This window comes from Ochotona princeps, chromosome 2, assembly GCF_030435755.1.
Source record: "Ochotona princeps isolate mOchPri1 chromosome 2, mOchPri1.hap1, whole genome shotgun sequence".
NCBI classification, from domain to species: Eukaryota; Metazoa; Chordata; class Mammalia; order Lagomorpha; family Ochotonidae; genus Ochotona; species Ochotona princeps.
The window spans coordinates 108,616,559-108,688,647 of record NC_080833.1 but is presented as its reverse complement, the minus strand read 5'-3'; positions in this window follow the sequence as shown (position 1 = coordinate 108,688,647).

The window sequence follows — 72,089 nt, the reverse complement described above, 5'->3', positions numbered from 1 at the left end:
TAGACTTCTGTTTCTTAATAATAATAATAATGTTAATAATGATAAAATGCAAAAAATAAAAAACTCTTGAGCAAGACCCTCGGAGCATACCCTACATCAGGGACCCTGAGCTGGTGTAAGGTGGTGTCCTCTGTCCCCGGGTACGGAGGCATTTGGGAGGCTGGGTGTGGCTTCTCCGCTTGTCTTCCCTTCCCCCAGATACAGGAAGAAAAAAAAATGTGAAAATGGTGATCTCACCCATCTTGCTGTAGCCTTAGACCCTTATCATCCTAATCAACTATGTAAAAATCATCAAAATAAATAAATAATTTTTAAATGATTTATTTTATTCTTATTGGAAAATTGGATACACAGAGAGGAAGAATCCTCCATCTGCTGATTCACTCCCCAAATGGCCACAATGGCTGGAGCTGAGCCAATCCGAAACCAGGAGCCAGGAGCCTCTCCCAGGTCTTCTGTGTGGGTGCAGGGTCCCAAGGCTTTGGGCCGTCCTCGACTGCTTTCCCAGGCCACAAGCAGGGAGCTGGATGGGAAGTGGGGCAGCCGGGATATGAACTGACACCCATATGGGATCCTGGCATGTGCAAGGCAAGGACCTCAGCCGCTAGGCTACCACACCAGGCCCAATAAATAATTTCATTTTAAAAATATACATCTTTTTTAAAAAAAAAACCCTAGGAAAAGATTACTTACCAAATTTGACTCCAGCAGAAATTGAATAAAGCGGAATAATCGTAAAGTTATTTTTTAACTATGAATAAATAGGTCAAAAATGCCCCCAACAGCTTCCCCTAAGCCAGGATAAGCTTGCACTCTTACAGAGTCTGGATAGAGAGTCCAGCTGAGGCTGGCCGGGACTCCTGGCTGGTAGAAACTGAGGTAGTAAATGTATGCTATTTGAAGTCATTGAACTTGTGTTTGGTTACGGAGCAATACAAAAGCAATTGAAGAGGCAAACGTTTGGGACAGCTGTTAAGACACCACTTAGGGAGACTGCCTCCTGTGTCACAGGGCCTGGGTTCAAGTCCTGGCTCTGCTTCTGATTCAACTTCCTGCTGATGTGCACCCTGGGAGGCCAAGGATGATCGCTCATGCAGGGGAGTCCCTGCCAGCTGCATAGAAGGCAGGGTGGAATTCTTGGCTCTACCACAGCTATTGTGGGCATCTGTGGTGGGAACCAGGCAATGCAAGTTCTCTCTTTGTCTCCCTCTCTCTGACTTTTAAATTTCAAAAAAGAAAGAAAGAAAGTGGAGTCCAGTGTGGTAGCTTAGTGGCTGAGTTCCTTGCCTTGCATGCACCAGGATCCCATATGGGTGCCAGTTCATGTCCCAGCTGCACAACTTCCCATCCAGCTCCCTGCTTGTGGCCTGGGAAGGCAGAGGATGGTCAAAGCCTTGGGACCCTGCACCTGTGTGGGAAACCAAGAAGGGAATCCTGGCTCCTGGCTCCTGGCTCCTGGCTTTGGATCAGCTCAGCTCCAGCTGTTGCAGCCGCTTGAGAAGTGAACCAGTAGATGGAGGGTCTTTCTTCTGCTGCTCTCAGTAATTCTGCCTTTCCAACAGAAATAAATAAAATGTTTTTCAAAAATCCATTCTTTTTACAGATTTAAGATGAGCATTTGGCCACTGATTCATTGCACTGGGCCTGAACTGTCATTTGTTTTGAAACTCAGAGTTGCAGAGATAGAGGGCCAGAGGTTTTCCGTCCACTGGTTCACTCCCTAGATGGCCGCAACCGCAGCACTGGGCCAGGTCAAAGTCAGGACCTCCTCTCGGTCTCCTACACGAAAGCAGGGCAACACTGAAGGAACATCCTGGAGACTTTGATGCCATTTTTGTCCCTTAGGTAACAGAGATGCCCATAGGTGCCATCTACATGTCTACAAAGAACTCGGACATTGGAGCCGGCACCATGCTCTGGCAAGTAAAACTTTTTGCCTGCAGTGCCGATATCTCATGAGTGCCCAGTTGAGTCTTGGTTGCTCTGATTCAGCTCCCTGCTGATGCTCCTGGGGAAGCAGTGGAAGATGGTCCAGGCACTTGGGGCGTTTTGGAAACCCGGAAGTAGCTCCTCTCTCCTGGCCTTGGATCAATGAACGAGATATCTCTCCCCCACTCCTCTTTCCCTCTCTCTCTCTCTCCTTCTCTGTAACTCTGATTTTTGAATAAAAATAAATCTTTAAAAAGAAAGGAGCCTGGCTCAATGGCCTAGTAATTAAAGCCTTAACTTGTATGTGCTGGGAGCCTATATGGGTGACAGTTTGTATCCCGGCTGCTCTACTTCCCTTCCAGCTCCCTGCTTGTGGCCTGGGAAAGCAATAGAGGATGGCTCAAGGCCATGGGACCCTGTACCCAAATAGCAGACCCCAGAAGAATCTCCTGGCTCCCAACTTTGGATCAGCTAAGCTTTGGCCATTGTGGCCACTTGGGGGTGATCCATCTGACAAAATACTTTCTCCCTCTGTCCTTCCTCAATGTGTAAAATCAGCCTTTCCAGGGGCCCGGCACGGTAGCCTAGCAGTTAAAGTCCTCACCTTGCATGTGCCAGGATCCCATATGGGCGCCGTTTGTATGCTGACTGCCCCGCTTGCCATCCAGCTCCCTGCTTGTGGCCTGGGAAAGCAGTTAAGGACAGCCCAAAGCCTTGGGATCCTGCATCCGAGTGGAAGACCTGGAGGAAGTTCCTGGCTCCTGGCTTCAGATCGGCTCAGCTCAGGCTGTTGCGGTCACTTGGGGAGTGAATCATTAGATGGAAGATCTTTCTCTCTGTCTCTCCTCCTCTCTGTATATCTGACTTTCCAATACAAATAAATAAATCTTTCAAAAATAAAATAAAAATACAATATTTTTTAAAAAGTAAAAAAAAAAAAATGAAGGAAGAGGAAGAACTCGGGCTGTGAGCACCAGGCAGGACTTTGGAGAGGAACGCAGGAGAAGCCAGCCCTTACACTTCGCACAGAGTAGTACGAGCCACCCAATGATTGTTTCGAATCCAGAACAACTCAAGTACCCAATACTGGCACTGACAACTGGCAAAATCAGGTGCTTAGCTGCTAGTCCACTTCTGATGCGTCACAACAATGCTGGACCTCCGTTTTTCCATCTGTATAATGGGAGTGCTAACAGTATACAATGGGAATGTCAGAGGGTTGCTGCCAAGGTTAAATGGGAGGAGATAGTGAGGTCACCTTCACGGGGGCAGGGGCGGCCCTCAGGAGCTTGCGCTGTCTGTGCTGGGGTCCTTACTCCCAACCTTGGTGTTTGATCCAAGGAGAGTTGGCTTACTCAGCTGCTGCCTCTTTTCATCTAAGAATCACATTTTCCAGTCTCTGCCACCTCTGGCTTCAGCTGATGCTATGCAAATGCAATCAAGAGGACTGGAAATCCCAACCGAATAGTCCCCCAGGGCCGCGGAGGCGGAGCCTGGCTGGCAGGGCTTGCAGCACACCCTGGGGTCTAGGCACATCTTGCTCTGTGATTAAAAAGAGGCTTCTCTGCTGCCCAAACATGACTTTGCGGGTCGTCAAGAACTCGTTACAACTGACAAATAATCCCTCCCGGGGTAATCTTACAGAGTGCTGAGCCTCTGCAAGACAGCACACATAGGGAAGTACCGCACTGCCCACAACGCAGCCGTCCCTGCGGGCAGCCTCTTCCGCGTCCACCCATCCCTACGCTGCAGCCCTGAGCCCCGCTGCCCACCCCGGGATGCCCGTCCATCCATCAGCGTGGCCCCTCTGGAGCCTGCAAAGATAGCGAGCCCCCACACTTTGAAGATACTTTTTTGCTCTCTTCCCTCCTTCAGGGAGTTCAGCCAGTGAAATCAGAGCCGCTCCAATACGGCATGTCTCCCACAGTGTACTCTTCTTCCACCAAACGCACGCATGTGATGCAAAGCCATCATTGGGCCTCTCCTTTCCCTGTTCACATCCATGGTCTTTCCATCTATCTAGATTCTTGGAATCAAAGAAAGATCATCTAGAATTCAAGCCCTGTTGCCTTCGGTGAGGAATTTCTTCAGGCGCTCTCCTGTTTCTTTATCTGTTCGTTTGTTTTAAGATTATTCATTTTTGAGCCTGGCATGATGGCCCAGTGACTAAATCCTCACCTTGGACATTTGGGATTCCATATGGGTGCCGGGTCATGTCCCAACTGCTCCACTTCCCATCCAGCTCCCTGCCTGTGGCCTGGGAAAGCAGAGGAAGATGGACCAAAGCCTTGGGACTCTGCATCCCTGTGGGAGACCAGGAAGAAGCTCCTGGCTCTTGACTTCCGATCAACTCAGCTCTGGCTGTTTTGGCTTCTTGGAGAGTGGATCAGCGGGTGGATGAGCTTTCTCTCTGTCTCTCCTCTCTGCATATCTATCTTTCCAATAAAATAAATAAATCAAAAAAAGTATAAGATTTTATTCATTTTTATTGGAAATGCAGATCATATTTATGGAAATCAGGCCTCTCTAGCACACTTTGCAAATAATGTTCACACTAACCCTACAAGGTACTTACTTTTGATCACATTTTTTTTTAAATAAAGATGTATCTTTTATTGGAAAGGCAGATTTACAGAGAGAAGGAGATACAGAGAGAAAAATCTTCCATCTGCTGCTTCACTCCCCAAGTGACCTCAATGGCTGGAGCTAAGTCGATTCAAAGCGAGTAGCTAGAAGCCTCCTCTGGGTTTCCATGTTGATGCAGGGTCCCAAGGTTTTGGACTGTCCTCGACTGCTTTCCCAGGTCACAAGTAGGGAGCTAAATCAGAGGTGAAACAGCCAGGACAGGAACCGGTGCCCATATGGGGCCAGGTATTTGAATATGATTAGCTTGTTGAGCCACTACACCGGCTCCAAATCACTTCTTTTCTTTTCGTTGTTGTTTTTTTGATGATGATGATGATGATGCTGGTGACGGTATTTTTTGCTTTGTTTTTACAAGGGACCTGCAGCTCAGAGAGAGAAAGCAACCTGAGATTCATAGTGTGGTCTCCTTGACCTGTCTCCATTCCAACGAACCTGCATTTTATTTTATGTCTGTGGTGCATGGGTCTTCCCTTTTCGAGGGAGCCAGTTGACATTCAATGGTAAGTCACCTTGTGTTTTGGACATTTTCGTGTCTCCAACATCAATGCAACAAAATTCCTGAGAAAACTACTTTGCGAAGGGAGGGGGTTAACTTAGTTCACAATTTTACAGGTTCAGGTCCAAGATCTGGACAGCCCCATTGGTCTAGCTGGGTTCAACTTGTTTTGCCAACCATCTTCTGGCGGGAATAGCCTCCTGAAGGCACACTCACAGTGAGGTTTCTACCCTTCTCTGACTGTGCCATCTGGGCACCAAGCCTTTACACACAGGCCTTTGGGAGCCTAATTTCCCAACTGTAGTGCCTAGTACATGTTGACTAAAACAAGAATTAATAAGGTGTTAAAAGAGGAGAGAACCAATCAAGCAATAGTGTTTCAAGCATCCTTGAACTGCGCCTGGGAACCAGGACTATAACCACAGCACCCTTTGGAGGATGCCTTTGCAAATATTACCTCCCTCCATACACCACTGAAATCTTGTGGAAGGATGTTCTTTTACCTACTTCAGAGATCACACAGAATGGTTGCGGGATTCACCATCATTGTGGTTCAAGAACCGCTTTTTTTTTTTTTTAATTTTGTATACTTTATTCTGTGGAATACACGGTTCTATCTTATGCAAGGTGCCAATGATCCACAGAAGTAGGTAATGTTAGTCCCTATTATGGCTTCCACATGTTTGTCCTCACCAAACCTCACAGTGAGCACTGACTGGGCCAGGCAGCGGTGGTAGCAGGTGGGGCCCACCAGGCAGAGGTTGTGTGAGTGGAGACAGACCCTCTCAGTTGTGAGTGAGCTCCCACCCTGGAGGGACTGGATTCACTGTTAGGAAAGCAGGCTGCTCCAGAGCAAATGTACACCTCTTGCCTTTCCCACATGCACCTGTTCACCATCCTGTCCCATGACACTGTTCATCATGTTACAACCCAATACCAGACCCTGACCAGACACACCCCTGCTTGTACTTGAACTTGCCAGCCTCCAGAACCCTGAGCTGGAGTAAGCGCTTTTTTTATTACACTTTTTCCATTTTTTTATTGTACTTTTGACACTCTTTACATAGTTAATTAGGGTAAAAAGGTTCAAGGGCTACAAGAAAGTGGGTAAGACTATTATTTCCATATTGTTTCCTTCATGTATCTGAGGTAAAGGGGATATTAAGGGAGAAGCCCCACCCAGTCTCCCACCCACCCCAGGTCCCTGATGTGGGGCATGCTCCAAGGTTCTTGCTCAAGTGGTTTTAATAGTTCAGTAGTCATGAATTGCTGCCAATCTTGCCACTCCAAGCATGATGAGGTCATTGAAGAATCCACTGATTAACATAGTCCATCATAGAGTCTCTGCCGAGTTTTTCACTGCCAATATATAGCTGAGGTGGTTGATTGATTTGTTCTGCCGTTTGTCTCATGGTTATAGTTCTGAGTCCAGCAGTTCAGTTGAGGAGATCCCCAAAGTAACCTTGTCTGAGGTGTTCCTAGTCCAGATTTTTGTATGTACTAGCAAGTACAGGGCCCGGCACAGCTCATCGCCCCGATCAGCTGGTGGTTGCAATTGCTGGATTGGTTCTTTTTTCAGCCCCGACTTCCACTGGAACCAATGGGTGTTGCAGTCCAGCACATACTTGGCATCACTTAAACAAGTGGGAACTGCAGCCTAGTTGGAGAGACCCACAATAACCCCCACCAGGCCCGCCCCTATCCTAGTTTGCCAGTCTGTGTAGCAGACTAGTCCAGTCTGTCCCACATTCCATTGGGTTCTCATACATGTCAGTGGGTATTAAAGCTTAGTTCCATCTAACCAACTCAGCTATCCAGCCTCACGGATGTTGTTGGGTGCTTCTGTCTAGCCACCCCAGCCCCTGTCCTAGTTTTCATGCCCTCCCATGGGAGTGGTAACCCAAGAGGGAGGAGCCCACTATTTCCCTCCTAGGCCACTCCTACTCCCAAATTATGCACTCTCCAGGTGGTTCTGCGGTTTAACTTTACAGAATTAGCCCCCAGTGCCAGCTTCTGCCAGCTGATAATGCGGCTAAGCCCAACAAACCCTCACCCACTCTAATTTTGTTTGCACCAGTAGGAATAATCAGCCCAGCCTGACTTTTCCCTGATCTAGTCCACATGAGGCCCACAAGTGTTGTAGCCCTGCTTAGTCTGGTCTGCCCCATCCCAGCTCATGCTCTCCAGTGGGAGTGGCTGTCCAGCAAGGGAACGCCTCCATATTCCCCCTGCCGGCTCCGCCCCCTCCCTTCCTGGTTCTCACGTGTGTTGGTTGGGTGCTGTGGTCACATCCGGTACAGGCAACATCACCTTGGTATTTGCTATTGTGTATTGGTTTTTGTTGCGACCAAACCTGGCTCGACCCACACTCTGTTTTGGTGCTCGGATTTGCCAGTGGATGACGTGAACTGATTCAGCCTGGTCTGCCCCCAACCCATGCCAAATGTATGCCAGTGGGAAACTTTCCATGGCCTATTCTGGGCTGTTTCCTATCCTGTTTCTTGCGATTAAGCACTTTTCTTTCTACATTGCCCAATGTTGGATACTCTGCGTTAGCAACAGACAATGGATGCAAAGGGGCTGCTGTAACAAAAATCACACAGCATGCAAGGCTTTGATAACAGACACTTCTCACAGTCCATATGGACCACTGATTAGGGTGTGAAGGGTTTAAGAATAACCTGTTGTCTGCCACGTGAGGGGCAGGAAGAACTGGCAGGGCTCCAAAGAGAAAGGAAAGACAAGGACATGGAAATGCTAATGGAGGAGAGCGTTGTTTCCAATATCCTTTTTCTTTTTCCTGTATCTAGGAGAAGAAGGGAGAAAAGAGGAGAACCTGCACCGAGCATCCTAACCACATCAGTACCCGAGGATGAGGAACGGCCACCTGATATCATCCCAGGGTCCCCAAAGTGGAGCATGCTCCAAGGATGCTGCTGAAGGGGTTTCAACAGTTCTGTGATGCTGTTGATTTCATTGCTCCATGAATGAGGAAATCCTTCCAAGGCCCATTGGCTGACATACACCTTAGAGTTTCCACTCACCCAGATACTGACTGTCAACACTTGACTGGGAGAGTTGTCCAATTTGTTCTGCCCTCCATCTTCTGCTATGGTATTAGATACCCTCTGCTGACCCCAGTGCATTGCCAAATCCCCAATGTGCATCTGACATTTAAGCATGCTGTCCACTGCACAGGCTTCGATAACTGAAGAGGCCCAGTTCTGACACACGCACTCCACGGTCTTACCACAGATCCTATGATTCTCCCCGTGGTTAGAGTTCTTAATCCAAGGGTTCAGTTTCAGGGATCCTCAAACAAACCTCACCAGAGGTGTCCCCAGAACTGGCTTCTGTGTGTGCTAGCCAGTAAGGGTCCAGCTTAGTCTGTCACCCACATCAGCCTACACACATACACACACACACACACACACACGCAGATGGTTGCAGTTGTTGGGTCAGTTTTGTCTCCAGGCCCATCTGTTACACAAACTAGTGGATGCTACAGCCCAGCCTAACCCTGCCCACCACACACTCGACCCTCACGTACACCAGCAGGAACTGCAGTAATAACCCCCCACCAGGCCTGCCCCCAGCCATGGCTCCTGCACATGCTGTACATGCTGATCAAATCAGGCAATTAGCATTTCCATGTCCTTGTCCTTCCTTTCTCTTTGGGGCCCTGCCAGTTCTTCCTACCCCTCACGTGGCAGACAACAGGTTATGATGAAGCACATTCAGCCCTCTGTGCTTAGACCACTGGAGCCTACACTTCCGGCTCTCACCCTGCCTCCTTGCATCCTTGCCTGTCCCTCCCCAAGCCTGAAGTAACCACCAGCCTAGGTACAGATCACTTTGTTTTCTGGGTTTCCCCCCCCACATATGAAGAAGAGCATGCAATATTTGTCTTCCTGTCCCTGGCCTATTTTCACTTGACACGAGGACCTCCCGCTCCATCCGCTTGACAGCTGGCATTGGAATTTCATCCTTTGTTTATGGCCAAATCATACTCCTACATACAGACACCACACATTCTTTGTCCCTTCATCCCTGGATGGGCACCTGAGTGGATTCCTAGCCTTGCTATCATGGATAGCAGTTACCTCTTTCGTCCGCTGAGTGTGTGCTCTTCACAACCATACCCAGAAGTTGGCTGGTGCTGCAGGTATTCCAAGTTTCCTGGGGCGCCTCTACACGGCTCTACATCATGGCTGCCCTCACCCACACTTGCAGCAGTCGCACACCGCGCACCCCCTTCACCACATCCACACCCACATTTGTCATCATTTCTTGCCTGACAGCAGCCCTGCTGCCTGAGCGACATGATCACACACCGTGGATCTGATGTGTGTGATGTTCTCTTTTCCAAATGCTTGGCTGTGCAGCTGTCCCCTGGCGCCCAGGGCTGATTGGTTCTGGGACCCCCTCAGGGACACCATAATCTACATCTGCTCGAGTCCTTTACATAAAATGCCACAGTATTTGCATATGAGTGAAATCCCAGATCATTTAAACCATCTCTAGATTAGTATGATACTGAATATAATGCAAATGCTACGTACACAGTTGTCACATTGAATTGTTTAGGGAATAGTGACAAGAAAAAAAGTCTGTATGGGTTTAAAGTACAGATGCATTTTAAAAATATTTTTTTCCTGTTTATTTGAAAATCAGAGTTACAGAGAGAGGGAGAGACAAAGAGAGAGACCTTTCATCTGCCGGTTAACTCCCTAGATGGCCACATTGGCCAGGGCTGGGCCAGGCCAAAGCCAAAAGTCAAGGACTTCACCCTTGTTTCTCACATGGTACAGAGGCTCAAGCACTTAGACCATCTTCTGTTGCCTTCCCAGGCCATTAAGAGGGAGCTGGCTCAGAAGTAGAGCAGCCGGGATTTGAACTGGTGCCCAAAAGAAATGGTAGCAGCTTTACATGCTGTGCCACACACAGTGGCATCTAACATTTTCAATCCATCATGGTTGGGTATGGAAGTCATGAATTCAGAAGACCAACTGCAACCCTTAAAAACACACACACATACACGCACACACACAATGCAGCCCGGCCTGTTTGCCTAGCATCTAAAGTCCTTGCCTTGCATGCACTGGCATCCCATTTGGGTGCTGCTTCATATCTCGGCTGCTCCACTGTCTTTCCAGCTCCCTGATTGTGGCTTAGGAAAGCAGCGGAGGATAGTCCAAAACCTTGGGACCTTGCACCTGCACTGGACACCTGGAAGAAGCTCCTGGCTCCTGGCTTTGGATCAGCTCAGCTCTGGCTGTTGTGGCCACTTGGAGAGTGAACCAGCAAATGAAAGATCTTTATCTCTCCTTCGTCTATAAACCTGACTTTCCAATAAAAATAAACAAATCTTTTTTTAAAAAATGACAGAGATAGAGAGAGAACCCCATTCACTGGTTCACTCCCCAGATGACCTAGTCTGTTGGCAGGAATCCAACCCCTGGGGCCACTGTCCTTGTCTCCTCCATTAGTAGAAAGCTGGAATCAGGAACCAGGGACTCTCACGGGGGCCACAGACAAACTAATGCAAATACCACCCCTGTAAAACATTTTGAGGAAGAAAGGAGAAGGAAAAAGTCAGGAATTGTCAAATCACTTATAATAAGTAACCAAGGGGCCAGCATGGTGGCATAGCACACTAGCTCCCCATCTACAGTACCAGTTGGACACCAGCTCACATCCTGGCTATTCCACTTCCCACCCAGGTCTTTGCTTTTGGGCTGGGAAAGCAGTAGAGGACAACCTAAGTGCTTGGGCCATTGCACCCACACAGGAAATCCAGAAGTTCCTGGCTCCTGGCTTTGGATCTGCTGAGCTTTGGCTGTTGCAGCCATCTGGGGAATGAAGCAGCAGATGGAAGACCTGTCTTTCTACATCTTTCCTTCTCTGACAAAACCTGCCTCTCAAACAAAAATAAAGAAATCTTTAAAAAAAAATAAATAAGCAACCAAGTTTCTCTTCTTAGGCAGCTACTGCAGGTAGCAGGTCTGAGTCACCTGCTAGCGGCACTCAGAGCTGGTATCCTCTGGAAGTGTCAGGCCTGGCTCGTCCACTCTGTCTCCCCAGGAAAGCCTCTTGGGCTGCACACCCAGGCCTGCATGAGCAACCTTAGGACCCACCGTAAAACCTGAATGGCAGGGACACCCAGGGACACAAGGCCAGACTGCAAGCTGGCGCTTCAGGCAAGGTTCTCTCTCTTTTTTTTTTTCTGTCCTCTTCCTTGATGTCCTACCTTTCTGTACCTTGCCTCTGAGAGAGGTCAGGCTTAATTGTGTTGTTGTTAATATCAGATAGGGATGGAGGAGGTGCCGGAGTAATAAACTCAAAACAGATTCTTAATATACAGCAGACTGACACACGGCGGTGAGAGGGGTAGGGGGACTCAACAACCGATAGCAGCCAAGCCATTTATTTACTGAATCAGTTAGAAAAAGCTCGCCAGCTTCGGCATCTTCATTTATTGCCACAAACTGCTCTCTCCGTGGGCAAGCTAATGGATTTCCTAATTGCGGACTCCTGCTTCATCTTCACATTGTATTCCTGTTTGCAAGTTGCAGTCTGCTGATTAAATACCTACAATATCAATATTTCATTTCCCAAGGCATGTTAATTTTAAACAAAGAAAGAAAACAATGGTGGCACCTCACACACCAGCGCACCTGTTTTTCTAATTTGGCAGTTTTCTTCATTATTTTCATACCAGAGGACTTGCAAAGATGAATCGTTGACGCTAGAGTTCCGAAAAATGAAAAATATCATTGTGGCATTGGGAGTTGTTTCACATTCATTGGAGCCATATGATTCAGAGGAGGGGAAAGCACAGACTCTTTCTGTTTTCCTCACATAGGAAGCTGGGGGATTAACCATTGCAAGTCAGGCCTGGCCCTTGCAGGGTGTGACAACAAGCAAGTCACTTTTTTTTTTTTTTATTGCAACGTCAGATATACATAGAGGAGGAGAGAGAGAGAGAGGAAGATCCTCCATCCGATGATTCACTCCCCAAGTGAGCGCAACGGCCGGTGCTGTGCCGATCCGAAGCCAGGGGCCAGGAACCTCCTCCAGGTCTCCTATATGGGTGCAGAGTCCCAAGGCTCTGGGCCATCCTCAACTGCCTTCCCAGGCCACAAGCAGGGAGTTGGATGGGAAGCATGGCAAATCACTTCTTAAGTGTCCAATGACACTTCTTCCATCACAGATGAAGACCCATGGCTGGCAAGGGTGCCACGTGATGTTCTCTAGCCGTGAGGCCCTGGACTAGCCACCCAGACACATGTCAGTCACCTAAGACCCTGTTCAAATGCAAAGGCTCACGCCCTAACTCAAAATCGAGGAAGCAGACTGCTGGAAAGGGCATGCTTAGCACTGGTGATGTAATCCTTGTGCGTAAAGCGGCTGCCTGTTCAGGTGCATGCACCCTTGTGGCTTATCGTACACTTTCTCTCCCACTCCCTTTCACTCACACCTGCTTGCCTAGGTTTAGACATACATGCATCCGAGGCCTAGAGACCCTCTACCTGAGTGGATGCACACATGCTTGATCACACCTTGTTGATCCCAAGGGCACCGGCTTCCACAAAGCACATGGGAGAGGGAGTGCGCCCCGCACGGTTTGCTGGCAGGCTCTGACCTAGGAGGAGGCCTGCAGCATTGCTTTCAGCTCAGCAAGAAATGATCCAGAGCTTTTCAAGTCCTCCACCAGGGCTGGCCCTCCACAGGGGCGGGAGCCTCAACGAAATGCTGCCATCCTGTGGGCAGAAGCGAGACAGAGCGTGAGTGACCAACTAGCACCTTCCCGCAGCACTGATGAGCCTATATCCGGCCCAGACCAAGGACCAGTCGTCTGGCAGGTGCAGTTTGGAGATGCTCACGCCCCTCTGTTCTGAAGCTCCCTGGCAGGAGTGGGGACCCAGTCCTGGAGCCCAGAAGAGGGAGCATGCAGCTCTCAAATACCTGAAAAGAATGTTAGCTCCTTACTTACTACTCAGTTCTTTCCTATATTTTTTAAAGATTTACTTTTTTTTTTTTTATTGGAAAGTCAAATTTACAGAGAGAAGAAGAGACAGAGAGAAAGATGTTTCATCTGCTGGTTCTCTCCCCCAAGGGGCCACAACAGCCAGAGCTGAGCTGATCTTGAGCCAGGCACCAGGAGCTTCTTCTGGGTCTCCTATTTGGGTACAGGGTCCCAAGGCTTTGGATCGTCCTCCACTGCCTTCCCAGGCTACAAGCAAGGAGCTGGAGGGGAAGTGGAGCAGCCAGGACATGAAGTGATACCCATATGGGATGCTGGTGCATGCAAGGTGAGGATGTTAGCCACTAGGCTACCGTGCTGGGCCCTTCTATCATATTCTTAACCAATCACATCAATCCTTCTCTTACTGTTTCCTCATGCCAGCAACCTCCAGCCAAGCATCTGCTTGGCTCCTCTCCTTTTTTTAAAAGCAAATCTATTTACTTCCTTATGTATTTAGACTTAAGATACAAATCCAGAAAACAGGATCTTCCATCCACTGGCTCAGTACCCAGAAGTTGAAGCCAAGAACTAGGAACCCCATTCAGACCTCACAGGTGGGTGACAGGGAACCAAGTCCTTAAGTCCTCACCGGCCACCTTGCAGGTGTTTGCACCAGCCAGGAAGCTGGAATCCAAGGCCAAGCCAGGACTTGTGTCCTAGCATTCCAAATAAGGGATGCAGGTGGCTCAAGCAGCATCTTAGCCGCTGTACCAAGCACCTGCCCCTGCAAAGACCATTTAAATGTGCAAGCTGTTCCCTAAGGACAGCAAATAATATGCGCAACCAACACAGAACAAATACACAGAGTTTCAGATGAGAAACCAAAAATAAAGAGTGGGGAGAAAAATGCCGTGCCAAGGCACGATGCTGAACGACAGCCTCCTAATGGAGAAAACACAGGCCGGATTCATTTGTCTTGGTGGAGCAGACGCCCTGTGAACGCACCATTAGCAGATCGTGGCTGTCATCTATATCTGTTCATGCTGCATGATTGAAGATTCTGGGAGAAGATTTCATTTTCATGAAAAAATGCCACCCTTTGAGCAAATGCAATTAAGTTAAATGCTATAGATGGCTAATTCAGCCTTTCAGATAAATCAAAAATTTCTTCTCCAGCTGCCACAAGAAGAAGTTACGGAATGATGGAACACATCAGAAGGGTATGGAGACCAGGCTGAAGGTACTCCCCGAGGTGAAATCTAGAACAATTAGAGCATCAAAAGAAAAACCAAGTAACAGAGTACAGCCTATCCAGTAAAATGGGAAACAGTAGTCTAAACGGATATGAATTGATTAAGTAAATGGAAATGTTAGGGATGAATAGGATATTTACATGTTTTTATAATACTTGCCCAAGGAGCCAACATTGGGCACAACCAGTTACCCATATGGACACCAGCTCTAGTCCTGGCTGCTCCTCTTCCAATCCAGCTCCCTGTTAAAGCACCTGGGAAAGTAACAGCGGATGGTCCAAGTGCTTGGGCCCTTACACCTGTGTGAGAGACCTAGAAAAACCTCCAGGCTCCTGGCTTTTGCCTTGCCCAGTCCTGGCCTTTGTGGACATTTGGGAAATGAACCAGCAGATGGAAGATTCTCTCTCTCCCTCCCTGTCTCTGTGACTCTGCCTTTCAAATAAATAGTATAATCAAATACTTACCTGCACTCTACTAATCTCACAGGGGAAAGGAGTAGCTTTCCACTGAGAAGTCTGGGAGATAAACCAAGAAATCCAAGTGCTCATTCATTCCCCCTGAAGACAAACCTTGGAGACATTGCATGGTTTCTGAAGCACTCCCCTGGAAACGATACCAGCTTCAGCCAGCCCCAAAAGGAGAGACGCTGGGCCACATCGCCCAGTTATCACTACAGGTGCCCATGCCACGGAGGTCAGAGAAAGCCTGAGGAACTGTCCCAGTCGGGAGATCTGAGAACCAAGCACAGCCCACGATGCTGACCTGGTTGCTTTCCCCACGGAGAGTGTGAGTGGAAGGAACAGCAGTATCAGCCTAAGGACAGGGCTTGGGTGACAGGTGCACCTCAGAACTCACTCCAAGACAGTGAAGAATGAGTCACGGCAGGAGAGTGTCCACCTCTGCGGCACTTATACCCTATGAGGTTTGGAGGGGGCACTGAGTCACAAACTCTCCCATGGTGTGAGGCGATTCTTCACACTAACAAACTATGACTATTTTTCATTTTTTAATTTACTTATTTAACCTATTTGAAAGGCAGAAATAAGTTTTGCAACTGCTGGTTTACTCTCCCAAATACTTGGAATAGCCAGGGCTGGGCAAGGCTGAAGCCACCATGGATAGCAGGCACCCAAGTACTTGAGCCATCACCTGCTGCCTCTGAGGGTGTTTGTTAGCAGAAAGCTGGAATGGACCAGGGAGCCAGACCACATCTCTAGCACTGTGATGTGGCACGTGAGCATCCCAGTTGGACCACTGCAATCAAATACCAGCTCCCAAACCATTTTTTAACAGTTTGTGTTTGTTTGTTTGTTATTTTTGGTTTGTTTTGGCACATCAACTCTAAAATTAGCTTCTTTGACTCATAATCCAGCTTTTTTCTTCTTGGTGGTTATGTGATTCGGGGCAAGCTACTTCTTGGCACCTTTAATGTTCACATCTGCACAATGGCAAGATAATACCTATTTCATAAGCCAGTAAGTATTATGTATGAATAGGGTAACATGTAGTTCTGAATCATCTCATTTATCACCCCAACTGGGATATTTTTGAGAGTACCAAGAATGTCCACCCCAAAAAGACCATCAAAACAACCTATCAATCAGCCACACCCCATCTACTACTTAATGCCACCCTGCGGACCACAGCCTTGACAATCTCCCATGGGTGGCAGGAGGAGGACTCACCGCTAGGAGAGGAGGCTGTGATTGAAGCCAGTCTTTCCATGCGGGGAGAGATGGGGAGAGCCCAGCAGGAAAGGCTGATTGAGCATCTGAGAAGAGGGTTTGCTGATCTGATGAGGGCTAGCTGAGTCCTGCAAGTGCAGATAAATAGGTTTTCTAGAAGTTCCTGAAATAAACAAGGTTTTTGCAACTGCATTTGCCTGAGCAGGAGTTTCCTGGAATTCAAGTCATGTTCATGGGTTCTTGGCTCTTAATTCGATTAAACCGTGCCGTTGTGGCTGGTTTCCATTCTCAGCAGACTGTAATAGGACTAAGCGACGACAGGCATGAAAAACCAGGACATGCCGGCACCCTCCCCAACACAAAAATCACATGGTACGGGTATTATTATCTCCAATTGCAGTTAAGGAATTGAGGCCACAGCCCATAGAAGAGCAGCTATTTGAATCCTGGAACTTCAAGGAAAGCCTCCCAGAGGAAGTTGGAGCCAAACTGGGTTCTGAAGAATTAGCAGGAGCTCATTAAGGAACAAACGGAAAGAGAAGGGAGTGGGGCAAAGGCCTACCCTGCAAAAGCAGCCAGGGTCCCCTTGGTACCTCAGGCATCCTAGCTTGGGAAGGTGAAGGCTGAGGAGCTGTGGGGACTGTGGGGTAGAGGGCTGCCTTGCCCTGAGGCCTGGGCCCCCTCGAGAGTACTGGAATGAGGAAAGCAGGGAGTTTGGAGCATTCCCAAAAGTTAGAGTTAGCTGCTGTTGGAGAAAGACACATTGGAAGCCAGCAATAGTTAGGAGCTGACTCAATCATGCAGAGAGAAGCAAAGGAGAACGGGTGAGGATAGAGGAAGCAACAGCCAGCAGGACATAGGGCTTTGAGAACTGGTGATGAAAGATCTCTCTATGTCAAGTAAAAACAATTTTTAAGTGCTTTTTATTTTCAATGTTGTCTTTAGTAGATTGGATAGTTTTCTTCATAGAGGAAGGGCTAAGCTTTATTTGTTCCTACATATAACTAATACCAGTTAGCCATTGTAAATGTTGTCATAAAGCTTCACTCTCGAGGGCCAGAACGGTAGCTCAACAAGCTGAAACGCCATCTACAAGCACTGGTATCCCTTATAGGCATTGGTTCTAGTCTCGGCTGCTCCACTTCCCATCCAGCTCCCTGCTTGTGGCCCGGGAAAGCAGCTGAGGATGGCCCAAAGCCTTGAGATCCTGCACCCATGTGAGAGACCCAAAAGAAGTTCCTGGCCTCTAGTTTTGACTTCAGATCGGCTTAGCTCTGACTGTTGTGATCATTTGGAGAGTGAACCAGCAGATGGAAAATCTTTCTCCCTGACACGACTTCTCTCTGTGGTTCTTCTGCCTTGCAAATTAAATAAGTAGATAGACAGATAGATAAAAAAAAAAAAAGCTTCACTCTTCCTCCCAGGCAGATGGTCTGAAAGGCTGAAAGGCAGCCATTAGCAGAATGACCCTTTCCATGGTCCAGCCAAATGCCGAGCTCCTTCAGGCCATCCAGGGCATCGGCCCAGTGTCCCTCAGGAGAGCAAGGAGCAGAGCTGATTCTCCGAAAGCAACCCTCAGGGATCTGCAGGCCCAGGGCTCCGGCCCCGGAGGCTGCCAAAGCTGCAACTGCCTGCAGGGGGAGCTCTAGTCACAACCTCCAGAAAGGGCTGAGAAAACACCCAGGTTATAAACTGACTCCAGAGAGTGGTGCCCCCAGGAAGCAGGGGGTTGCATGTCTGCAGCAGGCGGCAAACACAACATTGACTGGTGACCGAGTTCCAAACGTGCACCCCTCGGCACTCTGAAACTGCAGGTTTCCACAGCCAGCTAGCCGCGCTGGTAGCTGTTGTTCACTTAGGCTGAGGAGGCCGGCTATTGTGTTTATCCCGTTTCTCATCGACTGAGCCTCTGTACTCATGGTATTTTGGTCATTAGCTATTAAGCTCTAATGAATGCATGGATTTTTTTTTTTAGAAACTATTCAGAATGCAATCTGGATAATAAGCAGCATTTTTAGCTCATTCGTTTTCCTTTCCAATGCCCTTTTCTAGCCATTGTTTTCGTCTGATCCTCCTCACTGCCCCAGGAAGTAAGCAAGGATATTTTTAACCCAGTATTCCAGTTTTGGAAATTGAGGTACGGGGTACAGGACTTTGACCTGGCAGGGTCACGGGGCTGCCTCCCAGGACAGCCAGAACTCCACGGTCTGATTTGAGGCAGCTCCACATCACCCCTTCAGTTTTGCTCTCAGGGCTGGTACTGTGGTTGAACTTCCACCTGCAGTGCCAGCATCCTATATGGGTGTCAGTTCGTAGCCCAGCCGCTGCACTCTTGATCTAGCCTGGGAAAGCAGCAGAGAGTACTCCAAGTGCTTCGACCCTTCTACCCATGAGGGACACCCAGAGGAAGCTCCTGGCTTCTGGCTTCAGATTGGTCTAGTTCCAACTGTTGTGACTGAAGAGTGAACCAAGCAATGGATAGAGGATCCCTGTCTCTGTAACTCTTTCAATAAAAAAAATAATAAAGCTTTTTAAAAATAAAATAATCTATCCTCAATTATTCAAGATCTCTTGCTAGGTTGAAAGTTTGGACATAAGCATCCGCAAGGGTTGGGGGAGGACGGAAGCCCAGAAACAAACCTAAAGACTGAAATTGACCTACCGGTATAGGCTAAAGCTATCAAATGTTTTTTGCTCATTCATTATGAAGTCATGGAAAGTTTATGGTGAAAGGGATTCTCAGGCCAGCTAACCCTCCACAGGAGACGCACACGTGAGTAGATTTGTTCTCACCTGGCATTTCCGACCAATCAAGTGCATTTGCTGAGCAGGAACTTGGCTTCTCTGGGAGCCACTTGGGGCTGGTCAGGTGCAGGCTGATCCTTCCCACATCCACAACTTCCACTGAGAGAGCATCTCCAACCCTCGGGCTGGGAAGACAGTTACATAAAGGATGATTTTCTTTTATTAAAGATGCCATTAGATAAAATAGCTCCTTCCTCCTGAGAGCCACATTACTTCCAGTAGGATGTAGACTAAATGGATTTTCCTAGAATAACATGCACTGGAGAATATTGGTGCCAGCAGTCAAACAGGCTTAAATCATTTTCCAAAAATTCCATAATTTGCCTGGGAGGTTTTTGGTTTTTTTTTTTTTTTTTGGTACTCTTAGTACTCTTAGTACAGCAAAAGCCCATTGGAAACTAAACCAGGGTTGACAGGAAACTTGAATCTGCCATCAGGGGGCGATCACTTGAAGGATACCTGGGAGCTTCTGGGGGTATCTGTTCTCTGCAGGTGTCCCCCGATGCTCAGCCTCAAGCGGGAGTTGCTTTATTTACTGGTGAACAAGCACAGGAGACAGCCCTGTGGAGGCTGCCTCCCTAAGAAGCAGTGTGCCCTAGGCTTTGTATAGCCAGGGAGAGGGGCGTGTCCGGGATATAGAAAAGATGGAAGGAGAAGGCCCTTCCTGCTCAAGCTCAGCCTGCCTTCCTGTAGCTCTTCATGTTCCAAGTATAAAGTAGCAAGATGCATTTCCTAGAACAGCCTGGAAAACTCCAGAATACACAAGCGAGCTGGGCTCCCTCTTACCTTTACCTGTACTCTCCTTAGAGAATCAGTTGGATTAAATGAGTCATGTCAGATTTGAAACTGGCAAAGCTATGCCTACTTCTCCTGGGTTTTTTTGTTTGTTTGTTTGTTTGTTTGTTTGTTTTTTGGTTTTTGGTTTTAGTTTTTTGGTGCTTTTGTTTTCTCTGAAAAGTGGATTTCTTTCACCCAAAAGGAAATTTTACTAACAGATCACTCTTCCTTACCAACCTCTTCCCCAAGGTTAAAAAAAGAATGACCCTATGTGAAGGTTTAGGGTTTACCACTTACTTATTTAATAAATAAGGGTTTGCCAGAGTTACAGAGTGGGGGAGACAGAGATCTTCCATCCACTGATTCACTTACCAAATGTTCACAATAGCTAGAGCTGAATATTCCCCATCTCTGATAAATGTTCTCCTTAAAAAAAAAAATTTATACATTTGAAAAGCAGAGTCACAGAGAGAGAGAAGGAGAGACACAGAGGCCTCCCGTCTGCTGGTTCACTCTGCAAATGGCTGCCATGTCTAGAACTGAGCCTATCTGAAGTCAGGAGCCAGGAGCTTCTTTCAGATGAATGCAAGAGCCCAGGGACATTATCCATCCTCTGTTGCTTTCCCAGGAACATTAGCAGGAAGCTGAATGAGAAGTGGAGCAGCTGGGTCCAGCACGATGGTTCAATGGCTAAATCTTTGCCTGTTATGTGTTGGCATCCTATACGGATGCTGGTTTATGTTCTGGCTGCTCCACTTCCCATCCAGCTCCCTGCTTGTGGCCTGGGAAAGCAGTTGTGGACGACCCAAAGCCTTGAACCCTGCACCCATATGAGAGACCCAGAATAGCTCCTGGCTTCAGATCGACACAGCACCGGTCGTTGTGGTCACTTGGGGAGTGAATCATCAGACGGAAGATCTTCCTCTCTGTCTCTCCTCCTCTCTGTATAACTGACTTTCCAACAAAAATAAATAAATCTTTAAAAAAAAAAAAAAAGAGTTGGAGCTCTATAGTAAGAAGCTGATCTAAAGTTAATTTCTTTGTGTGGCCTACCAATCATGTTACACGGTCCTCGGCAGAAAAAGATTTCCGCAGCCCTGGTTTCAAGGAAGGGACTGTGATGAGGTGCAGCCAGTTGACAGCTAGCACCGGCATGCTGGGTTAATTGACAGCTCAGACAACAGGGAAATGAAGGTCCCATGCCCTGCCCTTCCTGCCTCCTGAACCAAGCTCCAAAATGCCGACGCTCTGTGCACCCGGCCCCTCCTGCCTCTTTCTGTGCTATTTTAGATTCATTAACTACAGGGAAGCTTGGGGCTCCTGGCAGCTCCCTTCCTGCCTCCTGCCATTGAGATCATTAAATACATGGAAACCTTGTACTGCACAGCTCTCAATCTGTTTGGAGGATGAGAGCTTAAAAACTCCTGACTTTGGCTGAGTGGTGCAGGGCTCCTGGATTGCAGCAGGTGGTGCATTTCCCCAACCTAGGCCATAAAGACTCTGCCAAACATTGTACACCTTTGTCTGGTGTGATGTTTCTTGCACTCTGCAACAGGACAATCCATACAGGTTGGTCGGTGCTGAGTAGCCGACTACCCGCAGCTTAGCGCAGATCACAACAACACACGCTTATTATCTCTGAGTGCCTGTGGGTCAGGAATTCAGGCGCGGCCCAGGTGGGCACTCTGCTCCAAACTGGGGCAGCTGCTGGTGGCTGCAGGATCTCATGGTGACTGGCAGGATTGACTGTACCCAGGCCTCCCTCAGTTGTTTGCCACATGAAGCTTTCTGTAACCCATCTTCCAACCTCAGAGCCAGTAGTGGCACAAGAGAGCCTAACCAGACAGTAGCAATCAGACACTCCAATTATTGTTACTGTGCTCTGCTTGGGGAAGCTCTAGCCCACACACAGAGAAGACTCATGCAAAACCACGGAAGGTGAAACCTTTGGAGAGCCAGGCCAGACTCTTCCTGTGGGGGATAGAAACGGCCCATGAGGCTACCTGGAGGAAGAGGAACTTGGGACAACCTGAAGGATGATAACTAGAGCAGAATGAGAGAAACGTAGCAGGGCAGAACAGAAACAGAACAGACGCGGCGGTCAACAAGCAGGTGCGGGGAAGAAGGAGGCGGTGTTGTGAGGAAAAGTAAAACTTTCTAGGGAGAAATAAAACTGGAGGGGCAAGTTAGGCTCTGGAAGCCAAGCGAGCGTTTTAGTGATTCTCCACAGAGGCCGTCTAGGCTTATTCAGCATCCTTGCCAAAATATGCTCTTTGTGACGACATAGGAATGACTTAGGTCATGGCTGTGGGGGAAAGTGTAACGTCGCAATACTCTACACACAGAGTAGATCATAGGAGAGTATTTCAGAAAATGTAATTAAAATATGCTCATTTTAGAATGGAAGTGTTAGAGTTGACATTATGACACAGTGGATTAAACCGTACCTGTGACACTGGCATCCCAGCTGAGCACTGATTTGAGATCTGACTGCTCTGCTTCTGATGCAGCTACTGTGCCCGGAAGGCAGTCCATAATAGTTCAAGGGCTCACACTCTGACCCCCATGTGGGATACGTGGATGGAGTTCCAGGCTCCCGGCGTCTGCCTGACCCAACCCTGTCACGGTCATTTAAGAATAAAACAGTGGGCCCAGCGGCGTGGCCTAGTGGCTAAAGTCCTCACCTTGAAGGCCCCGGGATCCCATATGGGCGCCGGTTCTAATCCCAGCAACTCCACTTCCCATCCAGCACTCTGCTTGTGGCCTGGGAAGGCAGTCGAGGACGGCCCAATGCATTGGGACCCTGCACCCGTGTGGGAGACCCGGAAGAGGTTCCAGGTTCCCGGCTTTGGATCGGCACACATCGGCCCGTTGCGGCTCACTTGGGGAGTGAATCATCGGATGGAAGATCTTCCTCTCTGTCTCTCCTCTCTGTATATCTGACTTTGTAATAAAATCTTTTTTAAAAAAAAAGAAAGAATAAAACAGCAAATGAACAAATCTCTCCTCTGTCATTGTAACTCTACCTTTCAAATAAACGAAATAATTTGGGGGGGAGATTTATTTTATCTATTTGAAAGGCAGAGATACAGAGTGACAGCCAGAGGTCTTTTGTCTGCTGGCTCATTCCCCAAAGGTCACAGCAACCAGGGCTGGAGCCAGGAGCTTCCTCCGGGTGTCCCATGGGTTATAGGGGCCCAAGCCTTGAACCATCTTCTGCCACTTTCCCAGGCACTTTATCAGGGATCACGGTTGGAAGAGGAGCAGCCAGGGCTTCAACCGGCTGCACTACATCGGAATGTCTACACTGCAGGCTGCCCCTTAACCCACTATGTCAGAGTACTGGCTCCTAAAACTTTTTAATAGTACAAACATTTTCAAATCTATGCATTATCTCATTACAGTATGCATTTTCATTAACTTTCTGAAGATTCCTTATATGCTTGGATTTCAATTTTTTTTGCACCAAAGTAAATTTATCCTTTCATTCTATTTTCTCTCAGACTTCTTGAGGTACAGACTTATAGGAACCTGAAAACAGATTACATATTCATTCTTTTATCTTTTTAAAGATTTATTTATTTATTTATTTATTTATTTATTTATTTACTTGAAAGGCAGAGTTATAAAGACAGCGAGACAGATAAAGGGGTCTTTTATCTGCTGGTATGGTCCCCAAAATGCTGCAACAGTCAGGCCAAAGCCAGGAACCTGGAACTCCATCAGGGCCTCCCATACAGTTGACGAAGACTTAAGTACTTGAGCCATCAACTACTCCCTTCCTAGGCACATTTGCAGGGAACTGGATTGGAAGTGGAGCAGGCGGAAGTACAACCCATGCTCCGATGTGCGGCGCTAGCTTCATCCACTGCGCCACATCACCAGCCCAATTAGGTGTTTATTCTAACCTCACCACATTGTTTTCACTTCTTTTGTTTGATGTCAGCTGTCACATAAAGAATCCGTAGGTCTTGAAAATATGTTTGCCATGAACTATATTGATTCCAGTACAGTTACATATTTCACGTACTTATGTATTCAGTATGAATGTTGATACATCATAACGTAGCAGAACAGGCAATAGGTTTTGAATCCAGAAAGAGGATTTCCCATCATTTGAAGCTACTGTTTGAATGTCTCCAGGAAAAGCTCACAGTTCACGGTGAAGTACAGCCAGGACACAGAAACATCCATTGATCACGACACCTGGAGGTAGCTGGAGGATCCAACCAGAGCCTTTTAGTGCCACAGTAGGGTAAGAAAATAAATGAGACTCTCATTTCAGCAACATAGAAGACAAATTATTATTAAAAACAGCAAAATGCAATACCTTCCTACTAAGAAAAAAAATTTCTTAAAAGTACTGAATTAAATCTCAGGGCGGGGGGACTCTCTCCCTATGCCTAGCTGAGCTGGCAAGAAAGTGAGGGAGTTCTTCCAAGGCCAATGTCAAGCAAAGCACACACTCAGAGGATGAATGATCCCTGACTCCAGCCATTTCCCCCCGGGTGTCTTTACAATCGATCCCCAGTCACTTGTAACTTGGGTTTTCTCAGCCATGCTATGAATCAGAAGTCAAAACTTAATACCCTTGCAAGCTAGAGATTCGGTTGTAAAACTTTCCATAAATTCTGGATCCCCAAAGGCTATACTCTCAGTGAAAAAATGAGCTAGACAGAAAAAGGCAGCTCACAAAGGGAGAAGGACATAGTTCTGAATAAAATGAGGTAAAAATTTCCCCCAAATTATTCATAAGCATCAGGCTGACCTCAATGCACTGCCATAAAATTCATGCCACTGCTTGGCCAAACAGCAATCTTAGCAAGGGTGAGTTTTATGATGTTATAGATTAAGCCACCCCTTGGGATGCCCAACTCCTATATAACGGTGCTGGTTCAAGTCCCAGCTCCTTCTCTTCCTTTTTTTTTTTAAAGATTTATTTATTTTTATTGGAAAATCATATTTATAGGGAGAAGGAAAGACAGAGAGGGAGATATTCAGTCTGCTGATTCACTCCCCCAGTGGCCGCAATGGCCAGAGCTGCGCCAATCCAAAGCCAGGAGCCAGGAACTTCCTCCGGATCTCCCACAAGGGTACAGGATCCCAAGACTTTTGGGCTGTTCTCTTCTGCTTTCCAAGGCCACAGGTAGGGAGCTGACAGTCGAGATATGAACTGGCACCCATATGGGATCTCAATGCATGCAAGGTGAGGATCTTAGCCACTGGGCTACTGTGTCAGGCCTGCTCCTCCTTTTCCAATCAAGCTTCCTGTGAATGTATCCTGGAAGACAAAGAAGGATGATATTACTGCTCCTTTTAAATGTATTTTTAAATGTGAAAAGGTTGGAGATTAATAATTTAAATGTTGGGCCCGGCGTGGTGGCCTAGTGGCTAAAGTCCTCGCCTTGAACTCGCCAGGATCCCATACGAGCGCTGGTTCTAATCCCGGCAGCCCCACTTCCCATCCAGCTCCCTGATTGTGGCCTGGGAAAGCAGTTGAGGACGGCCTAAAGCCTTGGGACCCTGTACCCATGTGGAAGACCTGAAAGAGGCTCCTGGCTTCGGATCGGCTCAGCTCTAGCCGTTGTGGCCACGTGGGGAGTGAACCATTGGAAGGAAGATCTTCCTCTCTGTCTCTCCTCTCTGTATATCTGACTTTGCAATAAAAATAAATAAATATTTAAAAAATAATTTAAATGTTTGTAACTAGAAAAGTAGACAAGAGGCCAACACCGTGGCTCAACAGGCTAATTCCCCACCTACAAGCACCAGCATCCCATCTGGGTATCAGGTTGTGTCCCGGTCACTCCACTACTCATCCAGCTTCCCTGCTTGTGGCCTAGGAAAGCAGCAGAGGATAGTCCAAAGCCTTGGGACCCTGCACCCACTTGGGAAACCAGGAAGAATCTCCTGGCTCCCGGCTCCAGACCAGCTCAGTTTCAGCCATTACGGCCACTTGGGGAGTGAACCAACAGATGCAAGATCTTTCTCTCTGTCTCTCCTCTTTGTAAATCTGACTTTCCCATAAAAAACACATGAATCTTTAATTTAAAAAAAAAGTAGAGAGGATGAACATAATTAGCTAAATGTCTAACATAGTAAATCACAAAAAGGACAACAGAATAAATATAAGGGAAACCGTAAGAAGAAATAATAACACATAGTGAAAATAATAAAATTGACAATGGAGGATCAACAAAGCCAAAACTGATTATTTTTTTTTAATTAAACCATTTCTTTCTTTTCTTTTTTTTTTTTTTCCAAGATCTATTTATTTTTCATTACAAAGTCAGATATACAGAGAGGAGGAGAGACAGAGGGGAAGATTCTCCGGCGGATGATTCAAGTGAGCCGCAACGGCAGGAGCTTGCCGATCCGAAGCCAGGAACCAGGAACCTCTTTCGGGTCTCCCACACGGGTGCAGGATCACAAATCTTTGGGCCATCCTCGACCGCTTTCCCAGGCCACAAGCAGGGAGCTGGATGGGAAGTGGAGCTGCCGGGATTAGAACTGGCGCCCATATGGGATCCCTGGGTGTCCAAGGTGAGGACTTTAGCCGCTAGGCCACGCCGCCGGGCCCAAAACTGATTCTTTGAAACCTGCCAGACTTCTGGAAAAATTAATTAAGTAGTGGGGAGGAGTGAGAAAGGGAGGACAAGGCATGAATAAGCAATACTAGAAATGGAAAAGGAGATAAACTCACAATTATGGATAAAGTGGACATTTAAAGCAGGAAAGTATAAACAAATCAATGCCAATAATTGAAAAATTAGAGGAAATGAACAATTTCCTAGAAAATATAATATCCCAAAACAGATTCAAGAATAGAAAAGCAGAATGAATAGTTCTATAAACATAAAAGAAACTGAATTAGTATTTAAATTATTTTCACAAAGAAAATACCAGGCTTAGGGACTGTACTGTGGCGTAGTGGGTTAAACCATTGCCTGCAATGCTGGCATCCCATCCCATATGGGTGCACGTTCATGTTCTAGCTACTCCACTTCTGTTCCAGCTCCGTGCTAATGTCCTGGGAAAACAGCAGAGGATGGCACAAGTGCTTGGGCGCTTGCACCCACGCGAATGAAGCTCCCGGCTCCCAACTCCCCACTTCTGCCTGGCCCAGGCCTGGCCACTGTAGCCATCTATGGAGTAGATCCGCAGATGCAAGAGCTCTTTTTCTGTCCCTCTAACTTTGCCTTTCAAATAAATAAAAAAATCTCTTTTTAAAAAAGAGGAATAAGAAGAAAAATAAGTAAAAGAAGGAAGGCAGGGAGGGAAGATGAGAAGGAAGGAGGGAGGGAAGGAGAAAAAGAGAAGAAAATGTCAAGCTCAGCTGTTTTCTAGGCTGAACTCCTAGCTCCCAGCTTCAGTCCCAGCCTAACCTTGGCAACCATGTAAAGTGTGAATTCATTACTGATAGCTTGCTGTCTCAAATAAAAAAGAAAAAAATAATAGCATAAAATATATATGAAAGAGCAAACAAATAAGAAAAATCCAAGATACTCTTAAAAAGAGGAAAGAAAGAAAAGAAAAAAATTAGCAATTATATTCTTGGGTGTTTGTCCCAGAAAAATAAAGACATTCACAGAAAGCTGTGCTGACATCTTTGTATCAGTTTTACTAGTGGTAACCCCAAATTGAAAGCAGCCCAGTGTCCTACAGCAGGTGAATGGTTAAGCAAAAGGGCATGTCCTTAGCCTGGAATGGGACTCAGCAACGACACAGACCAGGCTATGAATGCAAAGGCTCTGAGGAGTCCCCAGGGAAATACACTGAAAGAAAAGGGGCCTAAAAGATGCATGCAGAGGCCAGCAGCATGGCATAGTGCAGTGCCAGCCTCCCATAGGAGTGCCAGTTGAGTTCTGGCTGTCCCACCTGCAATCCAGCTCCCTGCTAATGTTCCTGGAAAATCAGCAGAGGACGGCCCCAGGACTCAGGCCACTGTACCCACACGGGAGACCTCGAAGGGATACCTGGCTCCTAGCTTCCATCTAGCCCAGTACCAGCCATGGTAGCCATTTGAGGACAGACCAGCAGATGGAAGATCTCTCTCTTATTCTCTCCCCCACTCTCTTTCTATAATTCTGTCTTTCGAAAAATAAAATAAGTCTCTTTTTAAAGATTATTTTACTTTGGTTTGAAAGGTAGAGTCACACAGAAAAAAGGCCACAATGGTTACAGCTGAGCTAATCTGAAGCCAGAAGCCTGGAGCTTCTTTTGGGTCTCTCATGTGGGTGCAGGGTCCCAAGGCTTTGAGCCATCTTCTACTGCTTTCCCAGGCCACAAGCAGGGAGCTTGATGGAAAGTAGAGCAGCTGGGACATGAACCAACGTCCATAAAGGATCCCAGCTCTTGCAAGGAGAGGATTTTAGAGGTCATTGTGCCAGGCCCCATATGTAGCTACTTTTCAAAAAAAAGGTTTATTGGGGTTGGCGTCTTGGCATTGTAGGCGTAACTTCTGCCTGTAGTGTTTGCATCCTTTATGTGCACTTGCTCAAGCTCTGGCTGCTCTATTTCCCATCCAGCTCCCTGCCTGTGGCCTGGGAAAGCAGTTGAGGATGGCCCAAAGCCTTGGGACTCTGTGCCCATGTGGGAAACCCATAGGAAGGTCCTGGATCCTGGCTTTGGATCATCTTAGCTCCAGCCATTGCAGCCTCTTGGGAAATAAACAAGCACTTGGACATAGAGCAGTCAGCAACCATGACTTGAACCCTTGCGTATATGAGACGCCCATATTGTAGGTGTTGGTTTTCTCTGTCGTGCCACACGTTGACCCCTTATGAATGCATTGAATACTGTTGAACTATGTACTTAAAAATGAAAAAGATGGCAAATATTACATATAATTTTGAAGAAAAACTACATTAAAAAAGAACTGATGATGCCTATGTGACAAAGCAGCTGTAACAATCCCTCAGATGTGGACAGAGTTGGAGTACTTCCTGGTTAAGAGTGTGCAGTTAAAGCAGTATGGCATTGATATGAAAACATCCCAAGGGGGCCGGTACGTTAGACTAGTGGCTAAATCCACACCTTGCAACCACCAGGACGCCATATGGGCACCAGTTTGTGTCCTGGCTGCTCCCCTTCCAGCTCTTTGCTTGTGGCCTGGGAAAGCAGTTGAGGACAGCCCAAAGCTGACTCTGCACCTGCATGGGAGACCTGGAAGAGACTCCTGGCTCCTAGCTTTGGATTGTCTCAGCTCCAGCCATTGCAGTCACTAGGGAGTGAACCAGTGGACAGAAGACGGAAGATTTTTTTTTTCTCTCCTTCTCTCTGTAAATCTGACTTTCCAATAAAAAAATAAAATAAATCTTAAAAAAAAAAAAACTTCCAAAATTGGAGCCAGTGTAGTGGCGTAGCAGGTTAAGTCAACACCTACAATGTAGGCATCCTGCATCAGCTCCAGGCTCTGCTAGTCCTTTCATGCAACTAAGTTCTCTACGGGGTAAGTTTGCTGCAATAAGCCAAAATACCAGACGCAGTGAGGCACCTAGGAAGTCTTTTATTCCAGCAGGGTAAGGGTGGGAGCAGAGGCAGAGATGGAGCTGGGACGTTTCCTCCCATGGTGGCAGGAAGGAGATGCAAGGGAGGGGAAGGGGGGCTAGATGAAGCAGGCTGGGGAAGGGCCCGGCAGGGGAAGGGACAGCACACCAAGGGAAGACAGACGCCCAAGTGTGCCTTTTTTCTGGCGGGGCGGGCGTCACGGGCGATGATTGTCAGAGCCGCAGGGTACTGGCAGGTGAGGGGTTAGGGGGAGGGGTAATGGGAGCTTGGTGGAGAGGGCTGTCAGGTACAGTACCATAAGGTTACGGCAGATACCAGGGTTAAAAAGTGACAGCGGATTGGCAAACAACAAAATTTGAACCTGGAGGGCATGAAAGGTTTGGGGGCCCAGCAAGGTAAGCCTAGAGCAGCTAAAGTCCTAGCCTTGAATGAGCCGGGATCCCATATGGGCGCCAGTTCATGTTCTGCAGGTCCCGTTTCCCATCCAGCTCTGTGCTTGCGGACTGGGAAGGCAGTCCAGGATGGCCCAAAGTCTTGGGACCCTGCCCCCGCGTGGGAGACCCTGAGCAGGCTCCTGGCTCCTGGCTTCGGACTGGCTCAGCTCAGATCATTGCGGCCACTTGAAGAGTGAACCATTGTTCAGAGGATCTTCCTCTCTGTCTCTCCTCCTCTCTGTTTATCTGCCTTTCCAATGGAAATAAATAATCTTTTAAAAATAAAATAAATCCTTTTTTAAAGGATTTAAAAAATCCTTTAAAATTAAAATCCTTGTTTAAAGTCTGCAGATCAGTGGAATGCAATGGGATCCAGAAAGGAAAGCACGTGTCCATGGTGTTTGGATTCCTGGTGGTTTATGGCAGTTCTATCAATGAGGAACGCAGGACAGGGTAACTCATCCAACAAGCTGAAGTACCACAAAAGGACAAAGCAAGTAGACCAGCTTCCCCTTGTTTATTTCACAATACCATCGATCAGGTGTGTAGCCTTCAGGAGAGAGGCTAGAATATTTCTCACTGGCAATGTGGTGAGGCAGGCAGCTGGTTCAGGATCACAGGCTTGGAAGTCACTCCCCCAACACTATCTAGGTGTTCCCTCCAGCCCACCTGTGACTCACCTATCATCTCCTGGAACCTCAGAGAGGGTGGTATTGCATTATTGTGTAACCACTCTTCTCACAAGCCCATGTAAAGGCTCACTGATAAGGAGGGGCTCCCTCTGGGTCATGTGCTTCCATCGCTCCGACACTCCGACTCTTGGCCTCTCTGGGACCTGCTTGCTCTCTGACTTCCCACGGACAGACTCTGAGGACAGGTAGCCCCTGAGCATAGCCCCTGTGTGTCTGTATTCCTCACCATCTGTTCACTGCTTGGGCGGGACAATGAAGATAGCAATGCTAAGATGATTGAATTTCTAATTTGTCTACTTTCAGGAGTTCCAGGAGAGGTGAGGCCTAGTAGTGGAACGTGGACAGAGAATCCAGGGAAAAGTGAATGCCTGTGGCTTTGTAAGTGTGTCCAGGTTATTCGTTGCGAACTCAGCTGGAACTGGCCTCCAGCAGTTGCATGTCTCTTAGGATAACTTATATTGCTGGGGAAGCTGGGACATAGGTCTTCAGTTTAACGGATGGACTTCAGGCTAATGACCATTTGTTCCTCTTGGGATTTCAATTGACTGCATTGCCATGTGGATTTGTGATTTGCTATTTCTAGTAGGCCCTGTTATCACCAAACTTGGTTTAAAAGGGCTCTTTAAAAAACCTTAGACATGGCGTGATCTCACACCCCACAATAGGAATGCTAAGTCTGAACAGCTAAGCGGGGAAAAAAATGTACACACACACACAAACACATGTGCGGGGTTACTAATGGCCCCACCTGGATCACCCTGCTCTATCCCAGCTGCATGGTGCATTTCCCAAATATTGTACATCCAGACTATTTCCCAGGCCAGGGAAATCTGTGACGTTAGCAGGAGGACCCAGAGGACCCAGGCATGTTTAATTTTTTTTTTTTTTTACCGTTCTTTCATAGGAGCTACAGTTATTATTAGCTTCAGATGTAATTGAGACTGAAAGAGACTTTTAGTTCAGACAAAGGAATTTATTAGAAGAGAGAATCTGACGGACTGCTTCCATGCAGAAGACAGCCCAGGACCCACGTCCACATGGCTGCCAAATAGCTGTCCAGGATTTATGGCGTTGGAGTGACAGACGCAGGAGATAGAAGGCAGTAGCTCCTTGGTTTGTGCATATATGAGACTGGGAGCAAGTGATCTGTAGGGCAGAGTACTCCTGTGCTCAGCTGTGCTGGACAGACCTGAGCTGTTCCTGCAGGGCATTCCAGACATTCCCGAGGAGATAAGCTGATCCCTCCAGCACTCTCCCTCTGCCTCCTGCGGGTATCCTGCTTTGCCCAACCTAGCACTTCTCTTCTCTCTCTTATCCTTTGTGTCTCCTTTCTTTTATTCCTGATCAATCTTACCAGCTCCTTCTTAAAATGTTATCAGTGTTTTCGAAGAAGCAACTTGTACCTCATCCAGTCTGTTGTAAACTTGTTTTCCACTTCATTTGTTTTTACTGTTCACTTTAGTGTTCCCTTTCTGCTGTGTTTGCTGTTCTTTTTTCTAACTTTTTTGGGGGTTAGAATTATTTATTTTTATTTGAAAGAGAGAAGGAGTGACAGAAAGAAAAATCTTCTATCCCCTGGTTCACTCCTCAAATGACTGCAAGAGCTGGAGTTGAGCCAATCTGAAGCCAGGAAGCTCCAATGTGTATGCAGAGTCCCAAGGACTTGGGCTATCCTCTGTTGATTTTCCAGGACACAAGCAGAAAACTAGATGGGAAATGGAGCAGCTGAGACACGAACCGGTTTTATATGGGATGCCAGTGCTTGCAGGTAGAGGAATAGCCAATTGAACCATCATGCTAGACACAGATATACTTAATAGGGCCACACCAGGTAGCCTTGTGAGCCCTATATGACCCACAGTCCAGCCTGGCCTGTTCCACTCCCACTGTTGCATTTCAAAATGCCAACAGGTGCTAGAGCTTAGCCTAGTTTGGCCCATCCCCAAACCCAGTCCACCACAACTCAGGTGCTGCAACCTTGCCAAGCCCAGTCCCCTCACAACTCAGGAACTCACCAGTGGGAGTTGTATCCCAGCAGGGGAGTCCCCAGAGTCCCCCTACCAGGTCTGTCACAGGCCCAGGTCTTGGCCTTGCTGGCAGGTGCTTCTACCCAGCCTGCCATGGTCCACTTGTGGTCTCTTCTCTCACTGGTGAGTGCTACAGCCTAGCCTAGCTGAATGCACTTCACACCCCATCCTGGCTCTCATGAATGTCAGCAGGTGCTACAGCCTAGTCCAGCCCGGCCTGCCCCCAGACCCATTGCACAAAAAGTGCTACTGACTTGCTTGACCTGGCCCACCCCTAGCCCCGACTCTCTCAAGCTCACCAGGAAGCTCTGCATCTAATGGCTACCACGGTAACCAGAGAAGGGCAGAGTTTGCCTCCAACCAAACCCGGAACAGATGGCAGAATTCTTGTGGGCCCCTTAGGCAGTGAGACGACCGTTGCACCAATGAGGGGCACAGACCCATATCCCCCCACCAATAAGGGCCGAGGCGACCCCGTCTTTGTTTCTTTATCAAGGAGAGTTTCAAAGGGCCCCTTCCCGTCTCTTCCGCGCTCTTCTTCCTCTGCAGCCCACTCCTTCACCTCTGTCCTTTCTGCTGCATGGGGAAGGGAAGCCCATGACCGTGGTTCCCTGAAATAAAGGCCATCTAAATTCTTTTCATATATTTGGCTGAGTTATTCTTTCCCTGGCAAGTGGCAAATCTGACATTTTGGCCAGCAGCAAACCTAACAGCCTCCCAGTAGGGTAGTTCCCCAAGTTCCCCATACAAGGCCCAGATCCCATGCATGCCAGTGAGTGCCTTGGCTCTGCTTGGCATTGTCTGCCCTCATTTTTGGCCTGTTCATGTCCCCAAGGCCTGTTGTGGGGGGAGGGGGTACTGCATTCTGACCCATCCCAGCCTCCCTCTAGTCCCAGCTCCTGCAATTCTCAGGTGAATTCCAGTCAGGTGAGTTCCATGACCCATTTCCACCCCAGCTCCCATGTAAACAGATGGGTTCTGCGGTCCCACAGAGGTGAGCCCACAAATCCCCTACAGAATCTGCCCCTAGACCCAGCTCTCTGGTCTTTCAGTGGGTTCTGCGACCCAGCACATCATGGCCTACCTCCTGCTCTGACACTTGCGGATGCCCCGCAGCCCCAGCTTTTGCATGTACTGGCAAGTGGTAAGTGATACTACTTAGCCCAGCCAGGATCTTCCATGTGGGCAGGTGCTTTGGCCTGACCCAGACATGCCCTCCAGTTTCCCCCCCTCTAAACCACTCTGTCTCAGCTCTCTTGCCTACCTGCAAGTGCAGTCTGGAAGATGCCAGAAGTCATTCCTCACCTGTCAAACATGCTCTCAGTTGCTCCCAATCCAATCCATCCCCACACTCCCTTCCCCAGGCAATCTACAGCCCTCTTAACCCCCTGCTGGGAGCTGGGGTGGCATGTCCCAGCCCAGTGTGTACCACCTTCCCCACATATCTTTTTCAAATTTTTATTTTATTTTTAATGTTGTTTACATAGTAGAGAAGAATGTATGCCCACTTGGGCCACTGATTAGGGTGGGAGGAAGGTATGGGGGACAAATGTTTCCAATTTTTTTTTCTTCTGTATCTCCAGGGATGGGAGAAAGAGGTTGGCAGCTCCTTGCTACCAAATTACATCAGCACCAGGGGCTAGGTAGACAGTCATTTGATGTCATCTTAGAGACCCTGATGAGGGAAAGAATGTTATTTGAGTGGTTTTGATAGTTATCAGAGTTTCTTGGTTTCATTGCTACAGGGTTGAGAAATTATTCCTCCCCAGCTGCAGGCAGCTGCCCAGGTTGCATTGTACCTGGACAAGTGTTACACTGCTGGGAGAAAAGCAGTTAATAGCTGGCAGGCATCCTGGGCCTGGTTAATGTAAAATTTGTGTTAACTATACCAGTGTGCCAGCATAGTTACCTATTCTATGGACTGGGTCTGTGGTGTATCAGACTAGGCTAAGCTCCAGTACTCACTGGTGCTCACAAGAGCCAGAGGTAGGCTGGGCTAGGTCTCCATGTCCATTGAACCATGTGAGAGCTGGGTCTGGGGGGGTGGGCTGAGCAGGGCTGTGGTGTGGCACCCAACAGTAAGAGCCAAAATGGATGGGGGCTAGTTGGGCAAGGTCACTGTACCTGCCCGGACAAGAGGTGGGCCAAGTCAGGCTAGGCTAAGAACCCACCAGTGTGAGCAAGATCTGTGACTGAAAGGTGAGCTGTTAGAGGTGCATGGGAGACTCCTCTGTCAGGATGCAGTTCCAGCAGGGGAATGCAAGAATCAAGGCTGGGAGCAACCCAGACCATGTCAGGTTATAGTACCCATCAGCATATTTATGAGTCAGGTCTGGGAGCATGTCAGGCTGGGCCAGTTCATAGCACTCATGCCAATGGGGCCACTGCCCCTGCTGGTGTGAGAGCTGGGACTGGGTGCAGACCAGACTGGGCAGGGCTACAAAATCTGTTGGGCCCACATATGACCTTGGTTAGGAGGAGAGGCAGGCTGGGGTAAGCAACCATATTTACTGGTGCATGCATGAGCCAGAGTAAGTGTGGGCTGGTCGGGTTTTGCCATAACATCAGCTAGCAGGTGCTAGGACTGGTGGCAAGTCCTGTCAAGTTAGGCAACAGAACCACCTGGAAAACGCAAGATTCAGGGTTGGGAGTGGGCCTAGTAGGGAAACTGCTATAGCTCCCACCAGTGAGCATGAGAACCAGGAATGGGGGCCAATTTGACTGGACACTCGATGGCACCACCAGCCAAAGTGTGGACTGGACAGTGGAGTTGGTCAGGCTGAGCTAGGCTCCAATGCCTATCGATGTATACAAGAGCTGAATGGGATGTAAGACGGAATGGACCATCTACTGCACATACCGGCATGTGCAGGAACTGGAGCTGAGGGCAGGCCTGGTAGAGTTTATTGGGGGTCTCTCCAACTAGACTGCAGTTCCCACTGGTGTGCGTGAGGGCTGAGTGTGTGGTGGGTAGGATTAGGCTGCGCTGCAACATCCACTGGTTTGTGTAAGAGATGGGAGGGAGACGGAACTGACCCAAAAACTGCAACCACCTCTGTGTGTGTGTGTGTGTGTGTGTGTGTGTGTGTGTGTGTGTGTGTGTGTGTTTGTGTAGGCTGATATGGGTGATAGACTGAACTGGACCCTTACTGGCCAGCACACACAGGAGTCAGGTTGGGGGTCACCTCTGACAAGGTTTCTTTGGGAAGCCCCCCTGGACTCAGAACTTCAACCACAAGGAAAATCTCAGAATCTGTGGTCTTGACCATGGAGTGCATGTGTCAGAGCTGGGTCTTGGGTCTGGCAGGGTAACCTAATGGCTAAAGTCCTTACCTTGCACATGCCACGATCCCATATGGGTGTCAGGACACATCCCAGCAGCCCTGCTTCCCATCCAGCTCTCTGCTTGCGGCCTGGGGAAGCAGTGGAAGATGACCCAAAGTGTTGGGACCCTGTACCCATGTGGGAAACCCAGAAGTTCCTGGCTTTGGATTGGCTCAACTCTGGCCATTGTGGTTGCTTGGGGAGTGAATCAGTGAATGGAACATTTTCTTTCTCTCTCTCTTCTCCTCTCTGTATATCTCACTTTCCAATAAAAACAAAATCTTTAAAAAAAACAAAAACAACTGGGTCTCCTCAGTTGCTGAAGCCTGTGCAGTGGTTGGCATGCCCGGATGCACAAGGAGGACATGATAACCAGTTCACTAAGGCCTGCAGAGGATGTCTAGTACCATGGAAGGCAAAACAAATTTGACAACTCTCCCAGCCAAGCTTTGACAGCAAGTATCTGGGCGAGTGGAGATTCTAAGGTGGACCATGTCAGCCAATGGACCTTGGAAAGATTTCCTCAACCTGGAGCAACAAAATCAACAGCATCTCAGAACTGTCAAAACCACTTAAGTAATATCCTCAGAACATGCTCCACATCAGGAACCCTGGGATGGGTGGCCGTCCCCCATGCCTGGGTACTAATGCAGTTGGACTGTTGGAAGAGGCCCTCTCCCGTTCTCTCCTCTCTTTCCCTAGAATATGGAAGAAAAAAGGAGTTTGGAGGATGTTGTCTCACCTACTTTCACCCATTCCTCAACCCTCTCCACCCTAATCAGCAGTCCACATGGGTATGCATCCTGCTCAACTATATAAACATCATCAAAAATAAAATGAATGTATTATTAAAAGTAAAAAAATCTTCCCAAGGTTTATTAGTTGACAAAGTCCACCTTAGCGCATCCAAACATCCAAACACTTGCTGTCAAAGCTTGATCAGGTATCGGGTGGCCGTTCCCCATCCCTGGGTACTGGAGCAGTTGGGAGGCTGGATGTGGCTTCTCTTATTTCACCCCTTCTCCCCAGATACAGGAAGAAGAAAAAGAAAAAAAGTTGGAAACAATGTTCTCACTCATTTTACCCTAACCCTCAATCCTTCTCACCCTGATCAACTATGTAAACATCATCAACAATAAATTTTAAAAAAAGAAAGAAAAACAAACAGCAGCACATAAAAGCTTGATCAGGAGAATGGTCCAACCTGTTCTGCTCTCCATCCTGTAATGAGGCACTCAACACCCTCTGACAAAGCACTTCATGTTTTCTGCTGGCTTAGATGAGCTGGCTGTCATGATGACCCCCGCGGACATCTGGTTATGCTGTCCTGCTCTCACAGGCATCAGCAACCAAGGAGGCCCAGTTCCAACATATGCATTCCAAGATTGGACCACATATTCTGTGATTTTCTGTGATTTTCTCTGCGGTCTGGCTGTGGAGTCCCCAAGAAACATCACCTGGGGTAACCCCAGAGTTGACTGTGTTCACAAGCTAGTGAGGTTCCAGTTCAGTCCACCACCCACATCAGCCTATACACACCAGCAAATGTGGTTGCCTGGTCAATTCTGCCCTCAGCCCCATCTCCATGCAAACCAATGGGTGTGTGGCTTAGTCCAACCAAGCCAGCCGTAAACCCGGACTTCACATACACCAGCAGGATCTGCAGCCTAATCAGGATGACCCCCAACAATGCCAACCAGACCTGCCCCCTGCCCTGGTTCCTTTCTTTGCTGACATGTGAAGCAGTCCAGTCCAGCCTGTGCCCATCCCTTTCAGCTGTTATATACATCACTGGATGCTGTGGCTTAGCAGTCTGACCCACCCCGGAACCCAGCACACATTTATGCTGACGGGTGCTGTGGCCTTATCCAGCCTGGCCTGCCCCTAACCCTGGATCTCATTCTCACCAGCAGGAACAACAGCCTAGCAGAGTGCCCATAGCTCCCCTACTAGGATCGACTTTCAGCCCCAGAATTTGCACTTGCCAGGGAGTATTACAGTCCAACCTGACATGACTTGTGCCCACTCCCAGAACATGCCAACATGCTGCAGCAAAACCTGGCTCACCTGCACTTGCATGTACCAGCAGATGTGGTAGCCTAGCCTAGCCCAGCCCTTCCACAAACCTAGCTCACATGTGGGCCAATGGGTGTTGCAGCCCTGCCCAGCCTGGTCCTTCCCTACTCCCAGCTTTCACGCTCATCAGTGAGAGCAGTGACCCAGCAGGGGAGCTCCCAGAGTCTGCCTATCAGGCTCAGCAAGTTCCCTTTAGACCAGCTCCCAGCCCTGGATCTCACATGTACTAGTAGGTATTCACCTCCGTCTGATATGGTCTGCCTCCCATCTGGCATTTACTGTTGGGTACTGCAGCCCTGCCCTGCCTGGTCCACCCTCAGACTTGGCTGTCATGTGGACCAGTAGGTGCCACAATCTAGCCTAGCCTGTCTCATATCTGCTCTGGCTCTCACAAGTGCCAATGGGTGCTGGAACCTAGCCCAGTCAGGTCTGCTCTTGGGCCAAACCCAAATGCATGCCAAGGGGGTATTGCAGCCATGTTCAGCCTGGTCTACTCCCAACCCCGGCTTTCTTGTTCACCAGTGGGAACTACAGACTAGCAAGGGAATTCCCTTAGTATTCAATCAGACCAACTTCCAACCTGAATCTTGCATGTTCCAGTGGTGCTCCAACCCAGCCTGGTTGTTCCACTCCTGTTTCAATACTTGTCAGTAGATGTGGCCTGGCCTGGCCCACTCCCAGCCCCAGCTTTGTGGGAGCTGTGGCCTAATAGGGGAGTTTCCCTAAGTTTCCCCACCAGGCCCACTCCCAGGCCCATATCTCATGTGTACCAGTGGGTGCTAGGTCCCTGCCCAGCATAGTCTGCCTCCAGTTCTAGCCTTTGCATGTGCTGGTGGATATTGCACCCTGGGCCAGTCCAGCCTGCTCCCAAGCCCAGTTCTTGTGCAAGTGACCTCTGTGGTCAAGCCTGTGTCAGCCTGTCACAACCCCTACCTTTCACACAAACCAATGGGTACGACAGACCCACAGAGGTGAGCCCACATATCCCCTACAGAATCTGTCCCTAAACCTGGTTCTCTCATGTGCGGGTTAGTGTCATGGCCCAGCTTTATGTGGCCCATCCAACACACCAACACACATTGGTGGATACTAGGGCCTAGCCCTGCCAAGCATGCCCTCCAGCTGTAGCTTTCATGTGTGCTGGTTGGCAACAGATAATGCCATCTAGCCCAGCCCATGTCTCCCATGTAGGCAGATACATTGGTCTGAGCCAGCCATGCCCTCCGGTTTCCCCTCTCTAAACCAACCAGTCTCAGTGCCCTGTCTGTGAGTTTACTGGCCTGGTCCATGGAAGACCCCAGAAGTCATTCCACACCTGTAAGGCACTCTCTCAGTGGCACCCACTCTCACACATCCCCAAGATCCTCCATCCGCTGGTTCAGTCCCCAACAGTGGCAACAGCTGAAGCGCCAGGAACTTCCTCCAGTCTCCCATGCGGGTGCAGGGTCCCAAAGTTTTGGGGCATCCTCCACTGCTTTCCCAAACCATAAGCAGGTTGGATAGAAAGTGGAACAGTAAGGACACAAATTGGCTCCCATATTGGATTCTGATGCTTGCAAAGTGAGGATTTAGCCAACTGAACTATCTATCGCACCAGGCCCTCCCACATATCTTAAAAAAAAAAAAAAAAAATAGAATAGACAACTATGCTGGCACATTAGCACAGTTAACATAAACTTGGCATTAACAAGACCCAGAATGCCCATCAGCTTTTGGCTGCTTTTCTCCCCACAGTGGAACACTTGCCTAGGTACAAGGCAATCTAGGTAGTGGTCCACAGCTATACAGCTGTTTTGTTTTGTTTTAAGATTTATTTATGGTGCTGGTGCTGTCAGATAGTGGGTAAAGCTTCTGCCTGTTGTGCTGCAACTGACATGGTCCCTGGTTCAAGTCTTGGCTGCTCCACTTTTGATCCAGCTTTCTGCTTATACACAGGGGAAAGCAGCAGAAAATGGCCCAAGTTCTTGGGTCCTTGTACCCACCTAGGAAACATGGAAGAATCTCCTGGCTCCTGGTTTCAGCCCAGGCTTTTGGGGGCATGACCCTAAAGGTGGAAGATCTTTCTATTTGCCTTTCCTTCTCTATATAACGCTGCCTTTCAAGTAAATAAACACATTCTTTAAAAAAAAAAAAAAAAAAAAAAAGGATTGGGCTCGGTGCGGTGGCCTAGCAGCTAAAGTCCTCGCCTTGAACACACCAGAATCCCATATGGGCACTGATTCTAATTCCGGCAGCTCCACTTCCTATCCAGCTCCCTGCTTGTGGCCTGGGAAAGAAGTTGAGAATGGCCCAAAGCCTTGGGACTCTGCACCCATGCGGGAGATCCGGAGAAAGTTCCACGCTCCCGGCTTCAGATCAGCGCAGCACCGGCCATTGCGGCTCACTTGGGGAGTAAATCATCAGACAGAAGATCTTTCTCTCTGTCTCTCCTCCTCTCTATATATCTGACTTTGCAACAAAAATAAATAAATCTTTAAAAAAAGAATTTACTTATCTGAAAATCATTGTTACCGAGAATGAAAGAGACAGAGAGATCTTCCCTTCACTGGTTCATTCCCCAAATGGCTACAACACCTAGGGTTGGGACTAACTAAAGCCTGGATCCAGGAGCTTCATCTAGGTCTCCTCCATGGGCGGCAGAGACCAAAGCACTTGGACCATGTTCTGCTGCTTTGCCCAAGCCATTAGTAGAGGCTGGATTGAAAGTGGAGCAATGGGACCTGGCGCGATAGCATAGTGGTTAAAGTCCTCAACTTGCATGTGCCAGGATCCCATATGGGCACCGGTTCTAATCCTGGCAACCCCGCTTCCCATCCAGCTCCCTGCTTGTGGCTTGGGAAAGCAGTTGAGGACAGCCCAAAGTCTTGGGACACTGCACCTGCGTGGGGGACCTGGAAGAGCTCCTGGCTTAGAATTGGCTCAGCTCTGGCCGTTGCGGCGGCTTGGGGAGTGAAACATCGGACGGAAGATCTTCCTTTCTGTTTCTCCTCCTCTCTGTATATCCGCCTTTCCAATAAAATAAATAAATCTTTAAAAAATAAAAAAAGAAAGTGGAGCAATGGAGAATCAAGATGGCGCAATAGGGTAAGGACACGTTTAAACAGATGGAGAAATATTAGACAGTGTGAAGCAGAGAAGGCACATTCCAGGAAATAGAAGAGGACAGAACAACAGCAGGGCGGTACCTGGAGACTGACAGACACAGGAAAGTAGCGGACACAATGATGTATTGTTACTGTGACTGATACCCCAGCGGCATTCAGCAAATGGCGACCTGAACTCCACCAGCAACCAGGTGGGAAGGGACATTTACTGGGAGCCTCAGAAGTTATCCCAGACAAAGAACTGCTCATCCTGCTGTGCAGGAACAGGGTGGATTTCATAGCCCAGTCTGCCTCCTAGAACCGTATCAGGCACCACTTTGTTTAAGAAGGCAAGGGCTATGAGGCAGGACTATGCGTGTATGGATCTGAGAGTTAATTCATTTCTGACTCAGTGAACTGCAACAACGTGGCATCCTACAGGTTCCACCCACGACAGGTCTGGATAGCTCTCAGACCTAATGGCCAGCAGCTCAAGAACTCTAGTAGTGGCACATCAAGCGCCATTTTGCACACTGTGGCAAAAAATTTAAGACTGCAGGGGACAACAGTGAGCTGTGCATGTGCTGAGCTCAGTGAGAACTCACTAAGCTCAGTGGATTGCACTGGTCCCTCAGGAAAATAATACCAACTATGGCATTGTACGGGTCAAAATAGGTTCGTGTGGCCCTCAGACCTAATGGCCAACAGGTTCCAGCAAGATCAGCACCACCAACAACCTAGCTATAGAGGACACCTGGTATCTCCCTAATCCTGGGATCTGCTCAAACCGGAAATGGGAGAAAGGTTCTACAGACAATGGTGTAGCCTCAGCATGGTATCACAGGAGGTGGAGACTGGTGAGCCAGGAGCTGGGGCTATGGAGACCATGGTAGAAGTCTAACATAAGAACCCAGACCTGGAACTCACTGGAAGGAGTGGCACAAGTGACTGCAAACAAAGAGCTGTGTGCCAACTGCAATAAAGAAAATCAAACTGTAGACCTGTGGGTGATATAGCTTAGAAATCAGCCCCAAGGAGAAGAATCTGATAACCAGAAGTACAATGACCAAGAGCAAAAGAAGAGACAGATGCATAATAAATATTACTGAACACTCCCCTGCAAAGGAACAAAACCCTTTGCCAACCTCAGAGTTCTCTGAGGATGACATCGAGAAAATGGGGGATACAGAATTCAAAACATTTGTTATAAAACTTATCAGCAACGAGAAGCACATAAAGCAGGCATTCAAGGAATTTAAGGAATATGTCACACTGGAAATGAATCAAATTAAAGCTCATATATTAGAAATGAAGAATACAGTGAAGCAAGTCAAAACTACAATGGAGAGTTTCCAAAATAGAATGAAGGAGGCAGAAGAAAGAATCTCAAAATTAGATGATAGTTTCCTGTTACCAGGGGGAAACAAACAAAAAGCTGAAAGCAGAGCTGGATCAGGCCAAAAAAAAGTATTCAAGAATTGAAAGACACTATTAAAAAGCCAAATATAAGAGTGATAGGGGGCCCGGTGGCGTGGCCTAGCGGCTAAAGTCCTCGCCTTGAACGCACCGGGATCCCATATGGGCGCCGGTTCTAATCCCGGCAGCTCCACTTCCCATTCAGCTCCCTGTTTGTGGCCTGGGAAAGCAGTGGAGGACGCCCAGTGCATTGGGACCCTGCACCCGCGTGGGAGACCTGGAAGAGGTTCCTGGTTCCTGGCTTCGGATCGGCGTGCACCGGCCCGTTGCGGCTCACTTGGGGAGTGAATCATCGGACAGAAGATCTTCCTCTCTGTCTCTCCTCTTCTCTGTATATCTGACTTTGTAATAAAATAAATAAATCTTAAAAAAAAAAAAAAGATGCTTTCCCCACCATTAATACAGGTCTCTTTAAAAAAAAAAAAAAAGAGTGATAGGAGTTTCAGAAGGTGCAGAAAGAGAAGCTGGGCTAAAAAATGTATTTAATGGACCTTGTGCAGCAGGAAACTAGGGATAGGAGTTCGACCTTGGCAGCTTGGGTGACAGCAGCCCTCCACAGCGGTAGCGACCTGCTTGTGGAGAGTACCCAAGCCAGGTTGGACCCAATGTCTGGACTCGGCTCATGGACACCGTCACCACATGGTGAGGAAGTACTGGCTGCTGGGAGGCCAGTGTGCATTTGGGCACCAGGCTCTACCTGCTGGCCGCCTGGTAGTGAACTCTAGGGTTTTTAGGGTATGTAATTGCTGCCTAGGGACATCCAGGGATAAGGCTAGTGTGAGTGTAGGTGATGGATGAATTCTGTGTGATTCCCAGTGATGGGGTCATGAAACTTGCTTGCAAGCTTGGTGACTGAGATCTGAGGGTTTGGAGGGGAGAGTCCATAAGTTCTCTTTGGGCCAAACTGATTCACTAACTCACATGGTAATCCTGACATGGGCTGTGAGTGTAGAGCATCACTGACTGCCATACACCAGTCCACATGAAAGCTATGGTTGGGGACCTGTCTGGCAGGGTTAGGTACCAGTACCTGACTGAGTGGTGGAACAGGGGATGGGTCACACTTGGCAAGGTTAAGACACTAACCAAAACGTGAGAGAACCAGATCCGGAGGTAGATTCTCTTGGGGAAGTGTTGGCCCAACCCTGTGGAAATACAAGTCCCACTGGTTAGCTCGTGAGTTGGGGTGGTGATGGGTTGAGCTAAGTGTGACCACAGAACCTGCCACCACTTATGGGTAAAGGAACTGACAACAGTCTGGGCAGGTCAAGGCAGCAGCACCCGAATGTGCATCCTAAAGTGGGATGTGGGGTGAGCCAAGCTGCAACTGGAAGGAGACGGAACGGGCAGAGCTGAGCAAACCTTAACTCACAAGGAAGAACAGAAATCAGGATGGAGCAGAGGTCATACCAAGTTAGGCTCTTACACCGACTGGTCTGCATGAGCCAGGGATACTAGGCCACAGCATTGATGGCAAACGCTGAGACAGGTGAGGGGCTAAGCCAACTGGGTCAGAGCAACCACTGGCACACACGTAATCTAGAGCTGGGAATAGGCCCGATTGGGGAGCTATGAGAGTATACCCTGGCTAGGTTGGGGTTCCCACTGGTGAGTGTGGGGGCTGGAGTAGGAGCTGCGTTCTGGTCTGGATAGGCTGCAATCTCCCTTGACATAAATGTGGACTGGGGCTGGGCGCACTGAGCCTGGATAGACCGCAGCACCATCTGGTGTTCTGGAGAACCAGGATAGATGTAGGACGGACTAGGCTAGTTCTCTGCCCTACTGAGCCATGTGTGAGCAGTGTCTGGGTATGAACGAGTTTTAGCTGGGCTGAAACATCCAACAGTAAGAACCAGAATTGGCTGAAGGCCAGTCAGGAAAGGCCACTGTTCCTGCCAGGACAGGAGGTGGATTAAGTAGGGCTGGCGCATGGACCCACCAGTATGTGCTAGATCTGGCATAGGGAGAGGTTCTGATGGAGGAGCTTGGGAAACTCCTCTGGCAGGACACAGTCCCTGCAGGTGAGTGCAAGAACCATGATAGGGAGCAACCCAGACCAGGCCAGGGAAAGACACACACCCGCATACATTTGGCATAGGTCGGGGGCAGACCAGGCTGTGCCAGTTCACATTAACTGCTGGTGAATCCAAGCACCAGAACAGAGTGTGGGTTGGGCCAGGTTTGGTTGCAACACATACCAGTGCACATTATAGCTGGAGTTGGATGCCTGCTGGCCTGGGCTAGGCTATAACCCTCAACAGTGTCAGCTGGAATTGAGGGTGGGCCAGACTGGGCCAGGCTACAGCACCCACTAGCAAATACCAAGGTGAGGTGGGCCATACCAGACTGGGTCACAGCACCCAGCCAGCACACGTGAGAACCAGGGAGGGAGGGGACAAAGCTGGTAGGGGGAATGTGGAGGGCTCCCCTGCTGGACAGCTACTCCCACTGGAGAGCGTGAGTTGGGATGAGGGCAGACCAGACCAGGCAGTGCTACAACATCTGTGGGCCTCATGTGGACTAGATCAGGGAAAAGCCAGGCTGGGCTGATTGTTCCTACTGGTGCAAGCATAAATTAGAGTGGGTGAGGATTGGTTGGGCTTCGCCACAGCATCAGCTGGCAAAGGCTGGCACTGGGGGCTAATTCTGTCAATTTAAACCACAGAACCACCTGAACAGTGCATTATCTGGGAGTGGGAGTGGCCTAGGAGGGAAATAGTGGGCACCTCCCTCTTGGGTTATCATTCCCACTGGACTGCATGAAAACCAGGATTGTGGCAGGGGTATTTTAGACAGAACAGCACACGCCAGTATGTGTGTGGACTGGATAATTGGGCAGGTTGGGTTGAACTGGTCTTTAATACCCATTCACATGTACGAGAGCTAAATGGGATGTGGGACAAACTGAACTGGCAAGCATGGAAACCAGGGTAGGGGGTTATAGGGAGTCTCCCCAACTAGGCTGCAGCTCCCAATGGTTTGCGTGAGGGCGAGTATGAAGTGGGAAGGATTGGGCTGGACTGCAACATCCACTGGTTTGCAAGGAAGACAGGACTGAAAATAGAACTCACCCAGCAATTGCAACCACCAGCATATGCATAAGCTGATTGGGCCGAGGGACTGTGCCGGACCCTGTACTGGCAAGCACATACAAGAATCAGGTCTGGGATCACCTCAAACAAAGTTTCTCTGGGGATCCCTCCAACTGAACTGCTGATCTCAGAACCCCAACCATGAAGAGACTATGTCAGCCAGTGGATTCTGAAGAGATTTCATCATGCTTGGAGCAGTGAGATTGGCAGAACTGTTGAACTATCAAAATTGCATGAGCAGGACCCTCGGAGCATGCCCCATGTTGGGGACCTGGGATGGGTGGGAGGCTGGGTGGGACTTTTCCCTTTATCTCTTCCCTTACCCCGGATACAGAAAAAATATATATTAATGTTGAAACAATGGTATTACCCACTTTCCTGTAGCCCTTGACCCTTTGTGCCCTAATTAGCTATGTAAAGATTACCAAAATAAAAGAATTTTTAAAATGTTATCTAATGAAATAATAAGGGAAAACTTCCCTAATCTAGAGAAAGAATTGGGAAACAACATCCAGGAGGGGCACAGAACTTTCAACAGGCTTAATCAAAAGCGATCTTCACCAAGACACATGATAATCAAGCTCTCTTCAATCGAACATAAGGAAAAGATCCTTAAATGTGCACATGAAAAAAATCAACTGATGTATAAAGGAATGCCAATTAAACTCACAGGAGACCTCTCACAAGAAACTCTATACACAAGAAGAGAATGGAGCGACATATTCCAGATTCTAAAAGCAAAAAATTGTCGGCCTAGGATAACATACCCAGCAAAACTTTCCTTTGTCTTTGAAAATGAAATAAGATGTTCTATTCACAGAGAAAAGGAATAGTACCCACCAAAACCAAAGGTAAATGTGAAGAACATCCCAGTAAAATAGCAACAGAAGACTAAATCAATGAACAACTCACTACTAAAATGACAGAACCAAGTTGCTACCTATTTTTATTAACCCTGAATGTAAACAGCTTAAACTCATCAATCAAATGTCACAGATTAGTAGACTGTATTAAAAAACAAAACCCATCTATTTGTTGCCTACAGGAGACATATCTCACCAACAAAGATCAGCGGAAACTACATCTCATGGATTTTGATTTCTTGTTAGTCTCATCTCTTCAAAACATGTTCTTCTGCTTAAATTCTTCAGTGACTCATAAACCATACAATAGCATCATTTTCTTCAAGAAGGTTCTTGATTTTCTTTTTAATTTCTCCAGCGACATATTAGTCATTCAGTAGCATGTTATTTAACATCATGGTGTTGTTAATTGCTTTTTTTTTCTTCCTGTTGCTGATTATGTTTTGTGGCTTTTCATTTAAGGAGATATATGTAACTGTGTAATGGAAACTACCATATCCAGATGTGAGGATACAATGCAGTATGCATCTCTACTTCCAGACAAAGATGGACTCCCCATGAAACTGTTTACTATATCTTGACAATAGGATACTGGACTTTCTGCCATTGTCCATGCCCACAATGATGAACATATGATTATGTATGAAGAACTATACTATAGTAATGATATAGGGGAACTCAATGACGGGGGAAAGAATTGGGAAGGGGATAAGGGAAATCCCACGATCTATGGAACTGTATCATAAAATGATAATAAAAAGAAGTAAAATTTTAAAATAAATAAATAAATTTTCTAAAAAAAGAAAGTGGAACAGCAGCTGGGATTTGAACTGGGCCTCATATGGGATGCTGGCATCATTGGTGAATTTTACTGTTGTGTAACAGTGCTGGCATAATTTATAATTAAATTTTATGTAAATTATATTTTAAAAGTTCCCAACCATGTCCTTCTATAAAAATCAAATCATATTTTGCATAATTATACCATTATATGTATAATTTCTGAAGAAAATCAGTTTTGTTAAAGTGCATGATTTTTCCAGTATCTTCTGTAGGTCTCTTTCTGTTATCTATCTCAACTTTAATTTTTTTACAATCTTGTATTTTCTGCACAGTTTGTTTTCATTAAATGCTGGATACTGTATATGAAAAATCAGATATAATTTTTTGAAGTCGTTCTTTATTTTATGAAAATAAAGAAAACAGGTTTTATGTGCTTCATGGGCACAGTTCCAACAAGACAATCTCACTTCCCTCGCTCCTCTGCTCCCAGACTAGAGATAATTTGACACTAGATGTTTTCAGCCAGAGAAGACTTCTTGGGGTGGAGGCATAGTGACAGAACAGGGACAGAAGCCTGAGCCATTTTCACTCCTCAATAGTTAGCGTTCCCAGCCTGAAAGCAAAGCTACCTCAGCTCTGCCCACTGCCCTTCCCTCCAGACCCTTAAGCCCCTCCAAGCTGGACAGAGTCCCAGGCTGCTCTCTGCCACTTGCTTGCTCTGTGTGCATTCATCTTTACGGATTTTTTTTTAAGATTTATTTATTTTTATTGGAAAGTCAGATTTATGGAGGGGAGAGACAGAAAAGATGATTGTCCATCTTCTGGTTCGCTCCCCAAGTGGCAGCAATGGCTGCAGCTGAGCCGATCTGAAGCCAGGAGCTTCTTCCGGGTCTCCGGTGCGGGTACAGGGTCCTCAGGCCTTGGGCCAATATTTGCTGTTTTCCCAGGCCATAAGCAGGGAGCTGGATGGGAAGTGGAGTAGCTGAGATATGAACCAGCACCCATATGGGATCCCGGCACATTTGAGGTGAGGGCTTTAGCCACCAGGTTACCGCACCAGGTGGTTTGTTTTTAATTTTAGTAAGTGTGTTTTGTTACAAGGAAATCTTCCCAAAGGATGGAAGCCACCTTGGTTCTTGCCTCACAGAAAAGAATTTCCATGAGGACAAATGAGTGAGCAAGTTGAAATGCGGCAGGAGTGGGGGTGCTCCTAGAGAGCAAAACTCAAGAAAACAGTAGACGTGGAGTCTTTTTTAAGCACCATGGGGGTGAGCAGAATGACAGCTAACAGTCAACAAGGGGGTGGCGGAAAAACCCATCAGAAGGCCAGAACTGGAAACCTGTCTAGCTTGTTCACAATGAAACAAGAAAGCCCCAGTCACCAACCCCAACCATGCTGCGCAGTGAAGAAAAGGAATAGCCAGCTTGGGTACGCATCTTATTTGTGTTTAAATAAAACCCTGAAAACAAAAACAAACAAACAAAAAAAGCCATCAGAAGGATGAGTTGGGGGAGTTTGCTGTCCTCAAGGTAAAACCAGACACTCAGAGGGGTGGGAGGGCACCTTGGCCTCGCTGAGTACACCTTCTGGGCAGCACGAACATCTCATACACTTGTACAGAGACCCCGCTTTTCTTATCCCTATGAGCCCATCTTATGAGCCATCCTACGAGCCATCTGAGCTGGGCTCAAATGTCTGCCAGTGCCCAGTCAACTCTGACTCCTCCCTACTCCCACAGGACACCCTTCAGGAGTCCCGGCTGAGAGTGTGGGATATCTACCAGGACCCCTTCTACTGGTGAGTTCTCAACTCCAGTGGCTGTCTCCTAGGGCAGTGAAGCTCTCCGATGCTCTGCTCAGCGTCTCTCTCCTCGCAGTTCTCACTGTGAAATGGGCAACTTCTTCAAACACCGTCAGATGTTCCTCTCACCTCTGTGGAGTCCTTTGCCAGGAACTCAGTCACCAAGGTCTTTGCTGTCTTGGAAGTTCTTCAACACTATCATGCAGATTTTTTTAAAGATTTATTTTATTTTTACTGGAAAGTCAGATATACAGAAAGGAGGAAAGGAGATCTTCCACCCACTGGTTCACTCCCCAAGTGGCCACAACGGCCAGAGCTCTGTCAATCCAAAGCAGGAGCTAGGAGCTTCTTCCGGGTCTCCCACATGGGTGCAGGGTCCCAAGGCTTTGGGCCGTCCTTGACTGCTTTCCCAGACTACAGGCAGGGAGCTGGATGGGAAGCAGCTCTGGGATTAGAACCGGCGCCCATATGGGATTCCCAGCATGTGCAAGGCGAGGACTTTAGCTGCTAAGCTACTGTGCCAGGCCCTGAAATAACTTATTTTACTATTTTTTAATTCATTTAAAAGAAAGAGAGAGAAAGACATCTTTTATCCATTGGCTCCTGTTAAATGCGCATAAGAGCCAGAGCTGGGCCAGGCTGACGCCAGGAATCTGGAGGTTCATCTGAGTGTCTTGTGTGGTTGGTAGGAACTCAATTACTTGGGCCATCATCGGCTTCGTTCTATGAGCATCACCAGGGAGCTGGATTGGAGGTAACACTGTTCCCAGGCTGCACTCTGAGATGGATGGGATGCTGACATGCTGACCACCACACTCATTTCTCACTATGTGTTCTATTTTAGAGTCTCCTGGCCTCATCTGCAGACCTTTAATTCTGTTGGGACTAACTCTACCCACTTTCACACAGGTCACAGGCTGATAGGCCATACCAACGCCTGATGCCCCTTCCCTCCCTTTCTGTTGGTGCTGAGTTGTCAAGCACCAGCCGCCGCACACATACAACAGAGCAGGCAGAGGGAAACCAGAAGTCAGGAGTGGAATTCCCCCAGCTTCTGGACGCACGGCTCCAGCAGGCTCTCCTGCGATAGGCTCACCAGGCTTCTAGGAGGACAGCCCCAGGAGCCTGGGCTGTCCCCACGTGCTCTAAGTAGCAGCCAGGTTTTGTGTGCTTGCTTTTGCCAGTTTTTAAACATGCAGTGCTCTGTTTGTTTCCCTATGTATGCATCCAAACCTACATCCGTGCAAACAAAATCACAGGACTGACTTTCGAAGTTAGAAAGAAAACAAACAAAAATTACACAAGAGTACTAGATAAGTTAGAAGAGGTCAGGAAAAAAAGCTGAAATATCCTGTGGTTCTTGGACTACGTAGCAGGGAATAGCAATCATTATAGTAAGCAGTAGACCTTGCTAAACCAAAATGGATTAAAAGATTCAGTCAAAACTAAGAGAAAAGAGAAGAGAAATTCCAATGTTCATGGAGAAAACATGAAAGAGGACAACAGGGGCAATGAAACGAGAACAGGGTAGGGGGGAGGACCAGCCCAGAAACAGAAAATGTACAATAAATAGACATTTAAAAATAGGAAAAACTCAAAGATGAAAAAAACCAAGAATTAAACTAATATTAGGAACCTTCATATGGACAATATACACAGCAGTCTTCAAACACTCCATAGAATATACGCATTAGGGGTCCCGGTGCCATGGCCTGGCAGCTAAAGTCCTTGCCTTGAACGCGGCAAGATCCCATATGGGCACTGGTTCTAATCCAGGCCGACCTGCTTCCCATCCAGCTCCCTGCTTGTGGCCTGGGAAAGCAGTCGAGGACGGCCCAAAGCCTTGGGACCCTGCACCCATGTGGGAGACCTGGAGGAAGTTCCAGGCTCCTGGCTTTGGATGGTGCAGCGCCGGCCATTGCAATCACTTGGGGAGTGAATCGTACGGAAGATTTCCCTCACTCTCTCCCCTCCTCTCTGCATATCTGACTTTGCAAAAAAGAATAAAAGTAAGTAAATCTTTAAAAAGAAATCCTACTTGCTAGCACATGCGTAATAGGTTCTAGCTTAAAGCATGAAGAAGGATAAAGCAGGGCATGGTACAATAGCCTGGCAGCAAAAGTCCTCATCTTGCATGCCCCAGGATCCCATATTGGCACCAGTTTGTGTTCTGGCTGTCCATTTCCCACTCAATCTCTGCTTGTGGCCTGTGAAAGATGGCCCAGAGCCTTGGGACTTTGCACTAGCATAGGAGCCCTGGAAGAAGCTTCTGGTTTCTGGCATCAGATCAGCTCAGCTCCAGCTGTTGCAGCCACTTGGGGAGTAAATTGGTGGCCAGATCTTCTTCTTTGTCTCTCCTTCTCTCTGTATATATGCCTTTCCATTTAAAAAAAAAATCTTAAGGAAGGATAACATATCAGTTTGAAAATAGCCCCTATTAGGGTAACATCGATTTTGCTAAATTTCACCAAAAATAAGCATCAATTTCTTGGTGAAGTTTGCATGAAAGAATGCTAAAATTGTGGTACTTGCTATGGCTTGAATACTATATTTTAATTTGAAAGGCAGAATTAAGGGAACAAGAAAAGAGAGATAGAGAGAGTCTTCCATCCACTGGTTCACTCCCTAAACAGCTACAAGGCTGGAGCAGAGCCCAAATGAAGCCAGGAGCCTGGAGCTCTTCCAGGTCTCCCGTGTGTGTACATCCTCCATTGCCCAAGGCTTTGGGCCATCCTCCATTGCCTTCCCAGGCCACAGCAGGGAGCTGGATGGGATATGGAGCAGCCAGACATGAACCAGAAACCATATGGGATCGACGGCAATTTTAACCAAGTGGAATCATCAGCCTGATTTTAGGGTTTCTCTGAAACATTTACCAGAGTAATCCTGAGGGCTCAGCACAAGCACAGTGATGGCTACCAAGCCATGGGAGTAGACCGGTCCAGAGCAAAAGTCACAGCTACTTCTGGGAGCTGCTCAGGCCATCTTGCTCATTGACTTTTTGGAAAGCCAATTAGCATCATCACGTGCATATTATGAGAATGGTTTGAGAAAATCAGCCAAAGCTTCAAAAGAAAAACACCAAGGACAACTTCATAGTTTCACCAGAGACTCCTAATAACAAGGCTCCTACTCATTTTTCTTCTTTTTATTTCTTAATCTTCAAAGCACTTAAAAGAAAGACAAAGAGCAAGATCTTCTATCTGAAGATTCACTCCCCAGGTGGCTGCAACTGCCAGAGCTGAGCCAATTTGAAGCCAGGAGCCAGGAGCCAGGAGCTTCTTCAGGGTCTCCCACGCGGACTGCAGGGTCCAAGGACTTCAACTGTCCTCCTTTCCTTTCCCAGACCATAAACAGGGATGGGAAGTGGAGCAGCTGGGACACAAACCAGTGTCCATATGGGATCCAGCACTTGTCAATTGAGCCATTGTGCCACTCCCCACAGAATCCCTTCTTAAGCTGCCTGTTGGGAGCTGTGCAGAGTCCCATATGGGCCCTGATAAGGTGGGTGGGGGTTGTGTAGAAAGATTCCTTGATACAGTTTGGAATGTTCCAGGCGAGGTACATTCCTGAGCAGTAAACATTCCACTAGCCTTTAGATTAACCATCTGCTCCTGGCTTGACCAGGCCTGGAGGTTTAGGTTTAGTGACCTCACAGGTTCTAACAGAGAGAGGGAGATAGAGGAAAAGAAGCAGATTTTTCCTCTGCTCGCTCACTCCCCACGTGGCTGCAACAGCCAGAGCTAGGCCACGTGGAGGTCAGCAGCCAGGAACTAACTCTATCTTGAGTTGGCTCAAGCACTTGAGCCATCACCCACTGTTGCCCAGGGGCATCAGCAGGGAGCTGGCCCAGTTGCAGAGTAGCTGGGACTCCAACTGGCACTCCAACGTGCCCATCCCCACATTACTCAACAGACTGTCTCAAGGAGAAATGAACATTGAAGTAGTCCCAGAATATAAGGAGTAAGATGGACTAATAGACAGTTAGGTCAGTTCCCTGTTAGAATGAGAAAAGGGCAGCAACCCTTTAAGAGTGGATAAAGTGGGCCTGATGCAATGGCTCCGTTGGCTAAATCCTCACCTTGCATGACCTGGGATCCCATATGGGCACTGACTGTGCAGACAGAACTTTCTTTCTATATCTCCTCTCTGTAAATCTGCTTTTCCAATAAAACTAAATTAATCTGAAAAAAAAAAAGTGGATAAAGTGTTGGCTTCTTGCTAGAGACTGCCTTTGCACCACTTAGTTTTACCTTGAGAACAGGTTAGACAGGATTATCAATTCCTGTCCTCTGATGGGGTTTTATCCCTGCCTCTGATTGGTTGACACTGCAGCCATCTGTTACTCCAGTCCTCTGATTGGTTGTAATCTCTGCCTCCTGTTATTCTGCTCCTCCCCTGATGGGTTACATCTAGGCAGTCACCTTTGTGCATAAAAAGGACCAGCAGCTACAGGCTTTCTGGGCAATTCCTCCCACTCCTGACTGCTGTACTAGGAGCTTCTTCACTCCAACAAATCTTCCTTTGTTCACTGCTTTTGTCCATATGGAAATTCTACAGAAGATGAGAACTCAGATTGCCTTCACTGTCCCAACCATAATATTGAAGAAACGTAAGCAGCATTTTAAATTCTTACCAGACCTGGGGAATGGCTCGATTGGCTAATCTTTAGAAAAAAAGAGTTATTTATTTTTATTGGAAAGTCAGATATACAGAGAGGAGGAGAGACAGAGAGGAAGATCTTCTGTCTGCTGATTCACTCCCCAAGTGACTGCAATGGCTGGAACAGAGCTGATCCAAAACTAGGAGCCAGGAGCCAGGAGCTCTTCCAGGTCTCCCACGCAGGTGCAGGGTCCCAAGGCTTTGGGCCATCAACTGCTTTCCCAGGCCACAAGCAGAGAGCTGGATGGGAAGCGGGGCTGCCGGGACACAAACCTGTGACCATATGGGATCCTGGCGTGTGCAAGGCGAGAACTTTAGCTACTAGGCTACCACACCAGGCCCCCCCAAAATTTTTAAGTTCTTTCCAAGAAGCAAATATGTAGACCAGACCAATGTAGAGGTGGGTTATACTGAAACTTGAAGGAAAAATATCCAGCTTATTCAGATTCTTATAGAGAATATTAAAAGAAAGAATAGTAAGCATGAGACCATCCAAGCCTACTAAAATTTTGTATCAGGTCTAGAAGCACAGCTTGTGAGGTCATTCTCTCTGGCTACCAACTCATGCCCCATGTTTGCACATACCCAAGCGTTGGTATTGCTTCACTCCTGAGAGGCCAGACATCTCCATAAGAAAGGAATTTCACTGTTTGTTGGGAAACTTGCCATTTGTCAGTTGCACCTTAAGGGAATCAAAATCATGAAGCAAAAACTGAATTCAGGTCACCAGATGACCAGGAAAATAATGTCTTCAAGCAGGCAATATAGAAATTGCTCAGTCAATTCCTAACTGATCAGTGATCACCAGCGGGGAGTCTACCATGGGTTCCCACCCAGGGAGGGAGGAGTTGAGAATCCTTAAAAAAAAAAAAAGACACTTTCTGAAACCCAGGTGTCCCTTTCCCTCTCCTGTCTGGAGGCACCCCATCTCTTGGATCCCTCCAATGAGGTGCTTTCCCCTTCTTTTTCTCAGTCTTTTTTATTTTCACTTCCAGGTAAAATTCCTCTGCCTGCAACTGATTCTCAGCTTTTTATTTCTATATGAAACTGAGGAAAGAAGCCACCAAGCTTTGTGGTAACGAAGCAGATTGGGACAGAATGGAAAAACAAAGTCATAAGCCCGTGATGTTATAGGCTCAAGCAATGGCGGTAACCTCGGCCTTGTCCCACATGGAAGAACTTAGGGACTGAGCTCATCTAGGCCAGCAGAGAGTGCCTCGACAGAGGAGGAAAAGCAGAACAGGTTAGATCCCTCTCCTGACCAAGCTTCGCCACACGCGTCTGGATGTGTGGACATGCTAAAGTGGACTTTGTCAATCAAAAGACCTTGGAAATACTTTTTTTCAACCCTGAAGCAATGAAACCAGCAGCATCTCCGAACTATCAAAACCACTCAAGTTACATCCTCAGAACATTCTTCCCCACGTGGGAGTCTCTAAGACGACATCAAATCACTGCTCCCTGATCCTCAGGTGATGCTGTAGTTTGGAAGTAAGGAATAGCCTGTCTCTCCTTCCTTCCTCCCTCCTCCCTCACAAAGTAGATACAGGAGATAAAGAAAAAACTGGAAACATTCTTCCCACCCTCCTTCTGTTATGGAGAGCCAGAGAGATCATGCCGGACACAAATGTAGAATGTATGAAGGAGTCTTTATTAGCCAAGCTTGGTGACAGCAGTGACCATTACAGGACAGCACCTGCCTCCAAACTTATGAATTAGTTGCCTAAAGACCATATTACTTCCTCCTACCTCGACCCCTGCCCACCCTCATCAGTGGCCCACATGGCATATATCCTTCTCAATTAAATAAACAGTATTAAAAGTGAAATAAAATGTCTGCATGAGTTCAAAAGAATTTAGGGGTTGGCACCATGGTATAGTAGGCTAAGCCTCAGCCTGTGGTGCTGGCATCCCATACAAGCATTGATTCATGTCCAGATTGCTCCACTTTTTTTTTTTAAGATTTATTTTTATTGGAAAGACAGATACCAGAGAGGAGGAGAGACAGAGAGGAAGATCTTGTGTCCGATGATTCACTCCCGGCAGCCCTGCTTCCCATCCAGCTCCCTGCTGTGGTCTGGGAAAGCAATAGAGGACAGTCCAAAGTCCTGGGAACCTGCATCCACATGGGAGACTCAGAGGAGACTCCGGGTTCCTGGCTTCAGATCGGCTCAGCTCTGGCCACTGTGGCCACTTGGGGAGTGAATTAATAGCCAGATCTTCTTCCTCTCTGTCTCTCCTCTCTGTATATCTGACTTTCCAATAAAAATAAAAATAAATCTTTGAAAAGAGAGAGAGAAAGCAGCAGAGGATGGTTCTTGAGTCCTTGGGACACTGCAGCCGCGTGACAGTCTCAGACAGAGCTCCCTACTCCTGGCCTTAGCCTGCTCATTACAGCCATCTGGGAGTGAGCCAGTAGATGGACGAATTCTCTGTCTCTCTCTCTCCTCTCTGTAACTCTGCCTTACAAATAAAAATTTATTTTAATAAATCTTAAGGAAAAAAAAAGAATTGCCATGTGGAAATGGGAGCCATGGTGTGGGTGAGCAGGGCAATAGCTATCAATCAATCAGCAGGCGGGGACAAAACCCATCAAAAGACCAGAACTGCAATCCCGTCCAGCTTGCTCAGGATAAAACATAAAAACAAAACAAGCAAACAAAATAAGTCATCGGAAGGATGTGATCTGTAATTTCTTTCTTTTTTCAAAGATTTATTATCTTTATCTGAAAGTCAGATTTATGTAGAGAGAAAGAGGGACAGAGACAGATATCTTCCATCTGCTAGTTCACTCTCCTTTCTTTTCTCATGATAAAACCAGAAACTCAGAAGGATAGAATGGTACCTGGACATAAGTCACTTGTACACTTTTTTTTTTTTAAAGAGATTCTCCAACCGCCCTCCCTTTTTAAAATTATTCTAACAGGAACATGACCCTAACTTCCTATTAGCACAACTGTCACAAATATCTTACAAAGAAATACTACATCCTCTTTCCAGTCCAGCTTTCTTACTCAAATGCATGCAACACCTTAGTGGTGCCAGAGCCAGGAGCCAAGGATTCAATCTAGGTCTCCCACATGGGTGACAGGAATCCAAGTGTTTGACACATCACAACTGCCTCCCAGGATGTTCATCAGCAGAAAGATGGATTCAGGACCTAGAACCAGAGATCAAAACCAGGTAATCTGATATGGTACACAGCGATCCTGATCAATATCTTAAAAGGCAGGCTAAACACCTGCCCTAAGACTTTTTATAAAGCTTTAATAATTTAATAGCGTGGTGTTGGATCAAAGAGACTGATTCAGGTCTGGTGTGATGGCTCAGTTGCTAAATCTTCACCTTGCAAGTGCAGGATCCCATATGGGCACTGGTTTATGTCCAGGTTGGCTGCTCCACTTCCCTTCCAACTCCCTGCTTGTGGCCTGGGATAGCAGAAGATGATTCAAGTCATTGGGCCCCTGCACCCACATGGGAGACCTGAAAGGAGCTGCTCCTGGCCGCTGATCAGCTCAGTTCTGGCCTTTGTGGTCATTTGGGGAATGAACCAGCAGATGGAATAATGCAATACATGTTTCTCTTTCTCTGTATAAATCTTATTTGCCTTTCCAAAATAAACAAAAAGATATCTTTTTTAAAAAAAGACTGATTCTCTATTGGAACACAATAGAGAGCTCAGAAATGGAATGCCAGCATATGACAAAGTTGGGAAAAAGGGAAACATCAATAAACACAGCTAGGGCAAAAACAGGTGGTCTGTATGTAAAAATTAAATCCGGATCTCTACCTCACAGCACCCAAAAGCAAATTCCAGAGAGAATGATTGTGGTGTCCAAAGTAAAACTAAATAATTTTAGAAGTATGAATGAATATGTTAGGGTAAAGGGAAAAAAATCAAGATAAATATTTATAAATCCAAAGTTAACAGCATCTATTTGCCAGAGCAGAGAAGACAAAAGCATAACAGCAGAATAAGTGTTTGCAATATACATAACTGAAGAAGAATTAGTATCCAAAATATAGAATAAATATGAGAAACAGTTAACTAAAATAATGGATAAAAGACATGGTCCAAAGATAATCTCTGTAGGGGCCCCTGTATGGTTTCTTCACAAAAGATTTGTCTTTATTAAACTCTTCACTGAGTTTGTCAGCATCAAACTCAAATATTTTTCACATCCACTTATTTTAAACATAGCCTAAATAAGCATGGCCATGTGTTTGTATATATACATATACATGCACACACATACATACTTACCATTTGTATATACATTCAGATATCCATACATTCCATTTAGAGCTTCTTGCCCAGCATCTGCTAGTCATAGATAAGATAAACCCTGTGGCTGTAAAGTCCCCCAGCTGGCTCCTGTTCATGGGAATTCTCTGATCCAGGGACTTCTCATGAGCTGGAACACCTTATCTAGCCATTATAAGCCTGCTCTCCTCTATAAATTCCCTGCCTTCCTTCCTTTTTGCATGGTACCCCCACCACAAGAATTTCTGGTTTTTCTATTGTGGTGAGAAATTTTTGCATGCACACCCGCCAATCTTCCCCCAAGCAAAGGTTACTGAGCTACTGCCACATCCTGGTAATAGCTTTGTCCCTCGTGTCCCCCACATTCCAACTCCCTTTAAAGACAACTCACTAAACAGTGACTGACCAATAAACATATAGCAGAGATACTTAACCTCAGGAGTATGCCAATAAGGCCAGGATGTGACATCACTTAACTCCCATTTCAAAAAATCAAGAAACCTGAAGTGTTAGAAATGTGGATGATAGTTGCAGTTTAAACTGGTATAACCATTTTAGGGGAAAAAAAAAAGAACTTTGGTTGGCAGTATCATATGAAACCAAAAATTGGTATACTAAAATCAATCAACTTGATTTCTTGATGAATTTATTCAAGAGAAAGTTTGGCACAGGGGCATCAGAAAGTAATGTAGGTAAAAGCATTTTTCGAACTACTGTCCAGACATTGCATCTCTGGCAGCAGGAGAAAAGAAAATTTCCGGCACCTACTGGACTGTTATCTAGTAGTGGGAAAGTGAATAAAATACAATTTCATTCAACAAGGATAGATTGTAATACATCTGTGAAACCCAAGTCCCAGTATACTAAAGGGAAAATTTGAAAACACACATAAAACCAATATCAAAAATTCATTGCTGGGCCCAGCACGATAGCATAGTGGCTAAAGTCCTCGCCTTGAACATGCCTGGGATCCCTTATGGGCACCGGTTCTAATCCCGGCAGCCCCACTTCCCATCCAGCTCCCTGCTTATGGCCTAAGACAGCCCAAAGCCTTGGGACCCTGCACCTGTGTGAGAAACCGGGAAGAAGGTCCTGGCTTTGGATTGGCTCAGCTCTGGCTGTTGTGGCCACTTGGAGAATAAACCATTGGACAGAAGATCTTCCTCTCTGTCTTTCCTCCTCTCTGTATATCTGCCTTTCCAACAAAAATAAATAATAAATCTTTTTTTTTATTCATTGCTTAGGGGCCGACACAATAGTACAATTGGCAAATCCTTCCCTTGCAAGCCCCAGGATCCCATATATTGCTGGTACATATCCTGACTGTTCCACTTCCCATCCAGCTCCCTGCTTGTGGCCTGGGAAAGCACTAGAGGACGGCCCAAAGCCTTGGAATCCAGTACCTGTGTGGGTGACCCAGAAGTTCCTGGCTTCAGATCAGCTCAGTTCTTGCCATTTCAGCCACTTAGGGAGTGAACCAGCAGATGGAAGATCTTTCTGTCTCTCCTGTGTAAATCTTACCAATAAAAATAAATAAATCTTTAGAAAGAATATTAACAAGTTGAATAATTCTTATCCAAAATACTTGGGACCAGGGGTGTGTGGATTTCTGATTTTTTCCCCCAGCTATTGAAATACTTCTTCTTTCTGTAAATCTGCCTTTCCAGTAATAACGAATAAGTCTTTCATAAAATCCAGTGCTTAGTGACGTATAAATGTGAAGACAATGAATAATACTTATGTGAATACAAATTCAGTATAGGCTTAACTTCTGCAGCGGATTAGCAGTAGAACCTAGCGACCAATTACAGGCTGACAAAAAAAAGTTAACTGGTAATATTTTAGCTCGTGGTATTGTGGAGGAGGAGTCAAGTTAAAATTTTTATTTTTGAGAGCCCAGTCCCTGCAAGAAGAGGATTAGCCAATTGATCCATAGCGTCTGGCTCTAAACTTATAATTTCTTAAACCAATTAACTGAATTTCCACGGACAATCTGCAGACTGTATTGCATGATTAACTCGGTAGACTTGAGTCCTAGACCTATATAACTCCTCAGGCCTTCCGGTGCAATCACGTTGCAAAATGACAAGTCGTTGATTCAAGGCCGTGAACAACGAAAAATCCCACAGCACCCTAAACCGAAACTACACACTTCCCTCCTGGCCCCAAACAACGCCATTAACAGACCTAAAAAACAAATAGAGGGACTAAAACGTGGAAGACGGCCAACAAAAACCTAGCGTTCCCAAGGCGCAAACAAAGAGGGGAGAGTCATGTGGTACTCCCTCCCACGCCCGGCGCGCCCGTGATGTCACCAGCCTGCGCCCAGACCATTGATTCCCGACCGAAGGCAGAGCGGCTACGTGGTGGGGGAGGGCGGGGGGAGGGTCGCGGCGGCGGTGACCACCTCTGGCGTCCGGCTGTGTCCCTGAGAATTGCAAGACCTGGGTAAGCGTCCCCCTCCCGGCTCCTCCGGCATCGCCTTCCTAGGCCGGAAGGCCTGGGTCACGCGGCCTTCGTGGTCTCTGGCGCGGGAGGGTGCCCCTGTGGGGCGCCGAGGGTGGGCGCGCAGAATCAGGTTGGGGGTGCGCCTGGCCCCCAGGTGGTCAGCTTGGCCGCGGGGCGACCGCCGGGGGCCCGAGCGCCTTCCCAGGCGCGCGCGTGTGGTGTGTGTGTATGTGTGTGTGGTGTGCGCGCGTGCCGCTGTGCGCGGCTGAGGCTGCGCACCGATGCTCTGGCACCCGTGCCAGCCGGAGCCCAGCCGCAGGTACCAGAGGCCCTGGTTTCCCGCCTTCTGCCCCGAGCAGCGCCAGGCCAGGGCCTCCTCCCGGGGGTAATCCCCGGCACCCTGGCGCGCCTTTTGCCCCAGCCTGCCCGAGCCGGGAAAGCGCAGGCGGACGCAGGGGGCGCCCACGGCAGGGTCACGGGCTGTCGCGCTTAGCCTCGGTGTGGCCCTGGTGCAGGGAGGCCTGGTTGCGTCACCTCTCCTGCTTTCCTCTTTTGGGCCGGATCCCTGGGCCTCGCTCTAGAGGGTAAGCAGACCCCAGGTGTTCCATGGTGGTGGCCGAGTTGGGCAAACTGGGCTTTCCCCGAAGAGATGCCTGGCCGTTGCATTTTGAATGCTGGTGGGGGAGAGAAGCAGGAGGCCAAGCCTGCAGTGAGTGAGCGGAGGGAGCCGAGGCTCGGTGGCGGCGACCCGGTGGTGTCGACCAGCAGTTTGCACTCCGAGGCTGAGGCCTGCGCTGTGGCCCGATGTGGGAAGGGGAGGGCGAATGGCTGGAGCTGGTCCCCGAATGCAGAGGTTCGGGAGTTACAGTTAGCAGCAAGTGCGAGCAAAGATCCCAACTTCTTTCTCTGCCAAAGAGGGCTGCTTCTGGTGGCCATTTGAAAGACATCCAGAGTTAACCTTGCTCTTTCTGTCTTGATGGCTTGTTGCTGCGTGGGGAGGCCACGAAGCAGACTGCAAAAGGGGCGCAAACTTTGGAGTTAGGTGTGCCAGCCGACCGCAGTGTGACATGGAGGGAGCAACTGAACCTCTGACTTCCACTTTATCTACAAAACAGGGGTCATGATATCTGCCTTACAGGAGTCTCAAGAAATTAAAGTGTCCAGCTATTCTTAGGAGGGGCCCAGGACCCAGGCACTTGAATTTTCTCCCTTGCCAGAGGTTGCCCATTGGTGTAGCTGCAAGAGAAGTAAGGGGCTTTCTGTTTGTTTGGGATGTTTGTTCTACCAGGGATGGTAGAACAGGCCGTAGGTGAGGGAGGACCCCAAAGTGCAGCCTGTGTCCTAGACCTCACAAGATCCAAAGCTGGAATGAAGTTATGACTACACCTTAGTCTATTAATGACCATTTCTCTTTTGGACACCTGCTGCGAGCCTGACACTACCTCTAGCCCTGGTACGTACATTGTGCTATACTTGTGCCATAAGTATTAATCCCATTTTACAGATGGGGAAGATGAGTCTTGGTTAAGGTCCTAACAAGTTTAATGACAGAGCTGGAACTTGAAGCCAGGCCATGAGGCAGTGTGATTTGGGTCTTGTTTTCAGTGGCTAGCTAGTGTCCTGGACAGGTGGACCTATTGTAGTGGGGGAAGGGAGAGATAAGTAGAGCTTAGAAGCCAGAGTTTGTGCAAGAGTCACATCTCAGATTGTCTAGGGATACATGCATTTTTTCTGGAAGTCCAGGTTAAAGAGAAATAGGTAAGGACAGAGAGAAGGTGAGAGAAAAGCTACCTTTCTACCTGCTGCTTCCCTCTCCAGTGATCGCAGTGGCCAGGGCTGGGCCAGGCTGAAGCCAGGAGGCAGGAATTTAATCTGAGTTTCCCCCATAGGTACAGGGTCCCAAGGGCTTGAATCACACTCTGATACTTTCCCAAGCGCATTAACAGGAAACCAGATGGATAGTGGAGCAGCCAGGACTTGGACCGACAGAAGTTACCTCATTCTGCCACAACACCAACTCCATGATCTTTTATTTTACATTCTATCCGGCATCAATTGGGCCTTTTCATGCAGAGAAAAAGGAAGATCTCACTGGCACACAGTGGTGGTTCAGGGGCAGAGTAGGTACTTGAATTGGGGAATTCTCAAACAAAGAACAAAATTCCAAGCATTGTTATTTCTGCCAGAAGGAAGCTTGGTATTATCTGTGACCAAGTGATTAGAATTTTCAAATATGTGAACAACTGAATCTGAGCTTTAGGACTTTTGCAGTGATCTCTTGAGATAGAGCAATTTGTTTTGCTATAACATCTGTTAGACTTGGACCTTAATTAATGCAGCTTGCTTGAGTTTTCTGGAGAGCACTGAAAAATTGTTTGGCATGAGGGTTAGAGGGTTACAAATAATTAAGTTTTACATATTTTTTAAAGATTTATTTTTATTGGAAAGACAGAACAGATTTATGGGAAGAAAGAAAAACAGAAAGATCTACTAGTTCACTCCCCCAAAGTGGCTGCAATGGCCAGAGTTGAGCTGATCTGAAGTCAGGAATTTTTTCCACGTCTCCCACACAGGTACAGGGTCCCAAGGCTTTGGGCTGTCCTCTAGTGCTTTCCCAGGTCACAAGCAGGAATCTGAATGGAAAGTGAAGCAGCTGGGATGTGAACTGGCGCTCATATGGGATCCCAATGTTTGCAAGGCAAGGATTTTTTTTTAAGGTTTATTTATTTTTAAAGGTTTACTTATTTTTATTGGAAAGGCAGAACACAGAGAGGAGAAGAGACAGGAAGATCCTCCGTCCAATGATTCACTCCCCAAGTGACCACAAAGGCTGGAGCCAGTCCAAAGCCAGGAACCCAGAGCCTTTTCCAGGTCTCCTACATGGGTGCAGGTTCCCAAGGTCTTGGGCCATTTTTGACTGCTTTCCCAGGCCATAAGCAGGGAGCTGGATGGGAAGCAGGCCGCTGGGATTAGAACCAGCGTCCATATGGGATCCCAGGCATGTTCAAGGCAAGGACTTCAGCTGCTGCGCTATTGTGCTGGGCCCAAGATTGATTGATTGATTGATTGATTGATTGATTTTGGAAAGTCAGATTTAGAGAGAGAAAGTAGACCATCTGTAGATGGTAGACCATCTGTTGGTCCACTCCCTAAGTAACCATACCTGCCAGAGCTGAACTGATCCAAAGCCAGGAGCCTTCCTCAGGTCTCCCATGTGCATGCATGTTCCCAAGGCTTTGGGCCATCCTCTACTGCTTTCCCAGGCTGCAAGCAGGTAGCTGGATAGGAAGTGGAGCAGCTGAGATATGAAGCAGTGTTCATTTGGGATCCTCGCACATAAAAGGCAAGGATTTAGCCACTAGACTATCATGCTGGGCCCCTATTTTTAAAAAAAGATTTATTTAATTTATTTGAAAGGTACAGTGAGGGAGAAAGGGAGAAGATAGAACCTTCCATCCACTGCTTCACTTCCTAATGGCTCCAACAGCCAGGGTTGGGCCAAACTGAAGCCGGGAGCCAAGAACTTCTGTTCTCCGCTGTGGTGCAGGGACCCAGGTACTTGAGTTGTCTTCTACTGCTTTCCCCAGGCCACGAGCAGGGAGCTGGATTGGAAGAAGAGCAGCCAAGCCACGAGCCAGTGTCTGCATGGGATGCCAGTATTACAGTCACTGGTTTAACCCAGTATGCCACAAAACTAGCCCCGGAAATAGTAAGCTAGTTTAAGCATACTGGGTTACTTAGGGCGCTATAATGAAATGTTGGGACCACTGAAGGCTTACGCAACCCATCTGTATAGCATTGGCTTGTGTTCCTCGGTCTTCCCCCTAGAGGAGTTCTACCTGCTGCTTGTGTATTCTCCCGGATGACTTGGAACCACCTGTTCCACAGTCTTTGCCAGCCTTGATGGGAGGGGCCTGCAGCATCATGCTGCCTTTATGTCTGCATCTCCCCCTGCTATCTGACACAGCTTGGTCTTCAGCAGGTGTGCCCTGAGCCAGCTGACAGTGGCAGAAACCCACTCCCAACTCACTGAAGCAAAAGGAATTTTTTTCCTCTGACGTTTGAACTAGAATGTCCAAATGGAAGCTTCAGGCGTGGCTGGATCCTGGGGCTGGAATTAGGTTGCAAGGCTCTCTTGGTCCTCTCTTGGTTCCCTCTGGTATTTCTTCCAACACACCTACTGAAATAGCTGACTTGGCAACCTGTGTCTGTGACTTCACAGCTGTCTTCCAGTGTTATAAACCAGTCCCTGGGCAAAAAAGGGGGAGGGCACCATGACTGGACAGGTCTGCATCCCAGGCCCACTCCTGGGATGAAGATGTGAGCTGCATCCCGTAGCCATAGGGGTCGGAGAAGCACAGAGGTTCTGGGCAAGCAGCAGCAGTCGGAGTGTCGCGAGAGTGTGCAAGGGGAGCACACCTACAGGCTTGGGCGTTGTGTGCTGGCCAGCACGTCACCTCCAGATGCGCTGTGTGGTCTTCCAACCAGAATAAATCCCCCGGGGTCTGTCTGCTGTCAGCAGTTGTTACTCCGTTTTGGCATCCAGCTCTCCTGCCTTTCCAAGGCATCTGTTATTTGCCTTGCTCATCCTGACACCTTCGTCAGATTGGCACTTTTGGGGTCGGGTTGTGTTTCGCCCAGGAGCTGTCCTTGACCTCCCTCGGTGAGTGAGGCAGCCCTTCTTTCTGCTTCTGTAAACACCTAAACATAGTTCTATTGTTGATTTTATTTCTCTTTGATGACAATTGTCTGTTTGCTGGTTGGTTTTCCACTGGGCTCACAACCTTTGCCTTGTATTCCTTACCTCCACCTTCACTTGGCATTGCTTTTCTTCCTGGCACTTACTGTCAATGTGGCACTTTTGCTTACTTACTTACTTACTTCTTTATCTATTTATTTCTATTGGCTGCCTCTCCTCTTTAGACAGCTTTGTAAGATCAACAGGTGAAGTATTTTGCTTTGTTGTCTCTAGATCCTAGAATAGGGTCTAAGACATTAGTAGGAATCCATTAAATGCTTATTATGTGAATTAATGAAAATATGCCCACAGGAAAAAAATGCTGACATTGTGTGGGTTAGAATTCTGCATAATAAATGCCATTCCTTCTGTCAAGGTCTGAAAGTATTGCAGGAACATGGATCCTCCCATCCCTATGTGTATTTGAACTTGCAGAGGTCAAGGCTTAAGGAAAAACCATTTAGAAATTACACCCCTTGTGATGTCTCATTCCCCCCAAACGTTTCTTATTTTTTTTTTTTTTAAAGATTTTATTATTATTGGAAAGCCGGATATACAGAGAGGAGGAGAGACGGAGAGGAAGATCTTCCATCCGATGTTTCACTCCCAAAGTGAGCCGCAACAGGCCGGTACGCGCCAATCCGATGGCGGGACCAGGAACCTCTTCCAGGTCTCCCACGCGGGTGCAGGGTCCAAAGCTTTGGGCCGTCCTCGACTGCTTTCCCAGGCCACAAGCAGGGAGCTGGATGGGAAGTGGAGCTACTGGGATTAGAACCGGCGCCCATATGGGATCCCGGGGCCTTTAAGGCAAGGACTTTAGCCGCTAGGCCACACCGCCGGGCCCACGTTTCTGATTTTTTAAAAAGGTTTATTTATTTGAAAGACAGAGATTAGAGCGAGGCCTTCCATCTGCTGGTTCACTCTGCAGGTGACTCGTCTGGCTAGAACTAGGCCAGTCTGAAGGCAGAAGCCAGTAGATTTCCTGGGTCTGTCACGTGGGTGTGGCGGCCCGAGCACTCTGGGTGTCTTCTGCTGCCTTCCCAAGCACACTAGTAGTGAACTGTATCAGAAGTGGAGCCACTCAAACTCATATGGGATGCCAGCATAACAGGTGGTGGTTTGATGTGCTAAGCCATGACTGGTCCCTCTTCCTGCATTTTGATGGGTTGTGTGATAAGCCTTTCCCATATTCTGAGTCTTTTCCCTTGTGTTTATTTCCAAAGCATTTACTGAGATAGCTAAAATATTCCAGGTGAGGCTGTAAGCCCTTTATAAGTAACAACTCATTCTTAAGCTGATTTTTGGAGATCAGTAGGTGTGAACTTAAAACTTGTTTTCATTTCAAATACCAAAACATTCCCCAAAAAAGACACACACAGCAGTAAAACCCTGCTAACAAGCTGAAAAGAATTGAGACTTCTGTGCAGCTCAGCTCCACCTCTAGCATAAAAGCTGCCGGTAGCAGCATCCTGTGTCTCCTCGCCAAGCTTTCCTTGGGTTTCACACTTGGAGCCCTCTCTTGTGGCGCAGCACCCCGTGCACACTTGTCTGTAGGTATCCTCTGGGTCTTCGGCAGGCCACCGCACTGTTGCATGCCTGACTGGCAAGAGGAGTGGAGTTGCCAGACTGGTTTCTTCTCCTCAGGGTCCTCCCTGCGGGTGTGGGGAAGAAGTGTGACCCTCTTGGGGTGAGACGTCTTTCAGAAAGCTAGGCTATGGGGCAGATTGAATTTCACAGCTGCATTGGTTCTCTATTTACAATTTTATGTTCTTTCCACTTAATGTGAAGTGAATATACCTCATGACATTAGCCCTTTGTAAATCATTTTTATGTGTTAGAATTTATGACCCTATCAGCCCCTATCTGTCTGTGCCTCTAGCTTTGGACAATAGGGCAGTTTTAGGTGTTTCCAGTGTTTCTTTGTTTTGTTTTGGCTGCAGCAAGCAGTGCTATAGTTGATAGAAATATACTAGGTGATCTTCCTTGAGGTTGATTTTTATGAGCTGTGTTATTCTATTTATTAGTCACTATAGTTACATGGTAATGTGCTTATGTTAATGATGGTTGATTACTAGTTGAAGTTATGGACGTATGTGAGGCTTCTGACACACACTGTACCGTTGCTCTGAGAACCTGCAGTGAGAATGCTTGTCCCTAGGCCTGTCCCGGTGCTGGGCTTTGAGTCCTGGCTCTGCTCTGCTCTCCACTCCGCCTGCCTGCTGATGCACACCTGGGCAGGCCGCAGGTGACGGCGCAAGTGACTGAGTTCCTGTCCCGCGCATGGCAGACCTGGATCGCCTCTCAGCTTGGCTCACCTCCAGCTTTTGGGGGGCATGTGGAGAGTGAACCACTTGGTGGAAGTCTTCCCCCCCACCAGCATGGGAGAATGCCTGATGCTCGTCCTGTACTGATGTTTCCCCTTTGCCCTAGCTCCTTCTGCCGTTCCTTGCATCTCTCTGACAGTTGTTTGTGGAGGACCTTCTCTAGTGAGTGTGCTGGGAGTGGAGGACTGCTGCTCAGGCGTGACAGATGTGCCTGAGCGATCAAGCGATCATGCATAAGTATAGCTATAGCTATAATAAGGTTATAAAGCAAGCCACCTTGGGCGATGACTTCTATAAACTTTATACCCTCTGCCCTCTGGCACAGGCACAGGATGGAGAGCACTGGCTGATTTCAGGGCTGACAGTGCCTCCTAGCTGGTGCAGGTGCTTTCTGTGAAGCGTCAGGTGGACGAGGCCAGGCCTGGGGATGTGCTGCAGACCCACTCACCAGCAGGGCCTTTTTCAGAGCTGTGAGTAGCCAGGGAGAGATTTAAAGAAGGCCAGTAGTAGTGACCTAATCCAAACAGCATTGAGTAATCTCGCTTTTTTATTGCTAATTTAGTGAATGAAAATGTAATATTGTATTTTCAGACCTTTCATTACTGAAATGCTTAAATATTTTTCCAAATGTTTGACAGTCATTACACTTCCTTTTCTATGAATTTCCTGTTTATCAGTTGCAGTTTTACTAGGGACTGCTTTAAGTTGGGGACACTATTAGGGCCTCTCTCAGTGTGGTTGTAAGGATTAAAATAAACCACACACCTCCAGATGTAGGAAAATTTGGAAACAATGATTACACCTACTTTTCCCTGAGTCTCACTCCTTCCCACCGTCATCAACTATGTAATCATCATCCTAAATTAAAAAAAAAAATTAAATAAATAAATAAATAAACAACACACACACAAAAGATAAACCACAGGGCCAGTGCTATCGTCTGGTGGGTTAATCCTGTACAATGCCAGCATCCCATATGGGTGCCACTTTGAGTCTGGACTGTTCCACTTCTGATCCTGCTCCCTACTGACGTGCCTGGAGAAGCAGCAGAGGATGGGCCAAGCGCTTGGGCCCCTGTGCCCACATGGGGGAGGCCTGGAAGAAGCTCTGGCTCCTGTCTTAAAAACATCCCACTCTGGCCATTATAGCTGTTTTGGGAGTGAACCAACAGATGGAAGATAGTTCTCTCTGTATTTTTTTCTGCCTGTACATCTGCCTTTCAAATACAAATCTTAAAAAAAAACAAAGAAAGGTAACCTACATTACTGACGCATCTGGGCGTGTTCTCACCGGCGTGTGCTGTGGACATTGTACAGACACACATGGATGTTGAATCTGCCCTGCCTGTGTGCCAGGACTGTGGTTCTTCCAGGTTTTTGTTTCTGTGAGTTGTTTTGTTTTTTGTTTTTCTGTTTTCTATTTGAAAGGCAGAGGAAGAGTCAGAGCTCTGCCATCAGCTGGCTCACTCCCCAAATGCCTGCAATGGCCTGGGCTGGGCCAGGCCAAAGCCAGGAGTCGGTCTCCCAAGTGAGTGGCAGGACCCCAAGGCCTTGGCCATCATCTGCCCCCTCCCAGGGTGCGCGCCTAAACGAGTCTCTCGTCAGCACTTTCCGACACTGTCGATGGCATTGAGCACGGAGATGGATCTGCAGGGAACTGGTGGCCTCTGGATGTCTTGGTTTGCTGTGAGGGAGATCAGATTGTCCACACTGACACTGCGTTTCGGTGTTGTCACTTGAACATTCCTAAATGGCCCTCTAATATATTCGCAGTTTGTTTTGAGTTATTAATATAAGGCAATACTCTGGATTTTTTTTTTTAATTAGTCAAACAGTTGGCCAAGCTCCATCTGTTGAATAATCCTTCCCTCATTACTGCTTTTTGTTACTTACTGTGCCCTGGATTTCTGCACACTCCAGGGTTTTTTTGGAGAAATGTTTTTGTCTGTTAGCAGCTAGCTCCATTCTTACTTTATACAGTAAAACATTAATTTAATTAGTGTAGCTGTCATTAGATAGATATAGTTGTTGTTGTTGCTGCTGTTTTTGTTTTTTGTTTTTTTAAGATTTTTTATTATTATTGGAAAGCCGGATATACAGAGACAAGGAGAGACAGAGAGGAAGATCTTCCATCCGATGTTTCACTCCCCAAGTGAACCTCAATGGGCCGGTGCGCGCCGATCCGAAGCCGGGAACCTGGAACCTCTTCCAGGTCTCCCACGCGGGTGCAGGGTCCCAAAGCTTTGGGCCGTCCTCGACTGCTTTCCCAGGCCACAAGCAGGGAGCTGGATGGGAAGTGGAGCTGCCGGGATTAGAACCGGCGCCGATATGGGATCCCGGGGCCTTCAAGGCAAGGACTTTAGCCGCTAGGCCACGCCGCCAGGCCCGCTGCTGTTGTTGTTTAAGTTGAAAGAGTTACAGAGAGAGAGAGAGACACAGTCACACACACTCCCCAAATGGCTGCAGTGGCCAGGGCTGCTCCAGCTGAAGGCAGCAGCCCTGATCTTCTGGGTCAGCCATGTGGATTTAGGGCCCAAGTACCTGGATGTGCTTTCTTGGGCACAAATAAGGAGCTAGATCAGAAGTGGAACACCAGGACTCCATCTGATGCCCATCTTTGCAAACAGAAATCAAAGCTCATTACAGCTGGGGTCTGAACTGGTGTCTGTATGGGATGCTAGCATCATAAGCGGTGGCTCAACCCCCTCTGCCATAATGCCAGTCTCTGCTGTTTTCTTTCTTAAAAAATACTCAGTCCATTCTTGCCTGCTTGTTCTTCCTTTGAATTTGAGATTTATCATTTTGTCAAGTGTCTGCTTCTTACTGCCCTCCCCTCAGAACTCGCAGTAAACTGCTGTTTCATTTGGCATTCATACGCTTCTCCGCCATCACTGTTAGGGCTAGCATATCCCTTTAAAGATATATATTCCTCAGCAGTAATTTTCCATATAGAAGCACTATACATTTCTTAAAGATTTATGTTATTGTGATTTGGAAAGCAGATTTATAGAGAGAAGGACATACAGAGAGAAAGCTCTTCCATCCGCTGGTTCATTCCCAAATGGCCGCAACGGCTGGAGCTGAGCTAGTCCAAAGCAGGAGCCAGGAGCTTCTTCCAGATCTCCCATGCAGGTACAGGGCCCAAGGACTTGAGCCATCCCCAACTGCTTTCCCAGGCCTTAAGTAGGGAAGCAGGATCAGAAGTGGAATAGCCAGGACACAAACTGGCACTCATGCCAGCAAATTAACTAACAAGCAAATTAGCAAATTGAGTCAATTAGCCAACTGCACCAGCCCCTGAACATATTTGTTAAGATTATTCCTGAATGTTTCTCATTCCTAAATATTTCTTTTTATTGCTGTATTTTCTATTAAGAACAAAATATTAGGACCTGGCACAATGGCTTAGTGGCTGAATCCTCGCTTGCACTTGCTAGGATCCCATATGGGTGCCAGTTCGTGTCCCAGATGCTCCAATTACCTGCCAGCTCCCTGCTAATGGCCTAGGAAAGCAACAGAGGATGGTCCAATGCCTTGGAACCCTGCATCTGCACGGGAGACTCGGAAGAGGCTCCTGGCTCCTGGGTTCAGGTTGGCTCAGCTCCGGCTGTTGCAGTCATTTGGAGATTGAGCCAGTAGATGGAAGATCTTTCTCTCTGTATCTTCCCTTTGTAAATATGCCTTTCCAATAAAAATAAAATAAATCTTTTTAAAAAGAGAGAGAAAAGTATTTTCCTTGTATAAAGGAAATTGGATATTTCTCTTACGTCCAGGCACATTCCTTGATTTGTGTTGGTTCTTTTTTCGGGTTGTGTTTTGTTTGTTTGTTTTTTGAACCTTTAGTTTAAGAACAAAACCAAATAAAACATTTGGGAACATTTATTTTGGAAGCTCCACTTCTGATCCAGCTGTGTGCTAAAGACCTGGGAAGCCAGCAGAGGATGCGTAAAGTGCTTGGAATCCTTCATCCATGTAGGAGACCTGGAAGGAGCTCCAGGCTGCTGGCTTTGGGCCTGCCCGGCTCTGGCTGTGGTGGTTATCTGAGGAGAAAACCAGCAGATGAAAGATGTATCTTTCTCTCTCCTTCTCTGTCTGTTGTAACTCTACCTTTCAAATAAAAACATATATCTTTTTTTTAAAGATTTTTATTCATTTTTTTACAGCCAGATATACAGAGAGGAGGAGAGACAGAGGGGAAGATCTTCCGTCCGATGATTTACTCCCCAAGTGAGCGCAACGGGCCGGTGCGCGCCGATCTGAAGCCAGGAACCAGGAACCTCCCCCCGGGTCTCCCATGTGGATGCAGTGTCCCAAAGCTTTGGGCCGTCCTCGACTGCTTTTCCAGGCCACAAGCAGGGTGCTGGATGGGAAGTGGAGCTGCCGGGATTAGAACCAGCGCCCATATGGGATCCCGGGGCTTTCAAGGCGAGGACTTTAGCCTCTAGGCCACGCCACCGGGCCCAAAAACATATATCTTTTTAAGAATTATTTATTTAAAAGGCAGGATAATGAGAGTTTTCTGTCCAATCCCCAAATACCCACCGTGGCCAAGGCTGGGCCAGGCTAAAGACAGGAGCCTGGAACTCCATCTGGGTTTGTCAAGTGTTTGGGCCATGCCTACTGCCTCCAAGGCTTGTTAGCCGGAAACCAGACAAGCAGAGGAACTGGAACTCAAACCTGCACTGCCACACAAGAAGCTACAACTGAACCCACTGTGCCACAACACTGGCTCAACTAAAGTTACAAAATTAAATGTGAAAGATCTGTTTTTATATTCTTCTTGAATAGTTTATCTCACTTCTACCCTGTATTAAATGTATGTTAGAATCTCCATTGTAACATATGTTAAAATAGAATTTCCAGCTATTTGATTCTTTTAAGGGTTTATTTATTATTATTGAAAAGGCAGATCAGATTTACGGAGAGGAGAGAC